The following is a 54,463-nucleotide window of genomic DNA, read 5'->3' as shown; positions in this document are numbered from 1 at the left end:
ACTAACTGGGGACATTGCCCTGGGCACCTGGTAGCCATTCCCAGTTCAAGTCTCTTGCCAACCCTTAGGTGGCTCCCTTAACTAGGATATGAGTTTCCCTGCTCCCCTATCCAACCTTTGCTGTCTTCAACCCACCCCTCCAAAAAAAAGAATGGGAAAGGCAACTAGAAATAAACCTCTGGTGTGTGTGTGTGTGTGTCTGTGTGTGTGTGTGTGTTTAACTGAATGAGAATGAACATTCAAAGTTCAGCGATTTATTTTTGAGGTGACAGATAACATACTTATTTCTAGAATTACCAAGGCAAGTAAGAGACATTTCTTCACTTCTTGTAGGAGGCTTGACAGATGTCTGAGAAGTTAAGTGTATTGATTAGTCGTGTAGAAGACCTGAGTTCCACTCACAACACCCACATGTCAGCTCAGAAACATATGTAGCTTAAGGTTGAGGTGATTTGACACCCTCTTCTGACATTTGTGGGCACTAGACACGCATGTGGTACACAAACACACATCCACATAAAATATGCATGCAATATAAAAACTTATTAAAAAGAAATTTGTCGTAAAATATGGAAAGTGGAATATGAGAATAAAATGAAGATCATACTGTTTAAGCCATTAAGGTCTATTTGAGTCCACACTAAAAATTACTTAATCTTATTTTTGCCTAAAAGCATTTGTAGAAGAAGACCGTCTTTCTTGAGACATGTCCCCCTGCCCTTGCCTCCTGCCAGTCGTGTGACTCATCTTGCTTCAGGAAAGGAAGGAAGGACGACCACCCAAAAATCAAAGTTGGTGTTTTCAGCATTGCATCATTGAATAGCTCAGTCGTCACTGTTAGCTTCAAAATTTCCAAACCTCTTCTGAACAAGGAAAAATCATTACCAACTCTGCAGAAACTAAGAGGACTTAAGGTCCCATAGTGAACACAGTTGTGCAAACAGTTTATACAAATAAATGAAATGAGAACAAATGGTAGTAAGACAAAAATAACAAAAGCAACCCAAGAATAATTACCATAAAAGAAATTAAAATATGAATGCTCATGTAAGAAGTGAAGGATGGGGCAAGAGTCACCAGAGAAACTCGGGCCCAGAGTGCTTCACAGGTGAATTAATTTTGATATTTAAGGATAAATAAACCAATCATTTGCAAATGAATTTTAAAAAGAGAGTATAGGGTATTTCCATATTATTCTGAGGCTTTAGTATTCTGATACCAAAGGCAGAAACATTAGGTGAAATGATAGATATGGAAGAATTCACTTCTAGTGCTTCGTCCATTCTGTGGTCCCACTCTTCTCACGGTGTCAGTCACAACCCGGGCACCGATCTCACCATGCGGGACCTCCTTCTGCCTTCTCCCAGCCCACACTGGCGTTGGCCGCATTCCTGTGGCATCAGCAGGCCTGGAGCCTCACAGTCTGTGTTTTTAAATTAGTACTTCTTTCATAGCGCTGCCAACAATTTCTTAAGTTAGTGTTGGTTTAACTGACTTTTCTCATTCATAAATAGCCTCATGTTTAAGCCAGGCTGTAAAGATTTTTATACAAATTAAAATTTAAAAATTTTCCTTCAAGTATTGTGCTTTGCCTTTTCTGTAAATTTAAATTTTATTCTGCTGTCATATTGTCTATACTTGTGTCTAATTTATGTATTTAAAGAGTTTACACATTAGTAAATATTTGTATATATATATATTTATTTATATATATATATATACTCATTACCTGGAGTTTTCTTTTAAAACTATGAGACTTCAACTCAGGTACACAAATGAATGCAATACTAGGAATCTGAGAAATCATATAAAAATCCCTCCAGTACAAGGAAAAAACAGTAGCTTCTTTTTTCTTTCTTTCTTTTTTAAATTCTTCTTAGAAATGTGCAAAAAACATTATTTTTTGAGCAGAGAACACATATAACTAAAGTGTTTGACTACATTTTGTGTGTGTGTGTGTGTGTGTGTTTACCCAGACTTGCATGTGTTCTAAGATGTACTTCACCACAGGACAATGTGTGGCCCCAGGATACTATGGGTGTTAAATGAGTTCTTAGGACAGATGTGATGCAATGTGGTGGTGGTGCTGGTGTGTGTGTGTGTGTGTGTGTGTGTGTGTGTACGTGCGCACGTACACATGGACCCCATTTGGAATTTTACCAAGGTCCCCAAAAATGACTGAACAAGTCAAGCTTGACAAGTACTTGAATGTATGAGGGGTGCATTCACTAGAAGTCTGCAACACATCACTTACTAAGCTGTTATTTCAAATGGCGCTAAGAATGCAGTAAAATTAATGCAAACCTTAATATAGAGTGACACCTAGTGTCAAAAGGGCAGAAGTGTCCATATCTAAGGAAACAAAGTGCAAAGACAAATAGGTTTGGGGACAATTAACACGCTTTGCAGACTGAGCAGCGAAGTTATACGCTCGGTTTGCCATCTGAAAAGAAATTGGTTCTGATGGACCTCACAGACAGATATGGAGAAAAACGCACTTACCTTATCAGTTGCTACATGTAGTACCTACCAGGAGATAAATAATCTGGAAAAAAATACAAAAGAAATCACACTGTACAACAGAAGCAGCAATTTAACCCACCCACCACGGAATGAGATGTAACTGTCATGCTCTAAGGTCCATCTGTCCTCTGCACAAGTCAAACAGGAAAGACAAAGAGGTGTGGTTGAAACAATCACCCCACATCTTTCACATTATTGATGTGCTCTCTCCATAACTATTCCAAGGATATGATTACTGACATCAACTCACGGGTTTCCCAAGGAGACACACATATAATACCTTCTACTGGCCTTCTAACCACGATATACCTCACTCCACAGGTCAGGGAACCAATGTGGAGATTCTACCGACTCCTCAGTCTGTTTATTCCAATTATGCATAGGAACTGAGGAAATAATCACCGGGTTCATTTACAAACACACTCACAACTCTGGTTATAAACCTACGAACAAAGCCAGGTTTTGAGGGTGGACCTGTGGATGATCAGCATTGTCTTGCTTAGATCTCCTTCAGGAACGTTTACTGTTACTTCTGCAAACAATGGTTGTCTAATTCTTTAACTGGTATGGGAGGTCCTTCTGTCTATGCTTTGCTTTTATTGGTTAATTAATAAAGAACTGCTTTGAGCCTATGGCAGGGAAGAACAGAACTAGGCAGAGAAAGCTAGGCTGTATGCTGGGAGAAAGAAGGGTAGAGTCAGAGAGATGCCATGGAGCCTCTGCCAGACTCAGACATGCCGAAACTTTGCCAGTAAGCCACTGTCAATTTGCAATACACAGATTAATGGAAATGGGTTAAATTAATATGTAAAGGTTAGCCAATGAGAAGCTAGAGCTAATGGACCAAGCAGTGATTTAATTAATACAGCTTCTGTGTGATTATTTCGGGGCTAAGCTAGCTGGGCAGGTGGGAACCAACAAGCAGGCTCCCTTCTCCAATATTAACACAGGGGTAGAGGGCACAGTAGGATTCCAGTCAGGCTGGGATGCATCTGCCACTAGCAGTGAAAAGGCAGTTCCTCAGGCAGAATAGATCCATCAGAATCTGAGAGTTCAATGTCATAAGTGAGTTGTATCATTTCATCAGGACCCTCTCAAGTATTTCTGCACCAATTTATGGGATATCACCCTTTTTCAATCAGTTCCTTCACTATGATTGCACACACCTTTCAAGGCTGAGACACAGCCAACCGTATAAATAAGGGCTTGTTAGGTCAGTATAGGACAAATCAGTGATGTAGAGAATTAAAATTACCTGCAACCGTAGTTTGATCAGGAAGTGCTGTGGGATAATGCTTTTGTACACTATAAAAATTTGTTACTCTTATTGGTTTAATAAAACACTGATTGGCCAGTAGCCAGGCAGGAAGTCTAGGCAGGGCAACCAGACCAGAAGAATTTTGGGAAGAGGAAAGGCAGAGAGAGTCAGACACAGAAGAAGCAAGATGAGAATGCCTCACTAAAAAAAAGTTGCCAAACCACGTGTCTAGCATAGACAAGAATTATGGGTTAATTTAAATTGTAAGAGCTAGTAAATGAGGTTAAAGAATTTATCGTTGTTATGAGCCTCTTTGTGGTTCTTTGGGACTGAATGACTGTGGGACCAGGTGGCATAAAAACAAGGAAGCAGTCTTTCCCCAGTCTTAGGCACTTTTCTCATGCTTACTTCCCGCCCCCTGGACCTGGGTTTACCCCTTCAGAAAGATCAGCAGCTTCTGCTGCTGCTGGGAGGTCGAGACCCAATCACTGGTTGGCCTAGTTGGAAATCCTTCTCACACCTTGGGAAGTTCACAGTCAGTAGTATTTGTCTGTGTAGTCCTTGCATGTCGAGCTGCTACTTTTGTTACCAGAATAAAGCATTTATGCATGCAAACTACTTTCAAATCTCTCTTACCATCAATGCTAATATCAAATCCCAAGGAAATCAAGGTTTCTGAGATTAGATAAAATCATATCTAATTTCTGCCTGTGTTAACTAAGATGTGCTGTAGTACTCCTTAGAGTCCAATTCCCTTGCTCTTCCAATAAATCAGCTCAAATTAATCATGAGTGATTAAATGTGTGACCTTGGCAATATGAACAGTGTAATGATGCTAAAGCAATGATCCTCAACCTAATAAAACTGGGTGATTTCCTATCAGATTAAAAAGAAAAATGCTAATTGCTAACTCACAGCAAGACTCTAGGTCTGGTGTTTCCCACTCCTTTCTTTCCTTGAGTTTTATGTACACCGACCTTCCTATAGCCCAGGCACTCTTCCCCACTGGGCTCCTTCTCAGAGACAAAAGAAGAAGCTAGGATGAGGTACGGTTTCTTCTTACCTTTGCATGTTTTTAGAAAGCAATAGGTACTGTCCCTTCTGCTACAGACTCAAAAAGTCTGAGTTGCAGTCTGAGGAGAAAGACCGTGGACATAGCTAGACACCTTATGTTGTCTAGTACTGCCTTGTTGTTGTTTATTAACTCGAGCTAGAGTTATCTGGTAAGAGAAACCTCAACTGAGAAAGTGTCCCTATTAGACTGGACTGTGGGCAAGCCTGTGGAGCATGCTTTTGATCAACAGTTGATGTAGAAGGGCCTATCTCACCATGGGCAGTGCCATCCTTGGACAGGTAGGCCTGGATAGACTAAGAAAGCAGGTTGAGCAAGTCATGGGGAACAAGCCTGATAGCTGCCTTCCTCCATGGCCTCTGTTTCAGGTTCTGTTTTATTTTCCCACCTTGACTTAACTTGAGGATGGACAACTGTACGTTAAAATAAACGCTTTGCTCCTCGAGATGCTTTTGGTAATGATACCACAGCAACAGAAACGTAACCAGCACACTATCAATCCACTCTTCTGTCCTCATTTCTCTTTCCCCAAGCCTCCTCATCCCAGTCTCTAATTGTTTCACCCTATTTCTTATCCTTGGGTCTTTATTGAAACATAATTATTTTATTGATTCTTTGGGAATTTCACATCATACACCCTAATCCCACTAATTTCCCAATCCCATATCTTCTCTTCACTCTTGCAGTGCTCCTCCAAATGAAAACTAAAAAAGAGATAATAAAAATAGGATAAAATAATAATATTAATTAAGGAACAAACAAAACAAAATTAAAGCAAATAATTCCAAAAACAAAAAAGCAAGCAAGCAAGCAAACAAAAACCCACTTCACTCCTCTGTCTTTCCCACTTCTCCATTGTGTTCCCATTCATCTCAGTGGCTCTGGGAGCTGCTGTGTATCATGCAGTAGACGCAGTGGACCCTTTTGTCCAAACAGCTTTACCTGCCAGTGTTCATTATACAATGAAGTATACTCTGGCTTCTGGCACACCATCAGTACTGGACGCTCACTGAAACTCCTCTCAAATGTCCTGCTATTGCCCTGGTCATGGAAATTCTGAGACTGGTCCCTCCACATATTCCAGCAGGTCATAGGGTAAATGATGGGGTGGGCCAACTCGAGGCCCTGGATGTGTGTCTGGGTGGTAGCTGACTGGGGCCTGGGATCACACCCCTCAGGGGAAGGGGCAAAGCCAGCTCACCCACACTTCTGGTGACAGCATGGAGGGGAGGTAGATATATTAAGGGTAGAATGAGCTCTCCAGTGCCAGGATCCTTGAGTTCCATTATCCCAGGGCCAGTGAGGAGCAGGGTCAGCTATCTCAAACACAGACCTCAGCTGTGGCAGGATCACATATCCCAACATGGCCAGCAGCAGCTTGACCTAGATGTCACTGTGGCAGCCCAGGCCTCTTAGATTGGCTTGGGCCCAGCAGCAGCGTGGTTCCTGGACTTAAACATGGCCCCAGGTGGCAACCCAGCCCCTGGGCAGAAATAGGGCCTTTGATGGTAACAGGACCCATGGACCTCAACACAGTCCCTGGTTGTGGTTCATCCACAGACCCAGGCACGGCCCTTGGCGGCAGCCTAGTACTAAAAGTTACCATGGCCCTGTATGGCAAGCAGGCATGCCCCATCAATCCATTCTGCTATTGCATGAATTCTAATTGTTCTCAATAAGAATCTGGAGTCAGATGTTGGTGGGTGGCAATTGAGAGATCAGAGAAGCAGTGCAGCCAGCCACTAGAGAGACTTTTTACCTCTACTGAATCCTGAGACCAAAAGGACGATCCGATCCTGTCCACAGTCTTTCTCTTCAGACTGCATCTCCAGACTGCACTGAGTTCCTGTCTCCTCCCACCTTATATTCCTCTATCTGCCCAGTCATGCCTCTTCCTGTCTCCACCTACTTACTGCTGGATTAAAGGCATATGACTCCCATGTCCTGGGAATAAAGGTGTGAACCAACACCAATTGGCTTTGTTTCTCTTTGAGACTGGATGAGTCTTGTGTAGCCCAGGGTGGCCTTGAACTCACAGAGATCCCTCTGCCTCTGTCTCCTGAGTCCCGGATTAAAGATGTGTGTCACTACTACTGACCTCCAGTGGTTTAGCTCTGCACTCTGATCTTCAGGAAAGCTTTATTTGTTAAAGCACAAACAAATATCAGTACAATCCTCATTGCCTTTGCCTCTTCATATCTGCCTCTCTCCACAGGATATGAACCATTCTGTCTCTCTTTCTCTCCAATACAGCACCATGTATTTGCTGACCATGATGGCTCCCCACCACCCAGTCCTAATGGTGCCAAGCAGACCCATGGTTTCTTCTCCCCACCTAGGGCAAAGGCCCTGGGTAGGCATGTGTGTGTCCCTCTCCAACTATCCCATCTGAATGGTGCTGAGCTGGCCTGTGGTTTCTTTTTCTCATTGAGTCTCTTAGTATTTTTGTTTTTTTCTGCATAGGAGAAAACACACAATACCGTGTTCTTCTGTCTTTCTTATTTTATTGACTTGATGCTTGCATATTCCATACATTTTATTTCTGTAAATGAAAGGATTTCACTGTCTATCCTGGACAAATATTACTTGAATATATATATACCCTTAATTCCTTACGTGTTTACTAGTTGATGAGCTTTTGGGCTAAGTTAAGGTTATTAGCATTGAAGAAACTAGGCAGAGATTAGTGTGTTACAAATAGAGAACTGTGATTGCAACCTCACAGACACACAAACACACACACACACACTCATCACATTTGTCTGAATACATAAATTAGAACACAAGAATAGAAAATATGACAGCAGAATAAAATTTAATTTTACAGAAAAGGCAAAGCACAATACTTGAAGGAAAATTTTTAAATTTTAATTTGTATAAAATCTTTACAGCCTGGCTTAAACATGAGGCTATTTATGAATGAGAAAAGTCAGTTAAACCAACACTAACTTAAGAAATTGTTGGCAGCGCTATGAAAGAAGTACTAATTTAAAAACACAGACTGTGAGGCTCCAGGCCTACTGATGCCACAGGAATGCGGCCAACGCCAGTGTGGGCTGGGAGAAGGCAGAAGGAGGTCCCGCATGGTGAGATCGGTGCCCGGGTTGTGACTGACACCGTGAGAAGAGTGGGACCACAGAATGGACGAAGCACTAGAAGTGAATTCTTCCATATCTATCATTTCACCTAATGTTTCTGCCTTTGGTATCAGAATACTAAAGCCTCAGAATAACATGGAAATACCCTATACTCTCTTTTTAAAATTCATTTGCAAATGATTGGTTTATTTATCCTTAAATATCAAAATTAATTCACCTGTGAAGCACTCTGGGCCCGAGTTTCTCTGGTGACTCTTGCCCCATCCTTCACTTCTTACATGAGCATTCATATTTTAATTTCTTTTATGGTAGTTATTCTTGGGTTGCTTTTGTTATTTTTGTCTTACTACCATTTGTTCTCATTTCATTTATTTGTATAAACTGTTTGCACAACTGTGTTCACTATGGGACCTTAAGTCCTCTTAGTTTCTGCAGAGTTGGTAATGATTTTTCCTTGTTCAGAAGAGGTTTGGAAATTTTGAAGCTAACAGTGACGACTGAGCTATTCAATGATGCAATGCTGAAAACACCAACTTTGATTTTTGGGTGGTCGTCCTTCCTTCCTTTCCTGAAGCAAGATGAGTCACACGACTGGCAGGAGGCAAGGGCAGGGGGACATGTCTCAAAGAAAGACGGTCTTCTTCTACAAATGCTTTTAGGCAGGAAGTAAGATTAAGTAATCTTTAGTGTGGACTCAAATAGACCTTGAAGGCTTAGACAATATGATCCTCATTTTATTCTCATTCTCCACTTTCCATATTTTACCACAAATTTCCTTTTAATTAGTTTTTATATTGCATGCATATTTTATGTGGATGTGTGTTTGTGTACCACATGCTTGTCTAGTGCCTACAAATGTCAGAAGAGGGTGTCAAATCACCTCAACCTTAAGCTACATATGTTTCTAAGCTGACATGTGGGTGTTGTGAGTGGTACTCAGGTCTTCTACATGACTAATCAATACACTTAGCTCCTAGACATCTGTCAAGCCTCCTACAAGAAGTGAAGAAATGTCTCTTACTTGCCTTGGTAATTCTAGAAATAAGTATGTTATCTATCACCTCAAAATAAATTGCTAAGTATGTTATCTGTCACCTCAAAAATAAATCACTAAACTTTGAATGTTCTTTCACATTCAGTTAAATACACACACACATGTACACACACATGTACACACACATGTACACACAACACACACATGTACACACAAAACACACATGTACACACACACATGTACAAACACACATACACGAGATTTATTTCTAGTTGCCTATTCCATGTCGTTTTTTAATTGACAGACAGCAAAGGAATATAAAAATAATGTGTTTGTGTCACAGGGGTCTTGATCTGTGCTTAAAGACAAAACAACAAAAAGCCTTAAAAACAGTCATAAAATCAGAAAAATACTTTATTTTAAAAGAAATAGCATGTACAGTTCTTCAGAATTCATTGCAGTTCACTTGATTCTACGTACTAATGAATAAAATTTTTATGATGAAAGATCCATGCCAGCACAGGGCTTCTGAACACAAGGATCAAATGGTTCCTATTTTTATTAATTAAAGGGGCAAGAAAATGTTGCCCCTTTGCTCCACCGGATCTCCTAAAACATTCTGTTAATTTTCCAAGCAATATCTGGGGCTCTTTGACCACTATGTGTAGGTCTGAGCTTTGGCTGAAGTCAAAGTCACGAAAATCAAGAGGGTGTCACTGAACACACCTATTCAACACATTACTAATATCCAGTTTTTAAGCAAATATATTTTAGGAAGCATAAGCATTGCTGCCCTCTGATAGTTTGATTTTCTGCATTATCTTGCTGCTGTATATTTCCAAATTTGATTTTATTCTCAAGAAACTAATTATTGCTCATATACAGGGTTACAAAGTGACTTTGATTCCATGCTGAATTCATTATTTGAGTTACGAGACAGGAAAATCACATTCTAGAACAAAGAAAATATTCAGTTTCAGAATACAAATGATTATATATATATACACACACACACATACACACACAAGCATTTATATACATATGCACATAGAAAGATACATAGATGCATATACATATAGAACAATTTTATAGATACATAGAACTTATAGCTGTTCCAGGATGAGAATAGCACACAATTAAGTTATGCACATATTTGATGTATATTATCTAATCTTCATTTTAACATTCTAACTAAGGATGTGGTCGGAGCTCAGCTTTTGGTTCCATTACTGAAGACATGCATTCAGAGCTGGCTGAGAAGGGGTACATGCAATTATTAAAGATCATTGACTTAACATCTTTGATGCAAGAAAAAATTTAAGATCAGAAGGAAGGAAGGAAGTCTAAGATGCTGACTGAATCCATTCAAGTGTGTAATTGGTCTTTACCAAGTCAAGGCTTTTAATGAGACCAGTCTTTGTAGGAGAAGGTAGCCCTACTTAGAAGGGAGGTAGCCAGGCTCCAGCATCCTGAACACAAGCAAACTCGGCATAATTTCAGGAAATACATTTAATTTCTCAGAGCCTCAGTTCCTTTGTTTGCAAACGGGAAGGAAAGAAGCAGGTGATGTGTTAGGGTCACCTGTTTTCGTGTCCAGATAATCCTCATCAGCTGCTCAGTCACCTTCTACCCCTTCGTTCACTGCCCTATTTCACTGTCCAAACGCCCTGACGTTAACGTCATGGTGACTGATTATCCTGTGTCATTCATGGCAGCATAGGGCAGCACATCCTAGAGGAACAAAGACGAGATTCCCAGAGGCCTCTAGCATACTCACCCGAGAGAAGTCAGAGTGACCCTGTTTCCACCACAGCGTGCCAGCGAGCATAGCCAGGCCAAGTTCCAACACACTGAAGATCAGCATCAGTGAAAGGACTCCCTAAATTCAGGAGAGGAGAAGTTGGGGTGACTGAACCAGCAGAAGCCTTGGTGGGAAGTGACTATAGAGAGGAAACCATCTCCACCGTCAGAGAGTGAAGAAAGGACACCATGAAGAAGGGAAATGGATCCCTCCAAACACAGGCTTTGATCAATGCCTGAGCCCTTCATTCCCTGAGGGGAAGTGGATGAAAGCCAAACTAAACCAAAGCTGTTTCAAGCCACTGCTTCTCGCCTGTCTTTGGCAGGGTCCCTGACTACACTGTTCACTCAGTGAGGGGGCAGAGGGGAGTAGTGAGAGCCAGGACAGAGTCAGGGGCTCCTGCTCTTGCCTCTCCTAGTGGGAGGCTGGGCAAGTCTCTGCTTCTCTGTCTTCTGTCTGCTCACTTCTCACACGTGTGTCATAATTCGTCCACAGAAACTTGTGAGGGTTAGTGAGGTTCTGACAGTGCAACACCTTTGTAAAGTCAGCATTGATAGAACCTTCTTCCTCGGAGTGTGTTTCCATGGCCTTTTGCGTGATGATAAAAGGCAGAGAAACAGTCCAGTTTCTACAGTCTGTAACATCACAAACCAATTCGAAGAAGGGCCTATGTTAATAACACACAGCCCATGACTTCTGTCCTGAGGTGTTCTTAACGAAGACTGTTTGACTGTAAGGAAGATGAATGCCATTCTGTAAACTTTTCCTTTGTCCACACACAGGTATGTGTTGGAGCATGTCTCCATTATCTAGACACTGGCCCAGCAAATATATTCAACCCATTCTCTGTATCACAATGTAGAACTGTCCCGTCATGCCCTCGTACTTTGTGGTCCATGCAGATTCCTCTTCAATGCTTCGGGTTTCTAAGTCAGGCGTAGTTGCTCCAGATATTAATTTACTCCCATTGTTCTGCATCTTATTTGCATATACCTTTTCTTCTTGTGGTTTCTTAATTAGGGAAGATACACTGAACCCAGCTCAACAAGGGTCAGAGACTCTCTGGTCATTTTCCAGTTTTTTCTATCTTATTTTTATTGTCATAAGGAAATGAATATTTTTCAGTGTCTTCATTGTTATCTTACTCGATTTTCTCTCTGTGTGGTGAGGATCAAATGTATCTCCTTGGATGTTAGAACTACAGGCATGTTATACCTGTTATTATACTGTATTACTATCTTCCAGTGAAATGGCGTTCCCTCACATCTCTGTCAGGTACTCTTATCCTTTTCTCTCAATTTCTTTTATCCTCATCTAGTAATCTCGTCTCTTTAAATGGTACTGAAAGCAGCAATGAGCTTGCCTCCACACAGGTGTGACCCTGGTTGCTGTGATCACAGATTGGAGAAGAGGCCCTGGCATATGCCCCCTGCACTTCCCACACTCCATCTCTCAGTTCTTGGCTGAAGTTTGCTCAGCCCACTTCACCCTGTATCACACACATGTACCAGGTTTCCTCGTTTGTGTCTCCAGACCACTTGAGCCTTTCTGGTATATTTTGCTATCTAAATTCACCAATCTGTGGGTCAAGGCTATTGGTCTCTCATAATTTATGCTTTTAAATTTGAAACTTTTTTTTAATTAATTTATTTAATTATTAAAGATTTCTGCCTCTTCCCCGCCACCACCTCCCATTCCCTCCCCTTCCCCCAATCAAGTCTTCCTTCCTCCTCAAACTCTAATAACAATAGTTACAGTTTCATCACCTACATTATTTGGTAATTTTCCTTTGATTCCTTGCTTTTATTATGTAACTCTTATTCTAGATTTTGAATTCCATGCACACTACTTTGGTTATTTGTACGTTTATTTTATTCCCAAAGATGTCCAACCAGACAGAGTGAAAGGATTTCAAAAGCTAGGGGAAGACCACTCTTTTCCAAAAGCTACGTGAGCCTTGAGGAATACTCACGGTCAGAACATTCTTGGTGCTAGAGCAGTCGTTGTTGTCGAGGGGGCGGTGGTAGAAATAATGCTCAGTTGGTCTAAGAAGTTTGTTCTGCTCACACTGCTCTGAGGCAGGATGCAAACCAGCCAGGCTGACAGAGATGATAACGATGCCCATGAAAGCAAATAAAATACCCAGGATGTTCGTAATCAGGCTGCTCTCTACCTGAAATGAGCAACAGGTTTCATTCATACCTCTTTCCCAAAAAGTTGAGCCAATTCTCTTTATTGGTCTTTCTTAGCAGCTGAAAGATTATGATTTGTTTCTCCATCTCCCTAACTCATAGTTGTTTTCACTAGAAAGAGGAGAGGCCGTAGTTTTCCTTCCTTATTTTTCCTAGGCTCCATTTCCTAGATGATATTTGATCAGATCACTTTAAACAACCTCTATCATTTGTATTGGCTCTACAGAATATCTAGAAGCATACAAACCAAAATGTAACTGGTAATTGTTTGGATAAATAGGATTACAATGAAAAGAAATAAAATATTCCCCTGGCAAAACACCCATCACCCATGACTTTTAATGGAACCCTATAATGCAAATCTGGAAAATTCTCAAGACAGTGGGGGCAAAGGAGGAGGTGCGGACCCCAGATGTGTTCCCTGTCCCTCAACATTGTCAGTGCTGTAGTTTGGATTTGATGTGGCCTGAGATCCACATATTAAAGACCTGATCCCCAGGCAGATGATGCTGTAAGATCTCAGAGCCTCTAGGAAAGGTGATTGTGGGGACTCTTTCTCAGTGTCAGGTAGACTTTGCAGTCTGAAAAGGCCTAGGATTGGCTGTAACTGGGCCACATTGGGATGGCTGTAGGCAGAAATCTAGACATGTGACAAAGGAAGTTGTCATTTGTAGAAACAGTGGGGCAGAGAGAAGCAGGATGAAACTCAATGTTGGTAAACTGAGGCCATGGTGCCAGAGTTCCTTTCCTTTCATTGTTCTTGAGTACTCAGTTCCAAAGTTCACTTTGCATTTCATCTCTACATTTATAGTGTCAGCAAAATAAATAAACTTTTCTCAATAATGACTTCTTTTCTTCCTCAACATAGAGAAAGTGAAAATTGAGCTAAGACCTGTCTAAAGGGTATATTAAAGGTAAGAATTTCTAGGGTGTGCCCAGATGTCTTGCACTGGAGTGTGACTTAATGTCAGCAGACGTATATTTTAGATCAATTGTATAAGCCATCAAAATTTGTCATTTTTGGGTGCTACTTCACACAAATAGTGACTAAAGTCAAACTCCTGGAATCCTCTAACAACAGCTGCAATCAGGATATATCTTGTGTGTTCTAGAACAGACTAGGTTTATTCTAGTTGGCCATTTTCTTTAGGCTCCACACACAGGATGAAAAGATCATTCGTGAGCATAGGTAAGTGTCTTTCACTCTTATTCTATCTAGAGATTACCTATGCCCTTGGTTGCTTTTACCCCTGGAATTTTACCATGGCAACAGAAAAGTAATCAATACTCTGTGTATTGGAGAGATTGGTTTAGTCAGATCTTAACAAATAAGTCCCTAAGCTGTTGATTACAACACATGGCATTCTCTCCCATGACTTCCTGAGTCAAATCCATGAGGAATGTGAGTTGACTGGTGGCTAGGTGAATCTTTACATTTCTCAAAAGTTTCTTCCTATAGTCCATCTTTCTTCTCCCAGTGACTTCAGTATTCCTCGGGAATAAGTTAAAAGTAGGTAAAGCTGAATTCTTAGCCAAAACAAATAACTATTGAGACTTTCAGGATTCAAATATTCTGCTTCTCGCTTCAAAAATGTTTACTCAAGCCCAGCAAAAGAATTACCCTTATGGAGATATAAATGAAAGATGATTCTCATGTGAACATTTTGTCTGAGGTTTTTCGCACATTTGAAGTGGTGAGATTATATAGTATATCCACAACAAATACAACTTTTAAAAATAAGGACCATAACTTAACTACTGAAGAGTAAAATTTAAAAGTTTTTGTGTTAGACTTTTCATTGTTATGACAAAATACTTCACATAAACAACTTAAGCAACAAAATGTATTTCACATATTCAGTATCTCGGCCCTTCTGAGTTTTTATCCTAAGGGATGACCCTATCACATTTTGGAAATAGGAGAACCTCAAAGTTGTGCTTTTTAATCTCCAAGGTGCTTCCTGTCAGGTCAAGTTGATGATCAACATTAATCATCGTAGCCTGTTGTCTGCACAATGGGATCATAAGAACATAGTTTTACATGACACTCCTTGGCAGTGGTATCAGATATAAGGTACACTGTAATTTTGGTCACTGTGATAAGAAGAATGTGCTCTATACAGGAATATGGAGAGCCCAGAATCAGCCCACAAATAGAGCAAGATCTTATTTGTAACTTCAATGTGAAAAGCTGGGCCTGATGGGTGCTCCCTGGGTTCAACCTCATCAGTTCAGGGTTAAGGCTCTTGTACTCACCAAAAGCTTCGTTGACTTTGTCTCCCCGATGACTGACAGAATTCCAGAGATTATAAACTGCTCAGACAGGAGGAAAATGCTGTCAGGTCAATTTCTTTATACAAAGTGACGACAGTGTCACTCTCTAGGGTTCATGACAAACCTCCATGGGAAAAGCCTCAAGGAACAAATGACCAATGTTACACTTGGGCTCTCCGAGGAGTCCCTTTGCTCGCATACTATTTAGAAAACACAAGAAAGGAAGATAAGAATAGAATTTTATTCCATAAAATAAATAAAGACTTAAGAGGGGGTAAAAACAGATTTTGTTGATTGGAAAGGCACATTTTGGAATTAGATGATTTTTTGATCCTGAAGCATTGGTCTACAGGGAGCAAGAATGTAAAATAGCTATGGGGTTTGTCCCCTCTTCGTTAAAAGAGCTGTGACACTCTGATTTTCATATGTAAACCAGGCAAACTTCTCTCAGTGACTCTCACTTGAACTTGTTGAAGTATCTTTTTAGCAGGCAATTTTCAGTCTGCCAGAATCTTAGGGAGGAGTTTTTCAGCTACCTTCCATTAGGATGTGGGCCCATACTTTCCATTTCTTGTCATGCTCATGGCTGACATCATACCGTCATTCTGGTGAGTAGGTGATGCTGGTGTACTAAATGAATTTCTTTCTCTCAGATTTTTGTAATACTTTGAGAGAAAATTGCACTTGTTTTAGTTCTTTAAATAAGGGATGCTATTAACAAACACAGAAGACAAGAAATAGTGCTCTCAGTGGCTGGTCCTACAGACTAAGATAAATGAGAACAAAGGAAGCATAAAGATGGATGGTGAGAAACCCTTACCATGGTTCATAAAATCCAAATGACTTTCTCTCGTCCAATAAATCAAAGAAAATCAAGAAGCAAACATTCTTTATAAATTTAAAAAAGGTAAAGAAATTTTGTGATTTCTATTCTAAAGTTAAGTAGCCTATCCACATAAATAAATGCCGAGTCTTTTTCTCTGTGATGCTAGGGGCCTGTGCATCCCATCTGAACATCTGGATCTGGAGACAGAACAGCTGGTGGAATGCGGGGTCTTTGGATGAAACCCGGGACAAAGGACAATCGTGAAAGACTGCTGAAATCAGACAGTGTCTTGGCGTGAGATGACTAAGGCAGAAATCACTGGAACAAAATGAGGAAAAGGTGGAGCTGTGGAGGCATCGAAAAATAAAATGCAGGAAAGAAAGGATTGTTACTGAGCTGTAGTAGGCAGACAGGAAATCACAGTGACAGGAAACCTCACCTCTGCACGAGACTCCTCTACCTATCTAGAGGGGAGCTGTGCTCTGAGAGAAGGACCTTCAAGTCCTCCTGACCCCAGACACGGAGCAGCTTCTGAGGAATTTCCAGTCTATCACCCTTAGTGCATTCAACAAACCAGAGCCTAAGAGTGGAAGCATTGCAGCCTGCATCCTCTGTTCTTGTGCCCACAGAACTCTACTTACACACGCAGCTCCTACAAATGGGTAGGCAGATTTTAACAGGACAGAAATCACTGAGGTAAAGTGTGCAGTGGTTGGAACCGATGCCAAGATGATGCCCAGACTCAGCACCATCACACCACACATGATCTGTATCGCCTGTTGAAAGAAAAGAGATGGAAGATTAAAACTAGCAATGACAAGTGGGACCTCTCCACTCTTCCTGTGGTGCTCATGAATTGTCACCTTCTACATTGTCACTGTAAGCACACAGACACTGTAATAGCTCTGAGGTGAGGGAAGTTCCTTCTGGAGGAGATGTGGCCCTGCCACAGCCTCAGGCCATCTTCAAGTACTTTTATTCATGAACTGTTTTCATGTTCAAGAAATTTCCTAGCATCTCCTGGCTGGTGCTAAGTTGTGAGCCCCTAGTTAGCAAGTCTCCTGCTCTTTCTTGTGGGAAGAAGAGTAATCTGAAATTCCTTCCACTCTGAGCACATTCTAATGGAAACCTCTGGGAGCCACATCTCCCAGAACCCACAGAACACTACACTGAGTCAGCCTCTCTGGCCAGTTCCACAGCCTCTTCAGCCCAGGTGTCCCTTCTAGGGATCCCTAGCCTCTGTAGGAGAAGGACACTTTTGTCTTCCTGACCTCCTTCACCTCACAGACTCATGGTTCTCGTACATTTGGTCAAGCAATCTTAAAATTTTTGTTGCATGTACTTCAAAGGAATCCAGATGGTGATATGCCCAAGGCAAGGACAACAGTTTCTTTAAGTTCTTAAACTGGGTAACTCAGAGGCCCATGCAGATAGTGTTAGAACAGACGACACTAAGAAACAGCCTTATCTTTCCTCGCAGCACAAATATATGTTCTTTCTCATACCCTTCCTTTATCCCCAAAGAGTGCCTTTAGTATATCTGGGATGAACACATAGAGGAAATCCAGTGGTCTTTTTGTGCTGCCTCCTCTCCCTAAAGGGGAGAAAGGTATTTTATACTCAGTGAGCACCAAGGATGTATCTACAATATTTTCATAAATAAAATACTACCAAGTACTCTCTAAAAATGAAAAAAATAAACAACAATATCTCAATAACTCATATTTGCAATAATGGGAAATACTTTTTAATTTGTGGAAAGTCTTAGAGATTTATACATCTTGCCAAGGGTTTTCTACTGGTCTACAGACTACTCTGTGATCATTTTGTGAAAACTGAAGGCTGTCCATTCCCCAAATCTATTTCTAGTCCTAAGACACAGTGTTTCCTGCTCTGCCCTCCACCCACTCCAAGTGTTCTGAGTTTGATTTACCGCAATCACTTTGATCTCTGCCTTTAGATATTTCTTCAGGTTGTCTTGCATCTGGTGGATAGGCTGGGATTTGTCTGTTTGGGGAAAGTTAACTCCATTTGGTGAAATCACTGTGACAGTCTCGTTGGTCACTACTTGTGGGATCATAATGGAGCTTCCAAGGCTGGAAGAAAACATGCACTTTGCTCTTAAAAAGAATTGTGTTCATTGTACTATTTTTTTGTCATTGCTGATTAGTTTGTTTGTTGGATTGGTTTTCCTTTTAGTTGTTTGTATTTGTCTATTTGCTTTCTAGAGAGAGAGAGAAGGTATAAAGTTGAATGGGAAGGGAGGATTAGACTATATTGTATACATTTTCAATTTAAAACTAAATACTTTACTGTGAATACAATAAAATCCAAACAAACAAACCAAACAAACTATGCTCCCAGGGTCTGCCACCACCTCCAGAATCTGCACCTCCCTGTATTCTTGACCTGTCTTCTGGCAGACGAAACTGGTGGTTTGGAGGAATAAAAGACACCACACCTCGGATTCCTGAGGTCTTTCCCCATGATGTTAGGCACAGCCCACAGAATTGAGATAATAAGCACATCATACGGAGAGACAGCATGAATCCTCAGGGGTTCCTGGGTCCACACCTAAACGTTCACACAACATCTGTAAAATGGAGCTCCAGCCCTTACCTCAGTTCTTCCTAGTTTCAATGCATTTTCTTTGTCTGATGACTTTCACCCTAGGTTACTCTCTGGTCATGAGATATTAAAATTCAGCCTTCATAGTTTTCCAATTCTTGCTACATACCATTCAAAATACTTAATCCCATTTATCGGTTTTGTGAGTCTAATAGCACCACGTTTAGAATTAGCACTTTATATTTTGTCATAGAAGCTATCTTGTAGTGTTTTTAATCCGTGAAAAAAGTCCTCTGCAAATAATAAAGGAAGGAAAATCCAGAGTCAAAAGTTAGATGTATGTGTAGAAGTAATCACACTTTATTCAGTGGCACAAAATCAATGTTAAATAATATTTAAAGTTTTTATTGTTAATCAGTCGCCTATACACAGTTGGGTGCTGTACCCCAGCTCTCTCTGTCTCTCCGTGTTTTCCCCTCTGTCAATGACAGCCTGTGTCTGAGTCTCTTCAGCATGGAGAAGCAGCTGAATGCAGCGGTATGAGAAGTCTTAGAGTCCTACCCTGAGGTTCAAGGTCAGACCCATGTCCTTGTTAGTTGGAAGGACCAAGTTGTCAGTGGAATTGTTTTTTGAGCTCAGGTTGATGTTGTACAATAGTTTGATCGCACTCTGACACTCCCAATTGTGCCCAATAAAGTTATGCCTTGAATCTGTGAGCAGATTCAGTGACTAGTCGGCTGGAATTGGCCATAGAGAAGCCAGCAACTTGGATAGAGATGACACACAGGAAGGAAAGGGTGTGGACTTGGTTCTGCCAGGAAGGAAAAGATGTTTCTGACCAAAAAGCAAGGTCAGTTAGTTGCTACTCAGCCGCTGTGTGCTAGCAGGTTTTCACCCCAGTCTCTGACTTCTGAGTCTCATTGGTTAACAGCACAACAGAGATACTTATTCAAACCTCTGTGGAAGTGGCAGAGCCTGGCTGTGGAAATGGAAGCCCTGCCAGGTCATGGCCTTATTGTCCAGCAGGGTGCTGACTGAGGGCTTGTGGGGTGGAAGATGATAATTAAAATATCAATAGATTAATGAGTAGCAGCTAAGCCAAGAGGAAAACATCAGCTTGGCTCTCTTTGCTCTGTGCTGTTCTCAGCCCTTAGGCTGCCCAGTTAGTGAATGGCCTGAGAGCCTTTGCAGGTACAAGAGTTCTGCTCCCAATAGTCACATGGCCATAGGTTGGTGACCACCAAGATCATGCAGTTAAAAAGAGCAGGGACAGAGGTAAGCCAGATGCCTCTTCCCTTCTCCCATTTAGTTCTGAAGCGCCCCAGGGTCTCCAGTGCTTTCATGAGTATTGGCAGTTCCCCTTATCAAAGTCCCAGAAAGAGAGTACTGCACAGGCAGAAACCTCTTCAGGATTGCCTACCTGTGCGTGTGTCTCCCAATCCTCCCAAGCTGGGCCCTCAGGATCCGAAGAGCTTTTAATGCTGGGTTCTCTCGGTCTGATCCTTGTTTTCTGTTGGCGAAGTTCTGACTGTCCCCAGCCCTTCTTCCTCTTTCAGTGTTCACTACCACGCAGGATGAAATGTGTACACGCTGTGACCATGTCAATGCAGTCGTACTTCCTATTTCAGTAACTTCCAGAAACTCAGAAAAATCATGACTAGAACCAGTGCTGGGAGCCTGTGGGGTGTGATCACCAACACTCACCAGCTCCAAGTAATGCCCAAGTCCATGTTCTGGATCCTTACTTGTCAAAGTGTTAGAGAGAGAACAGCAACAAGCTGGGGAAGCCCATGAAGATGAGAGAAAGTGACTTTGCAAGACCTGTCTTGTTTTTAAGTAGTATTTAATGAACTATCTTGATTGCTAATAATATCCCAGTCATAGGAATATTGATGCTAAAACATTTCACCATATATAAAAAAGTATAATGATAATAGTAATAATAACCTTAGGTTTTGAAGGACTATTTAATAATATTTGATCAATTGTAATAATAGAACATATTATAATACTTGTGGTATTTGTTTATTTATACTTTTTAAAAACTAATTTAGGAGCCTCTGAAAAGGCTGCAAGCAGTCATTCATACCCATTGATTCATTGTGTTCTCCTTCTAACCTATGTCCAGACCCCTGGGCTTCTCAACAACAGAGGTGCCCTCAGAATGACTGGACACTACTAGGAAAGTGACCTACAGCAGAGGAAGAAGTGGGAAAGTTTCAACACACCATGAATGACTTTGACAGTTGCTCACTCAGGATGCTGTCATGAAGAGAGATGTCCTTGTGGCTTTCAGTTCACAGTTCAGAAGTTGATTTTGATAATTAATAGCACAGAGGAACCAGAACCAGATGCAGCAACTGCACAGCCACACTCTGGAAACTTCCTTCTTCCTTTGCTTGAAAGGTCTAGATGTAGGTTAGAAGGAAAAATTAGTAAAGTCCTGCTTCAATTCTAGATTCTAAGAAATCCAAGAAAGGGACTTTCCCGATCTGGAGTTGGCTCTCCTTTCCCGGGATGCCTATCTGTCCTTTTCACATCATGTCCTGTGGACTCATCACTGCCCTCCCCATCATGTCCTGTGGGCTCATCACTGTCCTTCCCATCATGTCCTGTGGGCTCATCACTGTCCTTCCCATCATGTCCTGTGGGCTCATCACTGTCCCAGAACCCAGTGAATTAGTGAGGTGCTGTAGTATGAAGGCTGCTAGATTTTTGCCAGCCTCTTAGCCCTGACATAATCACACAGACACCTTATTATTTAAAGCACTGCTTGGCCCATTATTCCAGCTTCTTATTGGCTAACTTTTACACCTTAATTTAGCCCATCTCTATTAATATGTGCATCACCACAAGGTGGTGACCTACCAGCAAACCACCATGGAGTGGTGGCTCCATGGTTTCTCTTCGACTCCACCTTCCTTCCTCCTAGAATTCAGCTTAGTTTTGCCTCACCTACCTATACTCTGCCCTGCACAGGCCCACAGCATTCCTTTATTAAAAAATGGTATTTACAGCATACAGAGGGGAATCCTATATCAAGGTACAGCTATTCTTCTGAGCTTTGACAAAGCAGAAGTGTGGCCTCTCGAGGGCAACCACACCCACTTTTGACTCCAGGAGAATGTGCTGATAAGCAAGTTAAATCTGTCTGTCCCAGATTCCCTCTCCGGTCTGTTTTTCATGTGCACACTCTCACAATTTTAAATGTACTTAAAGACATTGATAGAGTACTTGAGATAATGCCTGTAAGATGACCATCACAAAGGCCCGCATAGTGACCTAAGAGTGGTATTTTTGTCGCACTACCCCATATCTTCCCCATCCATCTATTCCCACCATCAACCTTCTCTTCTCCCCAACCTTGGGTTTCTGTGCTTTGTTTGGAGAGGGGACTTGTACACTCCAAGCAAAAGGCTGCTCTCCCTAGTCTCTGCAGTTCCATCCTGCCCTTCCACCCTCGGTTGTTTTCAGGGTTTGAGTAGTGCCTGTACCAGGAGACTAAAGACTATAAACAATAACACACTCTGTCTTGTCACCTAGGACCCTCTGCTCACAATCTCCTGTTCTCTCTAAGCACCTTCGCAAATGCTCTGCCCCTCTGCCCAGTCCCATGGGAAATGCCTCTTCATAGTTTGCATTCATTTAGGATTGCTGGTTTCCCCCTTTTTCCCCCAAGTCAAATGTACATTCTTTGTTTTGGTGATTAATTACTTTCTCTTTGCTTAGTTTTCTCTACTGTATGCTACTTGTTTTATGATCTTTTGTAATGTGCTTTTTTTGACTAATTGTTATACTTTCTGGATTTGATCTTTACTTTCTCCTTCTAAATATAGGCATATGAAGTTTAACCTGCCTTAATTCTACTTCAAAAATTATTTTCCTAGCATCTTGAGCTTCTTCATTTAATCATGATCACTCTTATAACTTTCTCAGAATATAAAGCTTATATATTTCATCTCTGCTACTCTTCCACCAGTCCGATTTCCATATTACTTCTTCCCTCTCCCACAAAATTATTAATGTCCAGATTTATTAAAGACTCAAACAGTTAATGTATCAGCCAACTGTTGTATGTTTAATATTTTTAAAGGTGTTAACAGCTTGAACTTATTTCTTCTTTGGTTCTTTGATGTAGGATCTTGTGTAACCCAGGTTGGCTTCTAATTCACTGTGTAATGGAAGCTGACCTTGTGCCAGGATTCTAGGCCTGCATACCTATATTTAGAAAATTTATGGTAGATATTTATCTACATGTGTTATACATGATCGTTTCTTGTCATTTCCATTGGCTACCTTTCTACTCATCTTTATCAGTTCATTCACCATCAATTTATTATTCGTTCATCACCCATGCCTTACTGAACTACATGCACTCATCGTGCCCCTGATTTAACCTATGCATTTCACTAGACTGCATGACCTAATACCTACTACTCACCAATTGGTGAGCGTCATTGAACAATAACTGTGTTAGTGAATGTATTGATGAATCAAACAATATGCATCTTTTTATAAAACTTTGCCTTTGAAAAACCATTATCATTAGGATGCAAAATATTCCCACATAGAAAATTATATCATGTTAAAATATGTATATAGAGAGAGGTGGATTTGGTGGATGTATATAATACCCAACTATAGCTGATGAAGGTTCTAAAAAGAACTATGAGCCAAGTATTTCCTGATTACGGTTGGTTAAATTCCCAGGCTACTACCTCATTTTCCTTTTGTTCATGGTTGTAGACATACAATAATGCTAACTTATTCCTCAATGACTTTCTAGAAGCAATGTGTGTGAGACTGATCCACAACAAGAAAATGGGAGTGGATTCTGGAACTATTCAGAAACATTTTCGAGATGCCTCTTCTTTGGGCTTGTGTGTGTACACTGTTTATCCTTAAAACTCAGCATCTCTTTCTGCCCTGGTCACAGAGATCCACCTGCCTCTGCCTCCTGAGTGATGGGTTTAAAGGTGTGTGTCACCACTACCTGGTCCCACATATTATTTTTTATAGATCTATTTATGTAATATTTTGTGTTTTGTGTGGTGTGTGAATGTGTTCCACTTGTGTGCCTGGTGCCTGCAGAAGTCAGAAGAGGGCATTGGATCCTCTGGAACCTGAGTCACAGTGGTTGTGAACCACCACTGGGTCCCTGGGAACTGAAACCAGGTTCTCTCCAAGATGAAAAAGAGCTCTTAACTGCTGAACTATCTCTCCAGTCCCATTTGTTATGTTTTTAGTGTTTTTTTTTCTTGAGAACTATCATGATGTACCTACACTAAAAGTTAGTTTAAGGTTATGAGTAAAGAAATAGAAGTAGGTTTGTGGTTGGATAAGATTTTGGATCCTGGAACACATCAGTACCTAGGTTTATATCCTGGCAAACAATTTAAATCAGGCTATGCCAAACTAACACAGTGTCACTCCACCTCCTGCGGAGTCTGTGGTCTCTCAAGTAAGATGTGACACAAGCTTCAAAAAAAAAAAAAAAATACCCGCAAAGAAGGTGTGTGTGTGCTGTGCTGTGCTTCCTGCATCAAAACCCTTGCACTTTTGACACTACCTCCTTATGTTCTAAGGAATAGATCTGGTTTCTTCTGAAAAAGAAGATAGTATGTTTAAGTTTCCAGAGTCTACTGATGAGCTGTTGCCATATACAGGAGTATATGATGCTAATGGAGGATGATGGGTTTACATTCAAGAGACAAAGTTTCCAGGTTTAATCTGATGCTTAATAAATAAAGAACAAAAGACAACATTCTATAAGTAATTAAGACAGATTCAACAAAAATGGAATAAGAATTTTAAAAAAGATAAATTCCTTTAACTTCTTGAGATTGGTTTTGGAAAAGATTTAAAAAGGAGTTAAAAATGTTTTTATAAAAGTTCTTCTGCATAGATTGCAGAAATATAAAAAGAATGTAGACTATGTGACTATTAACCACAACTGCTTGCACTTATCTCAAAATGCCATGAACTCATAGCCTAGATGAAGATTTATATCAAAATTAATACAAAGCCATTTCTAACATGATCAAACACAGACTCACACTGGGGACATTTGTCTGATGAAATTCCATTCTCATATATCTGATATAATAATTCTAAAATTAATCTGTATCACATGGAAAAACAATACATGCTGTTAAGCAATCTTTTCTATATAAAGGATGAGCCTCATGCCTGGTAAAGACACATTCAAATACAATTCCTTTGAGTCTTATGTCTGTTTGTCATTCGCTGACTCCTTACCTACCTATTCCTGAGACCCTGTCCCATCGGTCCCAGGGCCCTGGCTGAGCTGGTCTGTCACAACGCAGGATCTAGACTTATTCCAAAATGAACAGTAAATACTGACACATACTTAAAATCAGTTCCTCCAAGAATTTACTTACACTTATTTCTTTCTTGAAAATTTATCTTGATAGCAGAGTCTTTGTATTGTGCTTCTAACCAAAAAGGTAACACGAACATTCAACAAATATTAACTGAACCAAGAATGCCTTGGAAAATTTTAAGGATGCTAACACCATCCAGTAAAACTTGTTGGGGAGCATAATATTCACCTCGACCCAAAGAGTATGTCTACTGGTACCTTCTCAGCAATGAATGTGAAAATAATCTTTATAATGATGGCAACCAGTAGACAACACTTTTCTTACATGGAACTTTTCTTTCTCACAATTCTGGAGGCTGGGTCTTCAGAATCAAGGCACTCACACATGTCCAATGAGAATGTTTTTTTAGTCTACAGATAACTGCCTTTAACTGTGTCTGCATGGAAGAAGGGCATGTGGGAACTCTCTGGGGTCTGCATCATTCCTGAGTGACCTGCTCTCCTACCTTAGACACCAACAAACAGTGGAAGTTAGGATTTCAACATCTGAATTTGGGGGTAAGTTTCAAGGACATGCAATATTTTATAAAACAACTGATCCAGACTAAGTCCCTAAATTACAAAACAATATAAGAACATCACAAAATGAAACCAGAGTGGGATACAATCTAAGCATCTAGATGATAGCACTCTTAAAAGACCAGAGAGGCAGCTATAGTTATAAGCCAATCATATTTATTTATATATATATATGAGTAAATGTAAGAGATATTATTATAGACAAATTATGCATAATTTATTTACATATAAATATATACAATTTGTGGACAGTGTTAGAAAATTTAGTAGGAATTTTATACTAGATTATGTTCATAAACTTTGGAATGTACTGCTAATAATGAGGATATATAAGTATATTAAATACTTTTCTCATTACTCCAAGCAAATGAAAGGTAAATAAAAACAGTAGAAGCTTACTTTAACTAATGGTTTCTGCAGGTATGGTCGGCCATTGTGAGGAAGGGATGGTGGGGCAGGGCTGTGGTAGCAGTCACATGGAGTAGAGTCCAGCAGTCACGCTTGTCCCAGAAGCAGCAAACATATGAAGTAACTGGAGGCAGTGTGCGCCAAGGGCCGAGTCAGAAGAGTAGCAGGTGGAAATTGAAGTTTAAGGTGTCAGACTACCAGGAGGAAACTCTCTGATGAGTCAGTCTTGGAAGGCAAGGCCCCAAGACCACAGAACTCGGAACGTCTTGTTTCTACTATGCCTTTGAATGTATGCTGCTGCCATCTTTCTCTGGTATCTGGCATGGTGTGGATGGGTGTGAGGAGATCCCCACTGCCTGTAATGTAGGGTGTTTATCTCATGGAATCATCCTGTTCTATTGGGCTTTTTTGTCTGTAGGTTATTGTGAAAGTAATTCCTCCCAAGCTGTACCGTCTATTTGATAATAAATGTGTTAGCTTATACAGAGTTTTGATGAATATAAACAAATACGAGGAAATGTTACACATCTAGTCCCTATGAGTTTCACTTAAAGACTGTGTAGACATAGCTCAAGTTAATGATTAAGAAAAACAATTGAGTCCCATGAGCCAGGCTGGCTCAAATTCATTTAATTTTAATCATGAAAATTACAGTCACACGTTTCAGTGTGCATCAATCAGTAGCTGAAATGTAGGGGGCTGCAGACCCCTGGCCCCTTTGTTTTCTTGGACTGCCTCAGACCCTTTGCTTGCTGGAGTGAAACAGCTTGTTTTCCTGCCCCTGCAGCTGCTCTGAGCAGGAGACTCTCATGAGTTCCTGATAGCAGGGGAGGGAATTCTGATGAGGTTTACAACTGGAAATACTGGGAACTGGGGAGTGGCTATCAGTTAAGGATCCCTATATAAGCTTCCCTGGAGCACAATGAAGTTAGCATTCTTGTTTCAAGAATGACCTGTGGTCCGTGTCTCTGTCTGTATGTGTATGTTTTTAAATCTCCCAACCTAGTTCCTGGCTCACATACAGTCCCGTAGGACAAGCGCTACACTGAAACAAAACTTTAAATAATTTCAAGTTAGATCAGATATTTTGATAATAGTTTTGAGATTAAGCAGCACAGGAAACAACCTAAAGTTCACAGGGACACATAACCGAGTTACAGATTCATTAGGTTAGGGTCAAAAACACAAGTCAACCCAACTGTTGCTAACTGATCATACTTTCCTGGGTAGGTATGGTTGGTGATCAGAGGTGATGATTAATTCCTTGTGCTCATCCCTGCCCATAATCTCCTGATATAATAAACTATCAATGGTGGGTGTGCACCCTAAAGACTTAACATACAGCTGACTGGTTGGTTTTCATGTATAAAAGATTAGGTTTGTGATTCCTTTAAGATTCCTTATAAGATTAACAGTCAAGATGAATACTAAAATGATTGATTCTTTCTTTGTAACCACAATATGCAGCCTGCCAACAAACGAGTTGTCTGGGAAAAAAATACTTTTCTGCTTGCTTTGTTTTAATCATATAAAGGAGATATGAGAAAACCTGTATACATGTCTTTATATGTTTATATAAAGAAAACCTGTTTTTTTACCTGTATTCATTATAATCATTCATCTGAAAAATATGATGTAAATACACTGATTCATACATAGCCTGAAAAACTTCGTTGGGATATATAATTTGTAGAAAAAAGTACACTGAGGAATAAAAGAAGAAGGATATCATTAAGAGAGAGTGTAAATCAGGTAGAAAACTCTAGTATACGTTGATACTGTGGATTTCTTTAGAGCCCTGTGCAGTCTGGAGGCTGCCCCCACCCCCCAGGAAGTGATGTGTTCCCTTCCAAGCAAACCTTCAGTGACTTACTTTCACAAGTTTGACCTCATATTGGGAAGATTCAGCAAATACCAAGTGTTCCAACATGTGAGCCTGTAGAGGGCACTGTAGATTCAATCCACAACAATAAGAAACTGCTTTTTATGTTATATATAAAACACAAATACATACATATGTGTGTGCGCTCTGTATCTACACTATACATATACAATGTACACTCACATATATATGATACATATATAGTGAGAGACACACTGTGTGTGTATATGTGTGTGTATATGTGTGTGTATTTAGGAATCTGGTATTATGATTCCAATGACTTGTCTTCACTGTAATTTTTCACTATACACTCTGGTATTATGTGATGCACATGTACAAGAGATTAAAATTGATTGCTATAATTAGTGATTTAACGCACATGTTGTCTTGCATACTTCATGTGTCTTTACACGATGATGAGTAGCCAAATCTACTTATTTAGCGAAAATCCCAAATAAAATGGGAACTGTAGTCTTCACTTCTTGGAGACCTCATTTCACTAACAAATTTTTTTCAGTCCACATTGAAAACTTCTTTGCCAATTCAATACCCTTGAACATACAATGAATGAAAGATATTCAGGTATCGTTAGCCTAGTAAATGCTTGGGTTTATTTATTTATAGCAGGTCTGATACTCCAACTTCCAGTGCAATGAAAGGTTAAATTCATGGGGAAACAATGAGAACTTGATTTTGAAATCACATACATACAGGAGCCTGTGCGTTCCCTCACACACAAGCACACACAAACACACAGAGAGAGAGAGAGTCAAAACTAGACTCTTTCTCAAATGCAATTCTTATATATATTTTCTGGAACATTTCTTTCTTGGTATACTGGTGGTGCCAATGGTTGAAGTAACATGGGAGTTGCCGCTGCAGACACAGCAGGATTTGGTGGTAGAATTACAACAACCTGTGAAATGAATCAAAATGTCATTGAGTCATCCAGTATACATAGAGCTTCCTATTCCTCACCCCATAATGTCCCCCTTACCAGTATCTACATTGTCACTACTGAATTGAATCACACCTCACCCTGCTTGGTGTCTTAGGTACCATTTGGATCAAGTGTTGTACACATAGGACACTCATTCTATTGCAGAGTTTGACCAGAGAACTTGATATTTGCAGCTGCATCTTGGAGCATCGATTTTCCATTCCATTTTAAATGGCTTAACGAAACAAGGTGTTATGGAAAATGACAATTGTGCTCTTCCAAAGTGGGTTACTCCTGCTGACAGCATCATATACAGACTTTGGTGTGACAGCCGTGAACAAAGTTCTGCACACATGACAGTGGCCCAGAATGGCAGAAGCATCACGAGACTTGGGAAAATTCTGTCCTTCACAAGCTCAAGTGATGTGGGGCAGTGGCAGCATGAAGAAGATGTGCTCCTTAAGCATCACATGCCCTAGGCCACTGCTGGGGTGGATTAACAGGAAATCATCAGGAACTGCATTACTCGGCTCTAGGGAGGAAGTGCTGGGTTTCACTGGCTACTTTCTCTACTTGAAAATTTGAATCTTTGAGGACACTCCTGGCATATCATCATCATGGTCTACTTCTGGTCTTTTTTTCCTCCTAAGTCTGTCACTTTCTTATCCCTATGTGACCTTCTTCCTCCCCAGTCCTCAAGAACATTTGCAGCAGTCCTTGGGGAAAGACAATGGCCAGATGGAAGTTTCTGATAAACAACAACCCAGTCAGCTCCCTGAGCACACATTATGCAGGACAATGGGGCCTCGAAGGAGGAATCAGAGTGGAAAAAATGGGGCTGGATTTGATCAAAGCATACAAGATGCAGTTATGGTATTTTCAAACAATAAAAAACATTAGCATGTGAAAGGAGTCTGAACACAGAAGAAGACTAGAAACCCTTCTCCAGCTGGGTTCCATCTTAGGAACAGAGCACGCTAGGTGGGGCTGATTGGCAATAGATCAATGGGATACAAACAAAAAGGCAAGGTCTAAAACAGTCCTGTAAAGGATGCTACATTCTGTGGCTGGATACCTTTTAAGTTATTTCTACAGCTCACAAATGCACTTCCATCCTTAGAAATGCTTTTCTTAGTAAATGGACTCTATTTCAGTTTCTAAGCATGAGTCCCGGGAACAGTCCTTTGCTTTGTTAAACAAGGACCTGGAATTGGGTAACCTCTGAACTGAGATTTGTGGCTTGGCAATCCTTAACATGTTTTCCCAGAATGAAAAGTCTTTCTCTCCATCTCCCTCTCTCTGAAGGCTGTAGGAATTTCCACCTTGTATATCCCTCAAATTGTCACGAAAGTACTCTTAAGCTTCCTTCCAAGACTAGGTTTAAACTCTTTTATTAATGAAACTAAGAACTTCAAAGACAGCCTCAGTTCCCTGGTAACACAGATTTTAAGTCTGAGCTAGGACCTAGTTGGTGTGTGGATGGTCTGGACTTAAAATGAACTTAAAATGAAGATGTGTCTTTGTAAGCTATTAGATCTGTGAGACTGGTTACTAGAGCGATAGAGAACTACTAAACACCATCAAACAAGGACTGCTACTCACCTCACTGGTGTTACAACAGGCTGCTTTACATCCAAAGGCAGAGGTGGACACAGCAATGCAGAATTCAAGTATATTTAAAATGAACATCAAAAAATCTATACCCTAAAAATAGATTCATAAAAAGGAATGTGAATAGCGAGTAGAGATAATAAATTTCAAACATGCCCCTCCACTACCATGCCAAAAAGGAAAAACCCTGGTCAGGGGGTTGGAATCTAGCTTTTGATCTGGTCCAACCCTCAGACAATTTTCTGGCCTCTTATATATCATTTCTTCTCTCACTATTTTACTAATAAAAATTATCAGAAACCCCAAAGCCTGCTAAACTCTGGTGCTAGAAATTTCACACAGAGAAAACAATATTATTATTTTACTTTTGAGGAGAAGAGGCTTGCAGGTTGGCTTTCTAACAAAACTCTGAATGGGGAGATCCTAGTTTGCAGTGAGAACAGAGATTGTTTATTAGATAATATAGGTGGACTATCCTGGTCTCTGCAGGGTATCCAAGTTACCATAGCGTCTTCACAAGTAGAAGCAAGAAGCTGAAGAATCAAAGTCTAAGAGAATGTAGTACTTGCCTTGAAAACAGAGGACAGAGTGATGAGCCAAGGGATGCAGACAGAAGGTGGAAACATAAAAGCCAAGAAAATTACCTTTCCCTGTGTCTCCCAGGAAGGACTACAGCCCTGTCGACATTTTGATTTTATGCAATTGAGATTCATTTTGAACTTCTGTCATCCTGTAATACACCTGGATTATGTGCAATATGGTAAGTGATTGGAGTGTTAAATACTACATTCATTAGTATTCAGTGCACTTGGCTTTGTCTGATTCTTCACCAAGCCACAGGGTCAAAATGGAGGAAAAAGGAAGCAGCACATTTGTTCTGAATTCTCTTGCCTTGAACTGGTTTTGAATTTCTCTTGCCTGGAATTGTAGGTTTGAATATTCTGTCTCTTTCTCTCATTGATGAGAAATGCTCCCTCTACTGTAGATTAGTCAACAGATCAGAACCTTGGCATGTGAGAGATACTGATTCAGCAGGCTCTGAGAAGATTTGCATGTTTTGTGATGAAATATTCCTTGCTCCTGCCTCAACAGATCCAGTAGTCTCTGTGTCTCAGGCATTATGACAGGCACAGTGGAGAATAACAAGTAGAAGAGATGGTAGCTTTGTCCTCAGAAATGTGACCATCTAGATAAGAGTTTCTTTGAGCATCAGAGAGTACCGAAGTCCTGTCTATATGCCTTATATCCTTCCTTACAATTTAATCACTTTCATATAATTTATAAACAATCTCACATAACATAATTTATTTTACATAAACAAGTAGAGCCTGGGCCTGGTGGCTCAGAGCTATAATCCAACACTGAGATGAGATCGTGTTTTTTAATCTGTGGGAATCCCAGGCTATATAGCAAGATTCACATCTCCAGAAATATCAGACAAACACACAAACTGAAAACAGCAACATAAACAAGACAAAAGGGAAGACTTTCAACAGAAGTAGCACATGTATATAAGTTTATAATATACAACTTTCAGCTGTAGGAATTTTTTTAGGTCACCTTGGATGGTCACTGATGATTCCATATGGTTTGTTCTTTTATACAGAAAGCTCACTCTTTTAAACCTGTTTTGTAAAATCATAAGCTAAACAATATATCTTTTCTTCCTAGAGCTTTGGAACCTCCCACTCTTAGGAACTTGGTTTTAGTTTGGGTCTATCTGGGATGCCAACTCAAGATGACATGACATATGGGCCCTATGTCTCTGCACTAGCCACATTGGTGGTTTTCTTTTACTTAGTTATAGAAGAAGGGAAATAATTCACTGTCACCTGACCCCTAAATAGATTACCGTTCTACTTCCCAGTCATTCGCAGCTCCCCAAAGAGATTTGGCAGTCACATTTTACAGCTTTGATTGTTGCCTTTGCAAGAGTTAGTGAACCCGTATCTCCACAGCGGCAGCCCATCAGCAAAGGAAATACTCACAACAGCAATTCTTAGACTTGTGAAATGTAAACTCATAAGTACACTGAAGAAACCAATTATACTTGTTGCTGCAGCCACCACAGAGCTAATGGTGTTAAAACTTAGACTGGTGGTGACCTAGAAAAGAATGGGAGCCAGTTAATTCAATAGCATCTTTCGTGTACTCCATCAATATTTGAAATCCAGCATGATTTTATTAATAATTACATCCTCTTTCTGCCAAATGCAGATCTGTATCTTTCCTTATGATATCTTTACTTCCAATCCTTTGACAAAGTAAAAGCATTATGCTATTTTCCTAAGATGAAATCCCCTGTCCCCCTGAGATGACATTCAAGGGCACAATATGCTCTTCAAATTTTGTAGTGAAAATATAGTGCTCTTGACACATTATCTGGAAGGCCCTGCCTGTCATTTCCCATCACACTCTTCAAACGTCTGACTGTTTCCCTTGTATAAATGTTGATAATCACTCATGGCATGGCCCTCTGGCATATTTCCCCTATGCTGTAGATTTGGTTTCACACTTCTCTTCTCATGGTTCAATAAAAGAAACTTTATTATGAGAAGTAAAACTACTCAGGAAACTGAAAGTGTGCTGTGTCTCTAACATGAGAATCGAAAGAGAACAGAGTCCAGCTCTGCTGACTTTCTCGCGGGGTTTATGTAGGATGTCTCAGGATAGCGAGAGGGTCTTAGACAACTGTTAGTCTGAGAGGTAAGGGAATGAACTCGCCCACGTGCTGTCTGAGTCATGCTCTTTGTTCCTCTGCCATCACAAAATCCCAACCATATATAAATTCATTCATTAACAACTTGTTAGTAATAAAAATACTGCAAGGAATATTCTCAGGGACACAGGCATTCTTTGAAGATATGCAGCAGAACTTATCATCTAGTTTGTAGCTAAGCACAGCTGCAACCATGGGGAGGTTCCAGCTCTCTCTTATAAAGGCCGCTACAGCTTACAAAATGCAGAAAACTAAACCACTGAGAGATCTAAGAAAAAGGCAAAGAATACATGCATTATTTTACAAGTGTGATTAATAATATATGAATATGGTTTTCAATAAACATCATTTTTAATCACCTGAATCTTACGATCTAAACATAAACAGTTATTCTATTGCATCAAAAGCTGGTACAAAGTGTTAATTGCTATTTTGAATGAGAGCAGAGAGATGCTGGTGAAGAGAACTTAGGACCACATAGGTCCTATTGCTCTCTCAAAGGACTATGATATAACAAGGGCAGACATCTGCAATACCAACCTAATTTGTCATAAATCTTTGAAGGACTATGCTCTATCAAAACCAGACACCTGCAAATCTGTTCTGTAAAAGTTTCTCCTGTGATCATCCCACAAGGACTCCCATCTGACCAAATCTTACTGCCAGGCAGTTAATTACAAAGAACAGGCTTCTGGTTTTTTATAGCAGTGTGAGACAAAAGGTTTGACTGTCATATTTTATTTGCCAGAATTACAGTTTGGGGAAAAAGTCATCCTACTGTCAACACAGGAAGATTGTGCCCATCATATAAGACATGCACTGCATGAGAAGCCCAAAGCTGAGTTAAAGGGGAGCATCTTATCACACAAGAGAATCTGCAATTAGAGACAGCAGCTACTCAAAGGTAATATTTTTCACAGGCCATGCCTGTATGAATTTAACCTCCATTAGATGTGTAAATCTTTGATGGGGTTGTCTTCTAAATATTCAGCTGATCTACTGTGTAACCTTTCAGATCTCATGACATGAGGTACATGTTAGTGGCAAAGCTGGTTAAAGATGCTATGAAGGTAGACAAAAGTACAGGTAAAGAAGGATCATGGTCCAGAAGTTGATGTTTACCTCCTGCAGAAAGGGAAATTCAACTGCAGCTTTTGGCAAGTGAGTGAAATAATTGCTGAACTCTTGGTTGTTGCCTTTTATCAGTTTTTGACAGAAATCCCATTTTAACTGTCTTTTGAAAATCATTTATTATTTTATGTGTACATGTGTTTTGTCTACATGTATGTACATGCCTGGTGCCCACGAAAGTCAGAAGAAGACTTTATAGTCTCTGGAGTTGAATGTCTGAGAGTCATTATATGAAACTCTGAATCAAATCTGGGTCCTCTGCAAGAGCAATACATGCTCTTTATCACTTAGCTATCTCTATGGCCTCTGTAATATTTTTTTTAAAAAAATGTTATTTTAGATACATTTGTAGAAACTATTTTAACCTGTCAGTTAATTATGTTATTGCCACTGCAAATATTTGGTTTCATTGTCATGGGCACGATCTGAAGCTTCAAGGTTCACGTGTCTAACTTCACTTCTCCAGTTTCACCAGGACCAAGATTCTCTCCGCAACTGCCTGGACACACCATCCACTCAGATATGATGAGACCTATTACGAACAAGTAGCTCAGCTACACCTTTGAAAGTCAGATCTTTTGAAAATGCAGAGCCTTTGCCTTAGGAAAACAGAACCAACCTCTTTTACATATTAGCTGAATGCATACTTGATGAAATCATTCTCATTTAATGGCAAAATAAAAGAAAATAGTTACCAGGACCTCTGTAGTTCTCATTCCTGCTGCAATTGACAAGGATCCTGAGATTATAAACTGGTAATAAGAAGATAAATTCAAGTTAACAATTTTTAAATCGCTATTAGAAATCATAGCATACTAAAACTCACTTCTATGTCAACTGGGTCTAGTAAAGGGGTCAATGTCCTAAAGCAGGCAGTTGTCACAGTACCTCCCCTACCAGAGGAGCAGGGAGGGGAAACTGAGTCAGTGGAAGAATCATCAAGATGTTTTTAATATGAAACTGTCATCCCAACAAAATTGTTTAAGATCAATGAAGGATAAAACTCCCCAATCATTATAAGATTTTGTGCACATGACCTGAAACTGAAGAAGTTAGCCAAACAAAATCAGACCAGAAATTATTCTTGTTGAAAATATATATTGAAAGGTGTAAATAAAATAATGACAAAAATTAAACTCTGTATTAGACAATCACTAGAATGCTGCAACTCATTTGATTCCTGCAATTTGGCAATTATTTTCAATATCTTCTAAATGACTGCTGTCAACTTGACTAAATTGGCCTCTTTAAACTATTCAGTTAAATATACAGATGTCTGCATTTACTTTCTAAAGTGGCTTAGAAGATTTAAAAGTTAATAGCAGCATCACCACTATCACAACATTGAAATGAAAATCAAGATATACATATAAGTTTGAGGAGATAGCTCTCAGACACTTGCTTCCCATGCAGGTCTGAGCCCTTAGGTTCAATTCTCCATCAAGAACTATAGGAGTTGGTTTCCAAGATAGTACTTAATAGAAAATAAAGATGGAAGAAGAAAGCAATGGCAGGGAGATATGAGAGATCCTGAGTACTCATTCATGGGCTGAATACATCTTGGGTATATTAACCTTTCCTAGTCTTGCTTTCTTCATTTATACAATGACAATGAAAGCAAATTTTTCATAAGTTGTATTGATGATTGAAGTGAAACAATACATACAAAGCAGTTAGCAATATTCTTAGATTACAGTGCAATGAAAACTATTACTGGTGTTGTGGATTCTACTACTACTATTATCATAATCATTGATACTATTATTGATATGTCAAATGTCATGTAACTTTAAAAAGTATTGAAGCGTGTGGTATTTCTCAAATACTAAACACCTATTGAAAATAGGAAGGGAAAATTAAGGTACCAGGTCTTCAAATTCTCTAAATTATCTCATTCTCAAGTTTATTAATAAATGGAACCCTCATTTTTCAAAGGAATTCTCATTTATAAAATAACTAAGTAAGTTTTTGCATTTTACTTTCCACTTGTCAGCTCATAATATATAGGTAAGAAAATGTTTAATATTTTAAACTTAACACTCTGAACTCTACAGAACTTGCTTAAATTTTATTATAGCTGAAATTTTTAACTTGTAAAATTTCTTCTTCAATTTTTTGATTAGTTACCTTCTTTAAAATTTGGAACAGAATTTACCTAGGTTTTCTATTCTCTTAAGCATTGACTGAGCATTGATTAGCCAGGCAATGTTAACCACCTGCTCAGCTTTGCCTCCTCTGCATTGCTAACAAGTCCCTCATTTCCTTCATTGTTTCTTGAGCTTCAGAGTTCAGTGATCTCTTCCCATCTAGAGATGTGAATCTCAATTTCCACAACTTAAAGATGCAAGCTTTAAGTTGCTTTATCCTCGGCTGAAGAATGGACTGGTAAACTCTTTGTGAACAGTGAAAGAGCTCCATCAATATGTCAGATTACTCTATCATCAAGATGTGATGACATTTTGTACCACCAAATAACCATCACTAGGAATGACTAGCCTCTGGACTCCTGAGGAAATTAGTTGTGACAATGCTTAAGTAACCCTTGTGGGAGTACATGAGTACACGCTGACACAGTATCCTAAATGCCATATTAAATAAACAACCCACCTAGTTTATGTGAAGGGTATATTGGTATTGCAACATGAACAAGGAAAAACTGGAAAAAAGAACATATACACTGTTCTCAAACTTATAGACTACTTGAAAGAGTAAAGAGAGGATTCCCTCTAAGGTTAGTGGAGTAACAACAGAGTGTTATTATCTCCAGTTACATAAGATGGTATGCTACTCACCACGATGGAACCCCAAACTGGGGCATATACGTACACTGAAAATGCTGAGGTCACATCTATTATTTCTGTCATGATTATTATACCCAAAATGAGGTTTATGAGAGCAATCAGAACTTGAACAACCTAGACACAGAAAAGTGAAACATTATCACCACAAAAATGATATCTATACTAAGTGCTATCAGACCACTAAGTTGTTTTCATTGGTTAATCAATAAAGAAACTGCTTGGCCTGATAGGGCAGAACTTAGGTAGGTGGAGAAGACAGAACTGAATTCTGGGAGGAAGAAGGGCAGAGTCAGAGAGACACCATGAAGCTCCTTCCTGAAACTGATGCTGGTTAGAATCTTTCCCAGCAAGCCATGACCTCGTGGTGTTACACAGATTGGTAGAAATGGGTCAAATCAAAATGTGAGAGTTAGCCAATAAGAGGCTAGAGATGATGGGACAGGCAGTGAGTTAATTAATGCAATTTATGTATGGTTATTTCAGGTTTAAGCTAGTTGGGTGGTGGGATGCAGCCTGTTCCTCCTGTTACACTTTAATTTGTGGAAACACCTAAAAAGGACAAGAAATTAATCCAAAGGAAAAATAAAAATAGAGTGAAAAATCACTAGAATTCGAAACAGGGAATCAATGGAGATAACTTGGAAAACCCAGGTTTATTTTTCCTTAAAGATGGATACAATCAATTACTTGTAGACAAGATTACTGGGAGAAAAGTGACTAACACTGTCAGAAATCATGCAGGGGATAACACAAAAGAGGAGGCCAACAAATCCAATATACTTAGAAGAATTGCCTCAGAATACCATGTACCAAATCTCAAAAAAAGAAATAGTCACTATGAATAGTCCTATATAAGATAGAACAATTGAAAAGAATTAATATTGCTTGATATCATGATTTCTCTTAATATTTAAAGGAAATAATAGAACACAAAGCTCTAAGCTCAGAGCTCACAGCATGGGGAGTTTGTGTCTTTGTGTCTCCTTCAGAGCTACTGTGAATGTAGAACAGCTCTCAGAAAAATGTTCAGCTCAATAAAAGCAATAAAAGAGGTAAAATCGTTATCCAGCCAATAGAGCTCTTAAATCTGTCCCCAGGCCTCCTGGATGCAGCAATCAGAGCAAGGCTGCAGAAGTCTCCTGATGATAACAATAAAAAGACTGACAATTTTTCAATATTTACAAGAAATAAAACAGTGAAGTGAAAAAGAAAGTGCCTGCCTAAGGGCAGCTACCCAGTGGTTGGAAGGTTGGGCCAGTGAGTACCTTCTGCATTTAGTGACCTTTAACCCGCTTAGGATGTTATTTCTTGAAATTCTCTCTCTCTTTTTTTTTAGGTACACTCTTTTGCAGACAGAAGAATGCAGAAAATAGGGGATTTCTCATCATCTGACCAGCAGGGGAAGGAAAAGCACTAGAAACATCTGAGAACAATATGGGTTTCCCCGCCGCTGGGCAGGCCTGGGACTGGAGCGCAGCAGCAGCTTGCATAGGTTTCTGTCTGCACTGAAATGGATGGGGTCATCTTGGATAACACACAACCTAGAACGTACCTGAAGTTTCTCTATTTAAAACATAATTAAATTGAAAATCTGATGTGGCAGAATAACATATCCGTTTTCAAATGATAGATTTGAAAATCAAATGCTAGTGACCGTGGGAAGTGTTGAGAGACCATGAGGTTAGTGGGACAGAGTACTTGTGTTGGATTTTTTTATTTGTTAATCATTTAGATATTTACAAAATCATTCTCCCCTTGGATCCAGAAATGTCTTACCCCGAGGACTTTGGGTTCCCCCTTCAAGAATTTCTCTGCATTCTCTTTCCACAGTTGTGACTTTACAACAGACCTCTCTGAAGGCAGAACACCTCCAGGGGCCACCTCTATGGTGGTCTGTTCTAGTCCTCGCATGGTTGCCATGGCAACAGAAACAGTGCTGAAATAAAATTGAAATTCTGGATGAACCCCTGGAAATGACTCAGTACCAGGTTCCTGCTTATGGGTAAATTCTGAACTAAATCCTCCCATGTTAACACAAAAAGTTTAGCATAGATAAACTACAAAAATGGCTTTAATCTCTTGGTAAGAGAAGCTCTTCTGTTTCTATTTTCTTAGCCTTATTTTTGAATGCTCATAAATTTTTAGATAGCCATGGCTGTTTGGGACATCATTTTCAAATAGATTATTGGAGCCTTTGTACAAACTGAATTTATTTCCATTGAAATCATTTCCCCTGACTCATTATCTGCTCCACCTCAGCAAAGAAACCCATCACTCTTCTTTATGGTCTCTGGTTTTCATCAGATACAACTTCCCTCTGCTGTATACTACTCAACCTTCAATGCAAGAGAGGATTCAACCTGCTTTTGGTACTTCCTTTTCGTGCTCCAGAAGGCAAAGGTGTTCCTAAGGAAACCTAAGCTGTAGAGTAGTCCTCTCAAATGCACAGTTTATTCTCTGTTTACAAAGGGCCTCTGCCGTGCCTCTCAGAAATACCTTCAGACCTCTGCGGTGTGCTGAGTTCTTGGATGTCCTTTAATACTTTCCTCATGAGTCAATTACTAACGAGGAAGAATAAAGAGAGGAATCTAAAGAGTGAGCCTCTCTTTTGTCATATAGAAAACACACACACACACAGAGCCTAAATCTCAAGTTTGTTGGTAATTGATGGTTGTCAAGAAATGAAATATGAGCAGGGAAAAGCCTGGCCTAAGATCCGATAATCTGGAGTCTACTTCTAGCTCTTTCATTAAGATGTGAATTTCTGGCTACGGTCTCTGGGTTACCGTGACTGTGCTTGTAAAGAGCGCATTGGGAACAATTGGTCCAAGCTTCTTTCTGATCTTCATACTGCTAAAAGTTTGCCCTGTGTCTTCCACTGATAAATATCTGCATCAACAACTTCAGCTCATGGCCTATGTTGTCCCCTAAATGAAGCCAGAGATGGTTGGAGACCTAGTCCAGGTCACAGTCCATCTCGGGAGCAGACTAAGCATATCTGGTTGGTAGCTCAGGCTCCATCATCCTCTGCATCTCCACTAAGTCTGCATGGAACAGATATTATCTTAATTAATGGATTATCAAAATAATATTTAGGAGACAGAGATGAATATAATGGTAGAAAATTATTAAACGTGTGCAAAATTTTCAGTCAGTAATTTAAGGTGCGGCCTTTGTCTTTCTTTTATATTCCTTTTTAAATGTTATTATTTTATTTTTGAGAATGTCATAACTGAGTATTGTATTTACATCATTTACACCCCACCCTCTCTACTGGTCAACTTTTCCCCACAGTCTTTAATATTTATGACCTCTTCTTCTTTGTTAATGTTATATATGCATGTGATTATATAGAATATATCAATATACAATATGAATATATATAAACATACAACCTGTAGGTCTATTTAGTGTTTCTCATATGTATATTGTTTAATAATAACTTCCTGGGATTGGACAACCCATCTGGGAGTTCACTGTTAGAGAAGATTCTACCTCTCTTAACAGTCAGTATTTGTCTATAGTTCTTCATCTAGGGGTGAATATGGCAAGATATCCTCAAGGGTATGAAAGTGGCACTTATATCTTGGGGGTAGCCAAGCACTGTGTAAACGGCCTTACAGAATATTCAATATTAGGAAATTAATGTCTGCTACTATTAAACCTAGCCACCTGCCTGGTGAGGTCATAGACCCTGGAGGAGAAAATATTGCTGCCAATTTACCAAGTGTTTGTCTTTTCATGTCCTTATTCTTTGCTTCAAAAACTGCCTCCCAAGGTGCGTTTAGATGTGCACTCAACTCAAGTTCAAAATACTAGTGTGTGTAGTGATCTCGTCTTTCCATCTAGATGTCCTATATTCATCCAGTACATTAAAAGCCATCATGCCAAAAACCTAAGAAGACAAATGTCTACACCTACCTTCTTCCAGCCTGCAATGCCTGCTGTCTGTGTCTGATGAAGGCCAGGCTCTGGGAGAGCACCTCAGTCTGTCCAGACCCGGGACCCACCCCACACTCAGACTCAGTCTGTCCAGACTCAGGACCAAACCCACACTCAACCTCAGTCTGTCCAGACCCAGGACCCACCACACCCCCACTCCACACTCAGTTGAAATTTGCATGTTTCTTCTTTCACTTTTCTAGATCATAAAGGGTGTGGTATAAATTTCTGAAAATATCAGCTTCCTTTTTTTCTATAAAAACTGTTAACTGAGTTTTGATTTCTCAGCTAGAGTGTGTATATTTATTACAAAATATACTCAAAAAGAATGACTAACAGGGTTTTTCCACAAGAAAATAATAATGTTTATTGTGGTGATAAGTAAAGATTTACGATTTGTAAAACTTTGCCAAAGGAATATAAGCAAAATGCTATGATATATGAAAATTTTGTATCACCCATGATTTTGTGTATTAAGATTAATAAAGAGCAAAATATGAAAATGAAATATGGAAATATGAAATCCAATCCAGTGATAAAAGAGTATATGCTGGTAGTAGTGACATAATATCGTTAAAAAAAATGGAGCTCTAAGGATAGTGGGTGATGTGATGGCATCTGGTTGACTGTACCAGGTTGTGGTAATCATTTCTTCAAGCTCTCCCGTGGCAGGAACAGCATCTCCAGCTGTGCAAGGAGGCTTGACGCCATCAGCACACAAGAGAAAAATGTTCCAGAAAATCGGCACTGATTGTAGTGCCAGACACCAAGAGAAAACATCAGAATGTCTGGTGTGAGTGTGTGTGTGTGTGTGTGTGTGTGTGTGTGTGTGTGTGTGTGTGTGTGCGAATTCAGTTTAATTTTTCAGGGAATGGTTCTCTATCTCTATCACAGAATCAGATGTTGAGCAAACAAATCATGTTTTGTCAACAACACTTGTGTTTTGTAGCCACACTCAAGACTTTACATAAAGGCAGTAAAAAGCTCAGAAGCTTTGACAGTGTGTAAGCAAAAACAGTTGTTGCCTAGATGAGTAAAATTACTTCTTCGCGTGTGTTCTACTTCGCTGACCAGTGTTTTCTGTGATTTGACTGCTTTTCATCCATCGTCAGGCATACAGTGGCTTTTTATTTTCTTCAAGAAGTTTAGGTGTCTTGTTTTTCCCTCTTTTCCCTCCCCCTTTGTCCTTGTATTATTAACAGTACCTGTAATGGTCTGCTCTGTCCCTTTAAGAGACAAGACAAGCCCACCTCCTCCCCTGTCCACAGAGGCAAGCTGATCTTCAGCTTCCAGCCTGAGTCCCTTCCTTTTCTGTCTCTCTCTTGAAGAGGCAGCTCCTGTCTCTCGCTTCTCCCTACTTCTCTTCTCTCCCATCCCTCTTTGCTCTTCTCCCTTCTCCCTTTCCTTTCCATAACCCACTAAATATCCAACCTCACTCTGCATGGGTTCAGATGAGGGTGGGAACAAGAAGGATGGTGGTGTAGAGAGAGAATACTGGGAGAGATGGCTGGAATTGGAGGACATTGGTGTGGGGGCAATGTGGAACTACAAGGGTAACCTTAGCAAAGACTTCTAGTAATGATGGATACCGAGCTGAACCAGCCATCTTCTGTAACCAGCCTGTGGTGGAGCTAGAACACCAACCCAGCTACAAAACCTTTGCTCTACAATCTACCCTGCCTGCAAGATGCACTGGGGTAATGGTGGCACAGAAACTGTGAGAGGGGCCAACCAATGACTGGTCCATGAGGCCCCCATGCTGAAATGGATCCAATACCTGACACTGCCTGAATGGCCAGGAACCAGAGGGTAGATGACTCAGAGACCTAGAGGAGAACAAAATATGAGTGGCAAAGTTTTAAAAAAGTCAATAAATTGACTTTCCCAGTCATCTTCAGAGAAGCTTCATCCAGCAACTGATGGTAACAGATGTAGAGACCCATAGCCAAACATTAGTTAGAGCTCAGGGGATCTCATGGAAGAGGAGGAAGGATCATAGGAGCCAGAATGTTGGAGGGCACCACCAGAACACTGCCCACAGAATCAACTAAGTAGGGCTCGTAGGGGCTCCCAGAGAATGAAGCAATATTCAGGGAGCCTGCATAAGTCTGAGCTAGGTCCTCTGGAGATATGCCATGGTTGTGTAGCTTGGTGTTCTTCTGGGAATCCTAACAGTGGGAGTGGAGGTGTCTATGACTCTTTTGTCTGCTTTTGGGACCCTTTTCCTCCTACTGCGTTGCCTCATCAAGCCTTGATATGAGGATTTGTGCTTAGCTTTGCTGTAACTTGTTACATCATGTTCAGCTCATATCTTGGGAAGACTGCTCCTTTCTGAAGGGAAACTGAGAAGGAGTGGATCCGGGAGAGAGGGAAAATGTAGAGTGGAACTGGGAAGAGTGAAGGGAGGGGAAACTGGTCAGGATATGATGTCTGAGAGAAGAATGAATCTTAAAAAAGAAAAGAAAGAAATTACTGACAGATCCTCACATCACCTGGACTTGGTGGTATATGCCCATAATACCAGCTATTTGGAAGGCTTAAGCCTCACAAGTTCAAGGCTTGCTTGGACTAGAAAGTAAATATAAGGCTAGCCTGAACAACTCAGTGAGATCCTGATTCAAAATAAAAGCTAAAATAAAGGCTGAAGCTACAACTTAGGGGTAAAGTGCTTGCCTTCCCTGTTTAAGGCCCTAGGTTCAATCTCCAGTACAAAATCACCATATAAAAATTAATAAATCACTGCAGAAAGTACTATATAAGATATGACTGTTTATATGTTCCTTATTAAGAAAGAATGTTTAGCAACCCAAAATATATCACTAGTGATATAATATATTCCAGATACAAGAATCAATTTTGATGCTGGAGGTTGAACAGTTAGCAAAATATGTGTTGTTCGTGTTGGTTGTTGATTCTGAAAGTGTCTGATGGTAACAGTATTTTTAAGCAGTTCTGTAACAGGAACAATGTGTTAAGTTTCTCAGTAGAGGGAGCAAGAGAGTCTCTGCGGCAGCAGGCGGCATCCTGACATCCCTAGCTTGGGCACAGACCCCCAGCATGCACATTCCAGGCCTGCATCCTTGAAATTACAACATAGACACTTTTTGGCCAAGAAAAGTAGATGCTCACCCACATGACATGCTTTTCCCATTGGCCAACCTCAGGAAACCTGGGCAGAGGCAGCCTCCTGTGGCTGTGTGCCTTTTCTTCCTGGAAACTTCAAGCATCCTGAGGAACATTGCCCCAACTAGGACCTAAACTTCAAAGCACATTAGCGGTGGGACCGTTGCTGATTTCCATTCTCTGTCTACACTTAGGAAACTGTTGAGTTATTTGTTGGTTAACTGCAAAGTCATTCCAGTCTGGACAAAGCAACAAATTTCTAACAAGTGATTAAATCATACTTTCTCCAGAAAATGATCCCATTCCAAATTTGTCCTTCCCTGAGGATGAACTCAAATCTAAAATGCCATCTAGAATTTCTGTTACTCTTTTATTATTTATAGCTCAAGATATTAAATGTACCCTAATACATCTATTGTGGGTTTTCTGATTGGACCCAGGCCATCACAAAGCTCTTCCTCCTCCTCTTCCTCCTCCTCTTCTTCCTCCTTCTCCTCCTTCTCCTCCTCTTCTTCCTCCTTCTCCTCTTTCTTTTTCTCCTCCTGTGTGTTTACATGTGTGGGTAGGAGTGAACATGTGTGGGTGGATACAACTGTGTGTGAAATTGGAGGCCAGAGGCCAATGCTGGGCAATTTTATCAATTGTTGTCCACCTTCTTGTTTCGGGCAAGCTAGCTCAACAGACCCGGAGCTTACCTATTTGGCCACACTGGTTGGAAGAAAAGCTCCAGAGAACCCCTGTGTCTGCCCTTCCAGTCCTGTGGTGTAGGCACGTGCCACTGGGCATGGCTATTTTATATGGGCTCTGGAGAGTTGAACCCAAGTCCTCTTGCTTGTGAAGCAGGCACTTAGCTGGCTGAGGCCCCTTCCCAGCCCCTGATGAAACACTGTCAACTGATCCCACCGAGAGGAATTCCCCTGGGTTGGAAGAACCCCAGCAGAAAAGATGCTTATTTCATTATAAAGTGATAGTGCTTAAATATTAAATATTTTAGAACACGAAGTGACATATATATGTTCTAGGCTATAAAAAGCAAAAAAAGGGAAGAAGCAAAAGATCATATAAAAACATGAGATTATATTATCTAGCCAAATAAATTATGACTAAGAAAGGAAGAGAAGCAAGAGAGATAACACTGTTTTTCAAAGTGGTTCCTCTTCTGGAATAATCTACAAGGACATCTTCTTCACATCGGAAGTGAAATTATCTTCAGTATCATTATAATTAATATAGAGTACCAACCCAAGATGTAAAAGGTGGACAGACATTGTGCAACTCCAGAAATAGATAGGGCATTTCTACAGAGACGTGGAGAAAAGCTACCTTGAGGTAACTGTTCGTCATTTCCTTCTATTCACCTCACCAATGCTGCGCAGAGACCACTCCCCCCCAGGAACAGACATCTACTTCCTGCCTGAGGTCCCATGAATTTCCCTCTCTTATGCAGTAAGGGGTGGCAAAGAGTGAATATATAGATCAGCAACAAGAGTTACAAAAGGGATCCCCTCAAGAGCCAAGTCTCTTGTCAACCCTAAAATGGCTCCCTTAATGTAGATATCTTCTTCCCTGCTCTTATATCTGCCCTTCCTCCATCTCCACCCTCCCACTCCCCCAAGCTCTCTCCAGTCTCTCCTTTCTCCCTTCTCTCTCCCCCTCTCCTCTTCCCTCACCCCCACTTCTATCCCCACCCCCATGCTCCCAACTTTTTCCCGGTCATCTTGTTTCCTTCCAATTTCCAGGAGGATCTATATATGTTTTTCTTTGGGTTCACCTTGTTATTTGGTTTCTCTAGGCTTGCGAACGATAGGCTTAATGTCCTTTGTTTACGGCTAGCATGTACTAATGAGTGAGTACATACCAGGTGTCCAAGGGGATGTCCCCAGCTAGGTCCTTGGGCAGCAGTGCAGAGGGTGCCTGAACTGGCCTTGACCCACTATCACACTAATGTTTATTTCGAATATCTCCATAGAATTTTCGTCTGGCTACGGATGGAGATAGAGACAGAGACTCTCATCAGAGCAACGGACTGAGCTCCCAAGGTCCAGTTGAAGAGCAGAAGGAGGGAGAAGATGAGCAAGGAAGTCAGGACCGCAAGGGGCTGACCCACCAATTGAGACAGTGTGCCTGTTCTAATGGGAGCTCACCAAAGCCAGCTGGACCTGGACTGAATGAGCATGTGATCAAACAGGACTCTCTGAATGTGGCTGACAATGGGGGCTGACTGAGAAGCCAGTGATAAAGGCACTGGGACTTGTTTCTACTGCATGTACTGGCTTTTTGGGACCCTAGTCTATTTGGATGCAAAGCTTCCTAGGCCTGGATGTAGGGGGGAGGGCCTTGGACTTCCCACAGGGCAGGGTTCCCTGCCCTCTCTTAAGGAGGGAGGGGAAGGGAGGAGGGTGAGTGGGAAAGCAGGAGGAGAATGGGAGGAGGGGAGGTAGTGTAAATTTTTGAATGGAAAAAAGAAAAGAAAAGAAAAAGAGAAAAAGGAAAACAAGAAGTTAGAAAAGAATTATCTAAAATTCTCATCTCAGTCTTTTTTTGAAGGCAGATGGACTTTTCTTAGTCCATATTCTACCACACACTAAAGAGGCTGCATGAGTGGGTTGGTATTTCCCGTAATAGTTTGTCAACATTCTAGTTGCAGTTTATAGTGTATAATTATATGATCCAAGAGAGCTTGGTCATAAAAAAAAAATAGGAAAAAGTGCATGTAATGAAAATCCACTTGTCCTTGAGCAGAAGGGGGACAAGCTTTGCCGGAGGCGTGAATTGTTTCTGCCACTGCTGCTGTGGGCACCCAGTTGCCTCGATGTTTCTCAAACAAATGTGGTCACTTTTAGTGGTTGCTGCAATTTCCTCACCCAGGTAGGAGCAACTGCTTATTGATTTCCTGTATTTTTATTATCTTGAGCTGATCTAAACGTTACCAACTTTTCCTTATGTTGTCTTCCTTTGGTGCATGGTATTTAGATAAACAAGGAGTTTGCATTCCTATTTTGGTTATTTGACATTCCTAGGAATTTCTTAATTAATGTCTTGATGTCCTTCACCATCCTGAACCTAATCTCGTCAAGTGTTATCTCCATGACATTCTGTTCTCTCATTGTGCAATTCACATTCTTTTAAAAACACGACTAATCTCCCTCCAGAGCTTCGACAGCCCGTGCGCTCTTTAGTTATCCTCTCCACATTCCCTTCTTATTTTGATTTTCTGTCATTAACGCACTGCTTCTGACCTGTCTTTCAGCTCAATTGCTCAATCCTGATACGGTTCATGGATTCCTTAGAGAATGAAGTCTGCAGGAAACACACCATTAACCTTAAAACTAGAGAGAAGGCCCATCAGAACCATTCACACAGGACCGAGGATACAAGCTTGGAAGAAGACTGGACTTGAGGAGTTAATGGACACCGAGACACCCAGAGAAAAGGAATTCACAGTTCCCTGTGGGCTTTTCCTTCAGAATAGTATAAGATGCAGTGTAATGGAGACTCGGGGATCCAGTATGAAAGTGTGCACAGTTCTTCGTAGGCTATTCCTACTGGAATACTATGAGGCCCACAGGCAGATCCTTTCTCTTTACCTTTAAGAAAATAAAAGAAATCTTAATCTGGAAAAAAGAAAGCAAATAACCTGAAGGCATGGTTGCAAATCTACTTTATCTGGGAAAGAAAATCAAAAACAAAAAGCTGCATCTGGTAAGGAATGGACTGAGTTTTGAGGCCATCATTACAGCTGAAGGAGGGGAAGCGTTCTTGAGAAGGCCCCGGGCCTATGTTCCTTAATTGAACCTGCTTAAGACTGAAGCTCAGTTGAAGTATTTCAGGATGCCTCCTTTACCTCCACGTACCTTTATGGAGAAGAAAAACACCTTGGGACAAAACAGATGAAGAAGCAAGAGCATCTTTCTAGCCATCAGCAGAAAGAGAAGCAAAGCCAGAGCAGCAGCAGACCCAGAGATGACCGTCTGTGAAGCAGCGTACCCACACACTCCAGGCCTCACTAGAGGAAAGTGGGGAGTCTGTCACCTGAGGAACCACAGTGCAGGTGTTCATACCCAGCCCTTGCCATCTCCTCTCATTAAAAGTTTCTATCTGAGTAGTTTTGGTCCCCAATAATCTGTCCAAATTTCAACAAAATATCAGGGGGCACACAAAAAAGTAACATTTTTTTAAATGCAAAAATAGACTATTATCTTACTATTAGACTGAATCCCAGGCTCAGATGTGATGTGGATGTTGGAACTACAGGATGACAAGTTTAAATAACTATTAGAAAATTGCATAAAATTTCAAACTACACAGAATTGGAGGGTAATTTTAGAAAAGCTAGGAGAAAAGTCTAACAAATAATGAACAATGAGAAACACAGTATCAGAGATAAATAAGGCAGTCATCAGGGCTCATTGGTGGGCTCCGTACAACTGAGGAAGGAAGAGAGCAATCATTCAGACATAAAAGAAACAGAGCAAATAAACAGGGCAGTTAGAAGGGATCTTGATATGCACTCCCATATTAGGAGGCTCACAACTGCCCGTAACACTGTATTCACATGCACAAACCCACACTCACACTCTCTCATACACACATTCACACAATTTTTTTTTATTTGAATGGACATTTTGTCTGCATGTCTTTCTATGAACCACATGTATGCCTGGTGCCTGCTGAGGTCAGATGAGGACACAGATGCCCTGGAACTGGAGTGGCTTTGAGCTGTCATGGGTGCTGGAAATGTAACCCCCGTCCTCTGGAAGTGCAGCCAATGCTCTTAACCACTGAGGCAACTCTCAAGACATCTCAATTTTTAAAAAACTAACTTTTAAGAGAGTTGAATGGCTTTCTTAGAAAGAAGATACTGTTTTATATGTGCCATGTTTGGCATCTATCCAAAGCCTGGCACATACAAGCAATGATTATCTAAGAGATTAACAGGATATCTACCGAATTTTAGAAGGCTCTCAGAATAAAGAGCAAAATGGAAAAAATTCTCCTTTTGGAAATAGTGTAGTACCGCCTACTACCCTTTAGTCTGTCAAAGCTGCTCATGTCTGTAGCCCTAGATGAGCAATGGAAATACGTGCAGGCAGAGAGATGCCAGCTAACCCAGGTAAACATAATTACCAGCTCAGTGGAGGACCTTGTCTCAAGGCAACAAGGTGGACAGGGACAGAGGAAGACACCAGATGTCCCTCTCTACTTCCACATGCTATCTGCTGATCTCTGGGGAAAATGAAAATAACCGCTGGAGTTTCCTACATGTAATTACACGGAAGCCTGGGGAATGTGAGAACAGATGTTTAAATGTGTACAGGAAAGCCACTAAGGGACTGTTGAGTCTGGCTCTAGATACATTTATTAATATGAACTCTCTAGGCAGATAGTTTGAATGTAATGTTTAAGGGTGAAGATTAAGAAGGACTTAAGGAAGGGAGGTTTTTGATAACTGCTTCTAATTCTTCACGACTAACAGGTCTATTTAGGTTGTTCACCTGGTCCTGGTTTAACTTTGGTATATGGTATTTATCTAAAAAAGTGTCCATTTCTTTTACATTTTCCAGTTTTGTGGCATACAGGCTTTTGTAGTAAGATCTAATGATTCTCTGAATTTCCTCTGTGTCTGTGGTTATGTCTCCCTTTTCATTTCTGATCTTATTAATTTGCAAATTCTCTCTCTGCCGTTTGATTAGTTTGGATAGGGGTTTATCAATCTTGAGGGGAGCGGGGGGAGGGGGCAATATGTGGGAGGAGGGGGAGGGAAATGGGAAACGGGGAGCAGTTGGAAATTTTAAGTAAAAAAGAATAAAAAAAAATATGGAATGCCTTTTAAATGCAAAAAAAAAAAAAAAAAAAAAAAAAGAAGGACTTAAGGCCCTGCCCAGCAGCATCGTGACTAAGTGTGACAACGAGATTACACACATGCCCCGGGATGGCCTGTCCAAGGTGCCAAGGAGAAAGCATGACCCTTGCAGTGTCGGGCAGTCGAATGCTAGTATGCTGAGCAAATGTATGGTGTGGTATGGGAGAGAGAAGAAGACAGAATGGTTCACGTGCTGTGGACAGAGGCGTATCTGAAGAGCCGAAAGCAGCGAGGAATGGACAGAGGTGATATCTGGGCTATGGTGATATCCGGGCCTAGACCCTGTTTTGGCCACGGTCTGTGCTGATGTCCGTGGCTCCTGATACCACTGAAGGCTAAGAGGACAGAGTTGTACAGAGTTGGTCCCACCTCTCACTGGCTGCAGCACTCGGAACAGTAGGTCCTACCCCTCACCTGGGCAGCACAATAGAGCTCACCCTGTTCTTGGGGGCGTGGACAAACGGGTCCTGAGGGGTGAAAGTGGGATAGCCGGTACCCTCCCTTTGTCTGCTGTGTGGTGGTGAGGGCAAGGGAAAGATGCCCTCTCCCCTCCCCCCTGCCACCTGCCGCAGTGCAAGGAGCCGACCCTTCTCCCTCACATGCCACAGAACTCCGGAAAGCGGGCCCTGCACCTTGCCTGGGCAGCACAGGAGAGCTAACCCTGTTGATGCCCTGCGGTTTAGCAGCCAAAAAGTGTAAGCACGGGAGAACCAGCACCACTGCTCATCAGGTGGCAGTGTGAGCGAGGGAGAGACCTTACCTCCTTGCCCCCGCCCCTTGCCACCTGTAGCGGATGAGGGCAATGATTCTCCATCGTACCAGCTGTAACTCCCAGGAAAGTGGTCCCCGTACCTTACCTGAGCAGCACAGTAGAGCTGAGCCTGTTGGCAGAACTGGGTGGACAAGCCCTTGATCTGGCTGCCCCTGCCCCTCATCTGTCATATGGTGGCATGAGCAAGAGAGAGACGTCTCCCTCCACCCCTGGCCACCTGTGGAAGTTGGGAGGGCTGGTCCTGAGGTCATGAGAGTAGGAGAGCTGACCGTGCTCCACTCCAGGTGCAGCGCTTGGGAGAGGGTCCCCTGCACCTCGCCTGGGCAACACTGTAGAGCTGGCGTTGGTGGTGCAGGGGCAGGTGAGCTAATCCTGAGGGCATAAAAGCAGAAGAGCCTCCCGTCCCCTTACTCCTTGCTGCATAGGGTGAACTAGCTGGAGCAATGCTGGAGAGCTCACCCTAGTAGTGAAGATGAGGGAGAGCTGGTGGGCTGTCCAACCCTGCAACTACCCAGTCTCAGAACCAGGGTTGTGTGCTGGCTCATCCCCTTTATGATCTGCTGGACCAGGTGAAGGGGTGCATCCTGCAGACCCAAAGCTTCAGGACCGCAATGACACAGGGAAACAACAGGATAGCCAAGAGGAGCCCCAGTGAAGGCCCAGTATCGAAGGTATGACCAGACCAATGACTCTTTGCAATGAACACTTGCAAGTAAAGATACATGGACAAAAGTCACTGTGTGACTCACTGTGTCAACTGCAGCTTTCATGATGAGATTCTTCTTTTCATTTTCTCTTAAATTTTATTTTATTTTGGGGAGAGGTTGCAAGGGCAGAGGGCGAATATGAAGGGACAGGGAGATGAATGGGATCGAGATGCATGATGTAAAAGACAAAGTAGATAAAAAGGAAATTTTTAAGAAAGGACATTAACAGCGCATTTGGTGGGTTGACTGGGAAACAGCTGAAAAGACAGTGACCTGTTGTAAGCAAGTTGTGGGATTGCCTAACATGTCCTGAGCTACAGTGGGGGAGGATTTGAAGGCTGCACACTCCTGGGCTTGGTATGAGTCTCCAAGGGCAAAGGCCTTTGACGTCAGACAGTCTACACCACAAGCTTCCTTGGCTCTGGAGACTTGGAATTTGGGCTCAAGCATACTACTGGTGTTCCAGGCTCTCCAGCTTGTAGATACCCTGCAATGCAACTGCTCAGCCTCTGAAATTCTTTGAGTCAGTCTCCCTAATCAATCCTCTCCTGTATATCTCTCTATTGTGAGAAACAAGATCCTCCCCTACCCGACTCTTTAATAACAAATTCAAGACACTTCAGTAGCAAAAGCCTGGCAGTTCTGTTTTTATTTCTGCTGAACAAGTCATCAACCCAAAGAAAGAAATGTCAATAAAGCTGACACATAGATTTAGCATGAAATAGTAGTTTAATAGCCCTGGACAGAATTCTTCTCTCTCTCTCTCTCTCTCTCTCTCTCTCTCTCTCTCTCTCTCTCTCATTGACTGCTTACTTCGGGGTAGGGAGCAATCTTCCTAATGTATGATACAGTCATCGCTCCAAATTTGTTTAGGTTCTTTTTTCTAGTTGAAGTTCTATACTCTGAGAACTCAAAATCTTATCTAATGTACATCCTGGAACTCAAGAGTCCCTCTTCCTTCCTGATACATGAGCTCAGTCATGTAGCAGACTGTAATATTTTAGCCCTAAGAAAAACAAAAATGCACACATAAGCAGGCTCCAGCTGCTAGAAGAGACAGGGCCCCAGGAAGAGGAAATAGTTAAGATCTCCTGAGTAAACGGGAGAGGGGAAGGGTGAAGGGAGGGGAGGGGTATGGGAACATGAGGGATTGAGATGGCCAAGTGGGGGGAGAGATGGAGAGGGAAAGCAATGAAAGAGGGAGCCATTATGGTGTTAGGGGGAAACCTGATGTTAAGAAAAGTCCCAGGAATCCACAAATATGACCCCAGCTAAGACTCCTAGTAATAGCAGAGAGGGTACCTGAACTGGTCCTCCCCTATAATCAGTTTGGTGAATACTGAAACTGTCATCATAGAACCTTCATCCAGCAACTGATGGAAGCAGATACAGAGGTCCACAGACAAGCACCAGGTTGAGCTCTGGGCTTCCAGTGGAAAAGAGGGAGGAGGGATTATATGAGCAAGGGGGGGGGTGGTCAAGATCATAATGGAGAAAACCACAGAGACAACTGACCCGAGTCGATGGGAGTTCACGAACTTACATGGTACCAAACTAGGTCCTCTACAGTTGCAAAGCTTGGTCTGTTTGAGGGGTCCCTGGCGGTGGGACCAGGATCTATCCGTGGTGCATGAGCTGGCTTTTTGGAGCCCATTCCCTATGGTGGGATGCCTTGCTTGGCCTTGATTAAGAAGGAAGGTCTTGGTCATGCCCCAACTTTATGGGCCAGGCTTTGTTCACTCCCCATGAGAGGCCTTCCACTTTCTGTGGAGTGGATTGGGGATGGGTTGTGGGGAAGGGAGGGAAGGGATGGGAGGAAACTGTGGTTGGTATGTAAAATGAGTAAAAAGGGAGCAAAATAAAATGAAACTAAAAATATTAATTAATAGAAAGAAAAAGTCATTATCACTGAGGTGCAAAATATTTCCATATAGAAATTATATATCATGTTAAAAATACACATATAGATAGATGGATATGGGTCAATGTATATCATTGTTGAGAATTCCAAAAAGAACAAAGAACAAATATTACCTGATTATCTAAGTTTAGTTAAATTCTCAGCCTACTTCCTCCTTTTTTCCTTTTGTTCATCATTGTAGATGTACAGTAAAGCTAACTTATTCCTTGATGACCTTCCAGAAAGAATGTGTGTGAGACTGTAACACAAAACAAGAAAGCTGGAGTGGATGATATTCACAAAGAGAGGAACAGTCAGAAGATCAGAAACGGCGTAACTAAAACACTGGCATAGGAGAATAATCTAATTGTAAAACTGGCAGAATGTGGAACAAACTAATTTTGCTATAATTTTGTAAAAGTCATTTAAAGATTGACTTTCAGAACTCTACTGTGAGTCAGATTGTTCTGGTCCCCGATTCCTACGAACCGACAGGGGACGGCATGTTCCCTGTGTCTTCCAACTCAGTGTAGATCGGTGAATAAATATTTAGTTCTTCATAAAGACGATCATCTGCGACCTGATAAAGAGAAAAACCACTCCGTATCAATCACCCAGAACTTTCCATTTCTAAGAGGTTTATCACACACAAATCTCTTCTTTTGTGTTTTTGAATTTCAACCTGCCTCTCATAACACTCAAATTATTCCCTTAACGTCTAGACACCAAATCAGATGGACTGACCAATGGGAGCTAAAAGAAACCGTGTCAGTGACAAGTTGCTAAGGTGACCCTGTATCTGAAATGACCCCTTCTGACTCTGGACAGGGGTCATAAGACGTGTAGAGACTGGAGTGTGTCTAAAAGCGGACATAGAGGATGAGCAGTGGGTTCCATTTGTCAGAGCTGAGTTGGTAGAGCAGCTGGGAATTGAGAATCTCCATCACCGGTATAATGAATGTATACAGCAGGTGAAAATGCAGTTGTCACCATGAGTCGAGGGGAAAGAAAACTCAAGGCCTATTTAGAGCAATAGAGAAGGAAAATAAAAAATAGTACATTGGGGGGTGGAAAAGGCAGAAACAAATATAACAAGCTCTTTGGGAACAAAAATGAAAAGTAAAACCTAACACCTG

At 41.0% G+C, this 54,463-nt stretch overlaps 3 protein-coding genes across 4 annotated transcripts in view; all 3 read right to left on the bottom strand.

Annotated features, from left to right (window-relative positions):
- Window positions 1-9,341: 9,341 nt before the first annotated feature.
- Window positions 9,342-20,172, bottom strand: LOC130880018 (membrane-spanning 4-domains subfamily A member 6B-like). Its single transcript, XM_057778832.1, has 7 exons — window positions 20,027-20,172; window positions 17,972-18,134; window positions 16,680-16,814; window positions 15,195-15,251; window positions 12,719-12,919; window positions 10,723-10,824; window positions 9,342-9,897 (listed from the first exon to the last, which is right to left on the bottom strand). Exons 2-7 carry the CDS (start codon window positions 18,116-18,118, stop codon window positions 9,814-9,816), a joined length of 726 nt encoding a protein of 241 aa, XP_057634815.1. The 5' UTR covers window positions 18,119-18,134; window positions 20,027-20,172; the 3' UTR covers window positions 9,342-9,813.
- An 8,432-nt stretch (window positions 20,173-28,604) lies between these two features.
- LOC130880549 (membrane-spanning 4-domains subfamily A member 4D-like) lies at window positions 28,605-38,931 on the bottom strand. 2 transcript variants are annotated; one of them, XM_057779636.1, is made up of 7 exons: window positions 38,797-38,931; window positions 37,012-37,134; window positions 34,915-34,971; window positions 32,375-32,474; window positions 30,556-30,575; window positions 30,361-30,462; window positions 28,605-28,734 (listed from the first exon to the last, which is right to left on the bottom strand). In XM_057779636.1, exons 1-7 carry the CDS (start codon window positions 38,929-38,931, stop codon window positions 28,606-28,608), a joined length of 666 nt encoding a protein of 221 aa, XP_057635619.1. In that variant the 3' UTR covers window position 28,605. The 2 variants fall into 2 exon arrangements, with proteins under 2 accessions (XP_057635619.1, XP_057635618.1); XM_057779635.1 differs by lacking the exon at window positions 30,556-30,575 and having other exon boundaries at window positions 32,358-32,474.
- Window positions 38,932-52,876: 13,945 nt separating this feature from the next.
- Ms4a2 (membrane spanning 4-domains A2) overlaps window positions 52,877-54,463 on the bottom strand; it is a 7,397-nt gene continuing 5,810 nt past the window's right edge. The window contains exon 7 of the mRNA XM_057779199.1: window positions 52,877-53,907. Within this exon, the coding sequence (XP_057635182.1) occupies window positions 53,809-53,907 (99 nt within the window). The 3' untranslated portion in view covers window positions 52,877-53,808. The remainder of the gene's footprint in view (window positions 53,908-54,463) is intronic.

This window comes from Chionomys nivalis, chromosome 8 (genome assembly GCF_950005125.1).
Source record: "Chionomys nivalis chromosome 8, mChiNiv1.1, whole genome shotgun sequence".
NCBI lineage: Eukaryota > Metazoa > Chordata > Mammalia > Rodentia > Cricetidae > Chionomys > Chionomys nivalis.
Note: the sequence above shows the minus strand (reverse complement) of the source record. Positions and strands in the feature narration are given on the sequence as shown.

Coding starts and splice junctions, on each gene's coding strand:
- LOC130880018 (XM_057778832.1), bottom strand. CDS start 18,118: ATGATCCCACAAGTAGTGACCAACGAGACTGTCACAGTGATTTCACCA. Junction 12,920..15,194: donor CAAAGTCAACGAAGCTTTTG/GTGAGTACAAGA, acceptor TGCTCATTTCAG/GTAGAGAGCAGCCTGATTAC. Junction 9,898..10,722: donor GTCACTCTGACTTCTCTCGG/GTGAGTATGCTA, acceptor TCTTTGTTCTAG/AATGTGATTTTCCTGTCTCG.
- LOC130880549 (XM_057779636.1), bottom strand. CDS start 38,931: ATGCGAGGACTAGAACAGACCACCATAGAGGTGGCCCCTGGAGGTGTT. Junction 34,972..37,011: donor CAGTTTGGGGTTCCATCGTG/GTGAGTAGCATA, acceptor TCTTATTACCAG/TTTATAATCTCAGGATCCTT. Junction 28,735..30,360: donor CCTGTTGTAACACCAGTGAG/GTGAGTAGCAGT, acceptor TTCATTTCACAG/GTTGTTGTAATTCTACCACC.